The sequence below is a fragment of the Panthera tigris genome, chromosome B4, assembly GCF_018350195.1.
Source record: "Panthera tigris isolate Pti1 chromosome B4, P.tigris_Pti1_mat1.1, whole genome shotgun sequence".
Classification (NCBI taxonomy): Eukaryota; Metazoa; Chordata; class Mammalia; order Carnivora; family Felidae; genus Panthera; species Panthera tigris.
The window spans coordinates 21,614,022-21,665,654 of NC_056666.1; the positions used below are offsets into that span (position 1 = coordinate 21,614,022).

The following is a 51,633-nucleotide window of genomic DNA, read 5'->3' on the forward strand; positions in this document are numbered from 1 at the left end:
CCCATGAACCATGAGATCACGACCTGAGCCCAAACGAGGAGTTGGATGCTTAACCAACTGAGCCCACCCAGGCGCCCCTACTTCCCCCTTTCTTAAAACTACGGAAGAGCTTCCAGGTTCAATTTGAACGTTTAGGGCCTGTTACTTGCACGTGATCAAAGCTCAGCATGCAGCAAAAGCTGCCGCTCCTGTAAAGTCAGTCCGCGGTTGATCTAGGAGTATTCTAGCTCTGTTTTACAGAGAGGATACAACTAACAGTTGAGCCTAAGTCTTCACTATTCTACACGACCTCGGTATGCATCACGACTCTGACCCACGGTTAGTAGCCGCCTCTATTTGCCAAGGGCCCGAGGTAGTTAGGCATTTGGTATTTCGAAAGGCTGTTTGAAGGGCTTCCTTTCGCCCAAGTTATGCATGTATTTGCCAGTCGACAGGGGGTAGGGGGTGCAGAAAAGTTGCTTTCGGCTAAGCAGGGCAGCAAGGTCCTGGGGAGGACGCGAGGCGTCACGCTACGTTAACATTTTAATCCAAAGAACTGAGTCAAAACGACGGCAGTGGTGCCAGGGCCCTGCAGAGGCCACGCAGGTTTTAGAAGGAGGCGCTCCGTCCTCCATTCCGAGCCTGAAACTTCCTCCGAAACGCACGCTGTGAAAGCATCGTAGCTTCCCTGAGCGGCGCCCATCCCGCCACAATCCGCAGCCGCAGTGCAGGATGGCGCAGCACCGAAACCTGTGGCAGAGCAGGCGAGAGCTGTCACCGCCTCCTCGCCCGCCGCGGCCAGGAACGCCTAGCCCGCGCAGGCCACCCCGGCGCAGCGCTCTCCAGCCCGCGCCCCGCCCGCGCGCGCGCGCGCGCTCCCGTCCCCCGTCCCCCGCCCCAACCAGCGCCGCGGCCACGCCCATGGCGTCCGCCGAACGGGGCGGGGCGCGGGCCGGGGGGCGGGGCGAGCCCGCGCTGTTGAATGGGGCGCCGCGACGAGCCGCGCATTCCAACGGGCCCACGTGACGCGGCCGCGCGGCCTGAGGTAAACAACCGCGGCCCCGCCTCCCGGCCCCTCCGCGGGCCCTGCACTGCTCCTCGCTGTCGGGACGCGCTCCAGCGGGGCGGGCGGCTTCCTCCGACAGTCCCCAGCGGCCGCCGCGGGCCGGAGCAGCGGCAGGCGGGCGCGGCGCCCCGGGTCTGCGGGCCGAGCGCGCCGGCCGGGGTCGAGCGCGCGTCCTCTCCCCGCCCCCACCGCGCGTTGTGGCGCAGCAGGAATTTGGCGGGGACCCGGGCGCTATTTGCGGCTCTTGACGCGCCGGCGGCCGGTGGCCCTTCGGTCATTTCTATTCTAGGGGCACTGGGTCATCGCGCCGGGCCGGCCCCCTCCCCCGGGCCCGGAGGGTGTGTCCCCCTCACAGGGGCTCGCCGCGCCTATAAGGGGCCCGAGCGGCGGGCAGGGACATGCAGCTCTACAGCAGCGTCTGCACCCACTACCCAGCCGGGGGACCGGGTCCCACGGCCGCAGCGCCCGCTCCTCCCGCCGCCGCCGCCGCCGCCGCCGCCGCCGCCGCCGCCCCCTTCAAGGTCTCGCTGCAGCCCCCGGGCCCCGCCAGCGGCGAGCCAGAGCCCGAGACCGGTGAGTGCCAGCCTGCCGCGGCCGCCGAGCCCCGAGAAGCCGCCGCCGCCCCCGCCGCCAAGATGCCCGCCTTCTCCTCCTGCTTCGAGATGGTGTCCGGGGCCGCCGCCCCCGCCGCGGCCGCCGCCGGCCCGCCCGGCGGGTCCTGCAAGCCGCCGCTGCCGCCGCACTACACGTCCACGGCGCAGATCACGGTGCGGGCCCTGGGCGCCGACCGGCTCCTGCTGCACGGGCCCGAGCCCGGCGCCGCGGCGCCCGCCGCCCAGCGCGGCCGCTGCCTCCTGCTGGCCCCGGCGCCCGCCGCCCCGGTGCCGCCGCGCCGGGGCTCCTCGGCCTGGCTGCTGGAGGAGCTGCTGAGGCCCGACTGCCCCGAGCCCGCGGGCCTGGACGCGGCCCGCGAGGGCCCCGACAGAAACTTCCGACTGAGCGAGCACCGCCAGGCCCTGGCCGCCGCCAAGCACCGAGGCCCCGCGCCGCCCCCGGGGAGCCCGGAGCCCAGCCCCGGCCCGTGGGGCGAGGAGCACCCGGCGGACAGGAGCCTCCGGGGCTGGGAGAGGGCGGGCGACCGCAGCGACCCTCCCGCCGCGGACGAGGCACGGCGGCCCGACCCGGAGGCCGAGGCGCCCCCGGCGCGGGGCGGCGACGCCGCCCAGAGCGGCGGGGCCGAGGCGGTGATCGTCTCCAGGTCGGATCCCAGAGACGAGAAACTGGCCCTGTACCTGGCGGAGGTGGAGAGGCAGGACAAGTACCTGCGACAGAGGAATAAGTACCGCTTCCACATCATTCCCGACGGCAACTGCCTCTACCGGGCGGTCAGCAAGACGGTGTACGGGGACCAGAGCCTGCACCGAGAGCTGAGGGAACAGACGGTGCATTACATCGCCGATCATCTTGACCACTTCAGCCCCCTGATTGAGGGCGACGTGGGGGAGTTCATCATCGCTGCTGCTCAAGACGGGGCGTGGGCCGGGTACCCGGAGCTGCTGGCCATGGGGCAGATGCTGAATGTGAATATACATTTAACTACTGGAGGGAGGTTGGAGAGCCCCACGGTGTCTACCATGATTCACTATTTGGGCCCAGAGGATTCCCTAAGGCCTAGTATTTGGCTCAGTTGGCTCAGTAATGGACATTACGATGCGGTGTTCGATCACTCCTATCCTAACCCAGAGTATGACAGTTGGTGCAAACAGACTCAAGTGCAGAGAAAACGCGATGAGGAACTTGCCAAATCCATGGCCATATCCCTGTCCAAAATGTATATTGAACAAAATGCATGCTCTTGAAGTGGCTGAAAACCCACACCCTGGGAGAATTGCATACGTGATTTGTGTCGGGAGAATTATGAACTCTAATCAGGGTAATAGCACTTTTAAACTTCCTAGTAGATTTACTGTAGGTGTAATGCCTTAATCATTTTTTTGAATGTCTTCTCCTCAGAGCTGAAGGTTGCTGGGCACCTAAATGATGTTTCATGATGGCTTTCGGTGATCCTACTGTCCTACTGCTATTTATAATTTGCTGTATAAAGTTGGCACTACTTAATTTGCAAGCTAGTTTCTCACGGTGTAAATTTGTTCATTCCTGGTCATCTGTTTTCTACACAAATGTATTTTTGCACAACATTTTTAAAAATTGGTGTACCTTCACCTATGACGTGTGTTCCATTTTGACGGCTTTCCAGCATAAATCCAGAGAAGCGCTTTACATGAAGTTTCTTACTTTGAACAGAGTTTTGTGACTTAGTAGTTATTTTATGTTGTTGACTTTGAATTTTACGATTCTTAGATAATTATTTCGAGTGGGTATCGATGCATTCGTGTTACCAGACTGATTGGCCCATTCCATTTTGATGAAAACCAGATTTGTTGTTTTGGAAATCATTATTTTTCTAGAAATGGTAAACCTTTTAAAGAGAAAGACCTTTTAAAGAGAAAGGGAAGGTTGTGGGAGTTTTCTTTAAGGGATAGTACCAGCTTACTTGAATGAAAGTCTGATGTTTGCTGATGGGACAGTGACAACTCTTCTTGTACTTTGGTTGGCATTTAGAGTAGATTGGTGCTCTGAACCGTCTTTATTTATATGTGTCATTTTGTTATAGAAGCATTTTAACTCTGTGGCAAGATAAGCCTCCTGCTTTGTATAGCTTCTCGGATTCAACTAAGAGATTTGAAAAACTAACAGCATAAATGCCTTGAGTCAACCGTGGCGGTTGTTTTACAGCAGGAGAATACCGTCTTAATATTTTATTCCTTTTAAATTCTCTCAAAAGGCAAAATAGGATTGCCCTGTATTATGTACAAATAAAAATGTCTGTAAACAGATCTTGTATGGTTTGCTGGGTCAAACAATGTTCCCAACCTGAAATCTATCTTATTTCCACTTTAACTACTTTCAGTCCTATTTATTAAGTACTGCAGTTTGTACTTTTTTATTTTGTAACATTTTGTGATTTTTTTGTACAATGCTGTATTTGTACAATAGAGCGATTCTCAGCTGATGGAATGAATGAATAAAATGTGGAATTTTACTTTTGCGATGTCTTTTTGGCCCAGGCCGTTTTTGAATTTCAGAAGTGACACTTGCGGGAGCGTTTTCTTACACGTGTATGGCTTTTTTCCGTATGTAAAGCTGTCACGGAATTCTCAGGGAGGTTTCTTAAGTTCTCACGTGAACAGGGTAGGATAATCATTAGTCATTTCACAGGATAAGTCTTTGAGAAATATAATTTAAAGGTGGAGTAACTCAGGACATTGCTCTCATTATTTCTAATTACAATTCCTGGCAAACTATAGAGGATGGCTACTAAACAGGGAAGTGCGGGTACTGGGTTAGCCAGCACGGTGTCTGGGTTTTGCCTTTCACTTATTCTCAGCACAGATTCAAATGTTTCAAAGAGTAACCAAAGCAGTGCCCTAATTTTTATCCAGTCTGGCATCTGGAGACCACGGGAATCTATTAAGTTTAAAACGTGTTAATCGGATTTAGTTTACAAGCACACCTGTGTATATATATAATCAGGGTATGTTGTTTATTGTAGAATGAAAACAGCTGGTTTGGATGTTTTACTTTACAGTTGATAATGGCATCTGTTCATGTGTCACGTGTCTAGGCACATTTGAGCTTGAGTTCATTGCTTAACCACATTTTTGGAAGAATGCCATGGGTTAGCAGGACAATTTCCTTTAAATGTTAACTAATGAACTTTTTTAAACGTTAACTAATCACGCATCTCTGCTTTTTTAGGCAAGATAAGGTTTGCCTCATGGCGTCGCTGATTAACTTGGGGAAAAAAATTATTTGAATTACCTAGCTAAATATGGCTCTTTCCTCTTCTCCCCTTTATGTAGACAGGTATAAAATTTGGATATGCTTAAAACTTACACATATGAATAGGCTAATTAGGTATAATTTCCTAAAAAGCGTTCTAGAAGCCCATGACTGTTCGGAAGAAACCGATTTTTTCTGGGTTCGGTTTCATTTTTGAATTAGAGTCCCAACTCATCGATTGAGATTCTCAAAGGTGTGTGTTTAAAAAAAAATGAACGAATCCTAAGATTGTATTGCACGGCAGCACATTTTTTTAGCGGTCTCGCCTACAAGATCTGTCTGTGTCTTTCCCATTGTCTTTCTTTGGCTCGGGTTTGTTTTTGTTTTTGTTTTTGTTTTTTTGAAGAAGTGTCGTGTTGTAACTCCCTTACACTCAGTATTTATTCTCTGCTGTCATCCCAAGTTTATATATTTAGTAGCAGTGCTGGGTAGAGCAGTTGAAGCGGTGGAAATGTGGTGGATGTAATTTACTCTCAGCAGCCAGATTGGTTCATATTCCTTCAAATATTCTCTAAGAAAAGGAAATGCCTTAGGGTTCCTTGAACATCAAAGTTGGTTAGCCTCAGCTTAGGTAAACAGTCTTTATGTTGCCATGTTTTCTCCGTAATTTTTGTATTAAAGAAGAAGATCTTGAGCTAATCTCACTACTTTTTAAAATTTATTTTATGTGTTTTCCCTCTTTCCCTAAAAGGTGAGAAAGTTGAACTCTAAAAGTTAGCTTGGCATTCAGCGTGCCCATATGGAGGAAAAGTATTAGAGAATAAAAATAGGTTTTAAACCTTTGGACCTCTGATAATTTAACATGCAGGTAAACAGACCGGAGACATTCAAGTGTCTGTATCAGATCTGTCATGGTCACGCTCAACGATTGTTACATGAAATCACAAGCCCAGACCTTATTACTCTTTGGAGTGTCTATAACCATCTCAAAGAGGCACCAAGAAACTAGATGGCATTGAATTCCATTTCATTCCCTAAATGTACTAAGTGCACTAGGCAGGGACTGTATATTATGTTCCCTGTTGAGTCTCTGCGCTCAAACCTAGTAACTAGCAGAGTAAATGCTCAGTAAGTATTTGTTCAAAGAGTGGATTGAAGGAAAGTGTGAGCTTGGGACAATATTTGGTGGATGGGAAATTAAGTAAAAATGATTGGATTCTACAATTACGGGGCATTACCACTGACAGAGTAATTCTGAGCTTGTCAGTTACAAAAAGGCAGTGAAGTCTTTAATTCTCTAATGGAAAAAGTAGATTTTGAAACCCAAAGATCAGAATTTGATGTGATCTCTGTGTCATCTTGCAAACATCTTGAGAGCTAAACTAAGGAAAATTATTTAAAAATAGAACTTCCATTCATCTGAAGTGATTTTGAAAGTGTTGCCTCAGCCCAGGGGCCTTGCTCTGACTTGCTTTCGGGGTTGCACGCATCTCGAGTCCAGTCTATGCCATTTCGTAGTTCTGTTCTGTTTTCTTTCTATAGCCTGGTTCGGAAGGAAACGTTGGACAGATTTCAGGCATGTTTTAGGATTGTTGTGTTCAGTAGCACCGGCCTCAGCCTTACACCATTGGTCAACGGGGCCTGGGCAAGCAGATCTATTGGGGGAAAAGAATCGGTGTATTTCCTCCCACTGTAAATTAGGTCAGTGACTATTCTATGAGTAGAGGTCAGAGAGAGAGAGAGTTCACTGTCATCAGATTACTAGTAGTAAAATCCTATCTAGCCTGGTTTTCACAAGTGAGTTTTCTAATGGAGCGGTCTATTAAGGTCTAGAATTGAAAACAAAACTGCTTTCGATAAAATTCTTTTAAGAAGCAATCTGTGGTGCACTAATTTGCCTTTGTGAAATAATAACGTAGTTTGATCTTCCTTGAATGGCTGAGTGCTTTCATGGTGGCATGGGTATGTGGACGTGAAGCCATGGCAGGCTGCTGGAGGTCGGACAAGTCCCCTTGTACTTTAAAGGATCTCAGAGTGCTCGCACTTTTGTCTTTGTGGTTTATACTTTCCTGTCTCCTCCCTCAAACCCGGTTCCCCATCCTGATTTCCTATGTTGAATTAAAGACACCAATAAGCAGGCTTATCGGAACTGACTCTAGGATAATAGGAAATGGGTTTCTAATCTGAGAATAGGATGTTCTGTTATGAGTAATGTGCTCAGCTTTAGTTTTGGGGCAACGAGAGAGGTTTTTTTGCTTATATTTTTGTCTTCTTTTTATTTGTTTTTTTTAGAGAGAGAGAGAGAGAGAGAGAGAGTGGGGGGAGGGGGAGAGGGACAGAAGGGGAGGTGGGGGAGAGAATCTTAGAGACAGAGAGAGGGGAGGGGCAGAGAGAGAAAGGGAGAGAAAGAATCCTAAGCGGGCTCTGCATTGTCAGTGCAGAGTCCAACGCGGGGCTTGAGCCCGTGAACCGTGAGATCATGACCTGAGCTGAAACCAAGAGTTGGACGCTTAATCTACGAGCTACCCAGGCGCCCTGAGGGAGAGAGAATCTTAAGCAGGCTCCATGTTTTTTTTTTTTAATTTTTTTTAACGTTTATTTATTTTTGGGACAGAGAGAGACAGAGCATGAACGGGGGAGGGGTAGAGAGAGAGGGAGACACAGAATCGGAAGCAGGCTCCAGGCTCTGAGCCATCAGCACAGAGCCCGACGTGGGGCTCCAACTCACGAACCGCGAGATCGTGACCTGAGCCGAAGTCGGACGCTCAACCAACTGAGCCACCCAGGCGCCCCTAGCAGGCTCCATGTTTAACTGGAGCCCAATGCGGGGCTCAATCTCACAACCCTGGGATCATGACCTGAGCCAAAATCAAGAGTCGGATGTTCAACAGACTGAGCCACCCAGGCACTCCTGTCTTCTTTTGTGCATGCTGTGGGTAGTATCCTGGAAATGCTGAATTTTCTGATTAAGGGACCCCGGAATGTATGTAGTGCCATATTCAAACAAAACAAAACAAGACAACTTGAGGCTAACTATCTTAGTCCTCAAAGCTGCAATTGATTTGTCATTGCCTGGTTGATACTTTGCTTCCTCTCTGCCACATGTAATCCTTTTTGTGTACCTGTCATTGTCTTCCTTTTGCTTTTTGTATTTAGTGTTCCAGTTCACCACGTTGTGCTGATTATGAAGTAATTCAAATTTCAGTTCTGTATTAAAGACTCCAAAGTACAGTACACATAGATAGGTCTAGTACAAATATGACTATTGTCTTTGGAACGGCCTCTCCCTAATACTCCTTTAATGAGCGTGCATTATGTCTACACTGGGTAAATAAGTGAGTCTTCCTCATCCTGGCCTTCCCTTTTCTTTGAAGGATTTTTCCCTTATATTGATTAGAATGGTTGCATAGGCACTCTGCAATTAACCTGAATAGAACTCAGGCAACGACAATTGGAAAAACTCCCAATGGGATTTGTGCGTTTTATATTCGACAGCAGTTAGAGAAAACCTCCCCCCACCCCAAGAATTTTATATTTTGAACCGGAATTTTTAGCAAATATCGACGTCAAGTAGATTGAGAGTAGGTAGAGAGGTAGCCTCAGTGACGTAGGCTCGAAGTGATGATTGAGAACAAATGTTCCACTTAGATTAGAAGTTCTCTCAATAATTTTAACCGCGGACTGTGTGGTTGTATTTCATAGCCTATCACAGTGCAAAAGGGCGGTGTGCAAAGTAGGTAATTGTGAAGGAAATTTAAACCAATGGGTCATGTAAAGCCTGTGCAGCCAATTTGTAAAATAAACTCAAATAAAGCTTTCGGTTCTAATGACAAACAGGAAACATTCACACCTTTTGTCTCTTACGGTGAAATTTGAACCGTACTGATGATAGAATAGGACGGAAGAAGCGGAAGAACACCGTGAAGAAATTCTCAGCCGTTGCTTCACCGCCTTGGTCATCTTGCCCGAAAGTGCCAGACCTGGGGGTGGGGAGGGGCGTTAACAATTACATTTTTTTTTAAAACTTTACCTCTAAACAATACTCCTATCTCAATAAACAGTAGATGTCTGAAGCAGAAACCTCAAACACGACTTATCCTACAGGGCTTTAGGACGGAATTAGAAGAGTGATTTAAGACGTATGTTACACTTTTTTTTTTTTTTAAGTTTATTTATTTTGAGAGACAGAGCATGAGCAGGGGAGGAGGAGAGAGGGGGAGAAAGAGAGGGAATCCCGAGCAGGTTCTGCACTGTCAGCCTAGGGCTGGAACTCAGGAGCCACGAGACCACCACCCGAGCGGAAGTCAAGGGTCAGACCCTCAACTGACTGAGCCACCCAGGCGCCCCAACACTTTTCAGTATAAAGTAGTTTTCTCGGACAGATTTTTCATTACCTTCCCATATTGTTGATGGTGGCTGTTGGCAGAAGTCAGTACTGCTCAGAATTGAGGCAATTCGCAGAGAGATGGCTAGACTAGTTTAGAAAGCGACAGGAACCTACAGAAATAGACAGTGTGATTTTAATAGTTAAGATAGTTAAGCGAAGCCTGTAACAGAGAGAAACTTGTTTCTCTTTCGCTTAACTGTTCCAAAGGGAGCAGTCCAGGCCGGCTGTGCTCCGTAGAGGACACATTCCCCAGGACACGGTCACGATGTGCAACATCCACGCTGGGCCACCACCGTGTCTGGATCGTAGCTCAGAGAAACAGCGAAGGTAGCACCCTTCGCTTCTGCTCTTGTCTGTTGGCCCGAATTTCGTCATATGGCCTTATCTAACTGGCAAATACCATCCAGACTGTTCCCAAGAGGAAGGGTAAATGGGTTTTGGCAGAAAAATAGCAATCTTTTCCAAATCTTTTTTTGACAGGAATGGTTTAGGGTTACAATATCTTTAGGAAGAAAATTATAATAAGGCAGTATCTGGGAATAAAATATGCATGAACTTGCTTCACCGAATTAATAGTGGCTGCCACGGAGGGCTCCTTATCAGCTCTCCCACAATGTGTTTGCCACCGGTTAAATATATACGTGTGCAAAGCCTTCCTTGTTTTAAGAAGGCTGCTATTTTTCTATTTCCCTTCCATTCTTAATTGTTTTTTAGGATGTCGGAAATATCTTGAAAATCTGGCCTTCAACACACGTCCTGGGTCTCTTCAGAGAGAACAATATATAAAACTTTTCCCTCTTATGTTTTCATAGATCTTGCTTCTCTGGGAGATTGCTGGTTTTACTTCTCTCCCTTTCTCTGCTTTCTAGTTCTTTTTTATTTATAATTCCTGCCTGGTTGTCCTTTAGAATAGTTTTCTGTGCTTAAAATAAGGTGATCTTTACTAATTTTTACTAATTTACTAGCTTTACTAATTTGCTCAGTCTTTAAAAGAAAACGTCTAAACCACACCTAAAGAAGGGGGAAGAACTCACACCATTAGTGGGTACTTAGTGGACTAGAGGCTCCATAGAAGTGTCATATTTAAAATTTAAGGATGAGGCTTACCCTCTTGTAATTCTTAATCACTTTCTTAAGGTTAATAAGAATCATCATAAATGGGTCAGAGCCGCCAGCAGGAAGCATAACCCCTCCCAAGAGATGATCACGAACGTTCTTGTTGAGATGGGCGGTCGTCCGGCTGAGTCGGGAGAGCTGTACTATAAACAAAACCTTGTGAGGGGTTCATCAAAAGTAATTGACGTGTGGGCGCCTGGGTGGCTCCGCTGGTTAAGAGTCTGACTTTGGCTCCGGTCACATCTCCCAGTTCGTGGGTTCAGGCCCCGCACGAGGCGCTATGCCGACAGCTCAGAACCTGGAGACTGCGTCACGTTCTGTGTGTCTCTCTCTGCCCCTCCTCTACTTCGTACTTGTGCATGCGCTCTCTCTGTCCAAAATAATTAAATAAATAAATAAATAAATAAATAAATAAAAAAGTAGCTGATGTAAAGAAAGCCATAACTGATGCAAGTATCTGTAACCGAATTATCTAGCTGCCTGTCTATCTTGCCTGCAGGAACGTATTGTCCCAAGAGAAGGATAGTGCTGTGTGTGATGTCTAGAGAACAAAGAACCAAGGAAGAATATTGGTCAATGTGTCTCTGTCCATCTAAGCGAGAAGGTGTCCTGGGCAAGCCACAGTAATATGCTGAATAGATGAGAGAAATAAAGGAAAACACTTCTTGGAGCGTTTGGTCCCATTGATTTCACAATCGTAAGTTAAATTCGGTGCTTTACCTGCTTTCCTCATGGACCCCTCGGGATAATCGCACGCAGTAGGTGCTATATTGCTGCTACATGCAAGTGAGGGAGGGGAGAGGTAAGTGCCTGACATGCCTTCGGCCTTACCTGAGTTTTTCAAAGTATGGAGGGAATATCAGGTTTTTAAAAATGGCATTTTTCACATATTTGCCATCTTTCCCTCTCACAATACTTCCTGAAAAATGACGGGGAAAAAAAAAATCACAATCCTACAAGGACAAAGAAAATGGAAAAGGAGATGACGCTAATCAAACCAAGTGTGGAAACTGGAAAGAGGGGTGGCAAATAGTTTAGATCAGAGAACCGAAAACCTTATCGGACTCAGGGAAGGTCCAGAAGCAGCCGCGCTCTGCGGAATCCCAGAAGAGCAAAGAATTGGAGGCACTGGTTACCCCTGCTGATGGCGGTGCAGGTGGGGGCTGAAAACAGCGGATGTGGAGCCACTGCCTGCACTCCGATCTGAGAATACTGGCTGCTCAGGCTTCGCCTCTCCCTGCCTGCCACACCCAACCCGAGGCGGATTTCTTTCGGGGAAAATAGACTAGATCAGGAGAAAAGACCTCCAGGACTCTCAGTTGGGATCCTCAGGAAAGCAGGCACGCAGAGGGAAGCCACACTGTACACATATTCCAAACAGCTTCCGTCTCAGAAAGACCAATGCCATCGATCGCCGGGCATTTAATATCGCCTCTAACATAAACGCGAGACCCCAATAATTGACGGAGGAGCAGTGGATGAGAAGGAAAGAGAAAGGGAAGGATGCAGTGAACAGGAGAAAATCGAAAAGGAGAAAAAAAGTGAGTGAATCTCTAATTGATCTCTTCCGAGAAATAAGATAAGATCTTGGATCCTGGAGAACAGAGTGCTGCTATTTTTAAAAAGAACTCTTGTAAATTAAAAATAGCATAGCTGATGTTAAATATTCAGTAGAAGTTTGGAAGATAAAGTGGAGGAAATCTCTCAGAAAGTGGTACAAGGAGACATGGAATGAAAAATAGAGACCCGATAAGAAAATGAGGAAACTGATCTACGAAGCCCAATATTTGACTAATAGGTATTCCAGAGATAGAACGAAGACAATGGTTGAGAAAGAAAGGTTATACCAATGATTTCCCAGAGCTCAAGGATAGCAACCTCTAGGTTGTAAGGTCCCACAGGATGTCCACAGTATCATCATGGACGGCCATATACGTTGTGTCTGTGAATGTTATGGGAATAGTGTTCCCCAGAGTGGTGCAGTGCACAACATGTACAACTGTGTGTGGCAGCCCAATGAATGCAACCCATGCCATGTTATTTTGAATAGCTATTTCAAAGTACTCGGTATTAAAAAAATAGCCTCATTGCTTTCGAGGAGAAAACGAAGTCATTTCTCAACAGAAGAACTCAACAGATTCTCAACTAAGACTTCTCAACAGAAACATAACCAGGAGACCATCGAACGATGCTTTGCAAATTCGGAAGGAAAATGATTTCGAAGCTACAATTCTATACCCAGCCAAATCAGCATTCTTAATTGTAAACAGCAGAATCTATACGGTTGATGTAAGCAGATATGGAGTTTATTGACGTTACATTGTTTGGGTTGTTTATGGGCTTTTCTGGTAAGCAAGAGAATGCAGGCTTGCACACCATGTTGCCAGGACCCACACCCAAAGACCATCGTGGGGACCGTACCTGAGAAAACATCCACACTACCACACTTCTCCGGATACCACAGCTTGCAGCAATGATGAGTCAGCTCTGTATCGAGCCATCCCTCCCCCACAGAGTAGATCGCCGTCTCCATAATCTACCACAAAATAAAAAAATAAAAAAGGAAACAGCCACTTTCTCATGTTGCTTACTTTTTTTTTTTTTTTTTTAAGTTTATTGATTTATTTTGAGACAGAGAGTGTGTGGGGAAGGGCAGAGAGAGAATCCCAAGCAGGCCCCGGGCTGTCAGTGCAGAGCCCTACGCTGGGCTCGATCTCATGAACCGTGAGATCATGAACCGAGCCGACCTCAGAGGTCGACTGAGTAACTGCCGAGCCACCCAGGAGCCTCTCACACTGCTGACTTCGGAACCGAAGTCTTACCCATGTACGTGTCATTGGAAGAATTTAGGCTACATATTTCCCTCCCCAACCCCAGCAGCCAAAGGGCACATTCTAGATGTTATCTTGGAAAAGTGAGACCCGAGACGTGGGAGATTTACCAAGGGAAAGGTGACCAAGAGATCTCGGGTAGCGCGGAAACGAAACAGTATTTACTGGGCCAGCCAAACTATTAAGAATGAGAGTGGCATAAACATATTTTCAGACACTGAAGTCTCAAAAAAGGTACCACTTCCTTAGCCTTTCTCAGAAATCTACTGGCAAGAGTCCTGCCTACACGAGGGTGCCAACCAAGGGAAATTAAGACACGGGATCTAGGAAACAGGTCTCCATCTCACCTGAAACAAAGGGAAGCCACATACTGGTTGGTGGTAGAAGGAATGTCCAAGTTGGCATCTGGGCTGTGGGTCTAAAGAGAGGCTGGCACAGGACAGCTCGGGGCTTCTGGCCACTGAGGGCTGGATGAGTGTTGTCAGGGGAGCTGACAACGGTTTGGGGACAGATCAGTGGCAAAAACAGAGAAAACCAAGCAAATAGAAGAAAAAGGGACGATCGTTACTTTTAGGGAGAAGAAAAAAGTTGTATAAGAAAAGGAAATCTAACCAAAAGACCAAATGTTTGTACTCAGTTATGAAAGATCACTGCATAACATAAAATGCACAGCCTGGATATCGGGTTCGCAAAAAATGAAGTAAATAACTGAGAAGATAAGGGAGGGGAAGTGCCTATATATATACGTATATGGATGCACATATATATATATATATGCACACATATGTATATATACAAACACACACACACACACATATATATATAATGTCGCAGAGTTAAAATCTTATCTTCCATAATAGAAAATATATACTATCTTAAAAGTAAAAACCAAGAAGTTTAAAAATATTTTTAGTAAATATAACTATATTATATATTTATATGAGCATAAATTACATTTGTATTAGTAATTCACATAATAATGTCAACACATTATTTTTAATTATGGAGGCATACGCCAGAATAAAGATTAAAGGAGTGGAACCAGCTGCCTCTGGGGGGTGGGAAGGTTGTGGCAGGAGACTATTGTTTTTCATTTAAATGTTGTTAAATTTTTAAAAATCTTAAGTAGGCTCCACACGCAACGTGGGGCTTGAACTCATGACCCTGAGATGAAGAGTCACACGCTCTGCTCACAGAGCCAGACAGGCACCCCCTGTTTTTCATTTTAAGCTGTGTTGAACCATTTGACTTTCAAAAGTAAGAATATATAGAACTTAATAAAAATAATGATGACGGAGAAAATTCAATATATTACAGATTCTCGCAAGCTCTGGGTTCCAGGTTTTAGTTGTGCAGCTCTGTCCTTTTTAAAATTAAAAAAAAAATTTTTTTAACTTACTTTTGAGAGAGAGAAAAACAGAGTGTGAGCAGGGGAGGGGCAGAGAGAGAGAGGGAGACACAGAATCCGAAGCAGGATCCAGGCTCCAAGCTGTCAGCACAGAGCCCGACGCGGGGCTCGAACCCACCGACCGGGACATCGTGACCTGAGCTGAAGCCAGACGCTTAACTGACTGACCCACCCAGGTGCCCCCGTGCAGCACTGTTCTTAATACTATGGTGTGAAATAGATATGATGTAGACCTGAGTTCTTGAACGAGTGTGCAATTCTGAAGCTGACATACATGAGAGACCTCTGTGTAACGGGCCGGAAAGCAATGAATACATTTATGTTCAGTCTATATTTAAATGAAGCTAGATTCAGTTCTCATCTACACAGATCAAAACACATGCTCAGGGCATAAGAGTAACTGCGATTTCTAGGAGAAATGGCAGAGAAAAGAATCTGTTGGTCTAGCAGGCTGTTGACTCCACCCTGGAATGATTAAGCTCCCACGATGGTAGTCACTGGTTAATCATTGAGGCATCTGATGGGGGTTGGAAAACTCATACCCCCTCACACACATCTTGTATTCAGATGACCAGAAGGTTTCAGTGACCCCCTGGAGAATCAAACCAAGGTGTTATCCCCCCTCTTAAGAAATTAATAGCCTAGTTGGGGGGGCGGATAAGAAAAGAAATTTTAAGAATACAAATTTTTAAAATTTTTTTGTTGTTGAATGAGTTGACTCTTGGGGTTCAGAAAAGCGGAAATTCAGCGAGATTTGAGTTGTCCAAAGAGGTTCACAGAAGAGGCTGGATTCAGAGCAAACTCTGAAGGGAGAAAGGATCGGAATGGTAAGGGGGAGGGGGGTGGCCACTCTGGGACCATCCCCTTGAACGCACCGATGTGACAGTGACTGAGGTGCATTCAGATCAGTAGAAAAACAGTCCTACGTCACCACGAAGAGTTCCTGTGGAGCAGTGTGGAAACCAGGCTAGGTGTTGTGGGGCTACGTTATAGAAGATATCGGAAGGCAGGAGGAAGAAGTTAAATTTGATGTGTTAAAGATGGTCAACTGTAAAACAAGGGAGTACTTTTCTTTGATGTATCTTGGGCTTAAAATATAATTTCAACTTTTTCTTATGGAATTAAGCATGCTTGAGGCGCCTGGGTGGCTCAGTCGGTTGGGCGTCCGACTTCGGCTCAGGTCATGATCTCGCGGTCCGTGGTTTCGAGCCCCGCATCGGGCTCTGTGCTGACAGCTCAAAGCCTGGAGCCTGTTTCAGATTCCGTGTCTCCCTCTTTCTCTGACCCTCCCCTGTTCATGCTCTCTCTCTGTCTCAAAAATAAATAAATAAATTTTTAAAAAAAAATTTAAAAAACAAGAATTAAGCATGCTAATTATAGAAAATACATGTATCTTAGATATTTTTCCATAGAGTCCCGTGGAACAGCTCTGTTAGAAGTGGAAATGCTTGAGGTTTGAGATTAGATCTGGGCTAAGATCTTTTCCTTGCCCCTTGGTAGTCTGTGACCTTAGGGAGAGTTCCTTATTCTCCCTGAAGTTTGGTTGGTTTCTTCATCTTTTAAATGGGGCAAATGTTGTAAAATGCAATTTTCTCAGTTCTTACCCTTTTCTCTGGAAATTTCCCTCTGCCCCCATTTGCAGGGATCAATCTTTGGGAAGCCTTACACCCCCACCACTCTGGGGTACACATCTGACTGAAGCTACACTAATCAGTTTCTTTCTTCTGGAAATTGGACACATTTGTGGGCCTGGGATGGTAATATTTGAATTTAAGGCTGTGTGTGTGATTTCTTCCATAGAGTTCCGGGGAAGCAGAAGAGGTAGCTAGCTGGATTGCAGAAAGAGAAAAGAATAGGGGTGCCTGGGTGGCTCGGCCGGTTGAGCATCGGACTGTTGACCTCAGCTCAGGTCATGATCTCACAGTTTGTGAGTTCGAGCCCCACTTTGGATTCTGCACTGACAGCATGGAGCCTGCTTGGGGTTCTGTCTCTCCCCTTCTCTGACCCTTCCCTGCTCGCATCCTCTCTATCTCAAAACAAATACATAAATTTTAAAAAAAGAAAGAGGAAAGAATGATGTAAATGTGCTAAGAGATCTGGGTACTAGAGGAAGAGAGAATTCCCACATTATCATTTCCGACATTGACCCCTTTCTAAGGCTTTGCTGCCTTCCTGCATCCTTGCAATAAATTAACCTTTTTTCCCCTTAGGCTAATTCAAGTTCGTTTTCATTTCCTTAAAATTAAGAGTCTTAACGCACGCTAGATACAAATAGGTCTCTGAGCGCCTTATGCACCTCCCCATATCGCTTGGCCTTCCCTCCAAATTCTGACTTTGGTCCTTGCTTCACAGACACCCCTGTCACCGTCTCGTCTCCTTGCACCACTGGCTGCCTCTGCGGCCTCTGCAGTGTGGCTTCAGCGCTCATTATGGGGAGACTCTCATGGTTCCAGCGACATTGGATGGGGGCCCCAGAAGCCACAAGGCTCCTCCCGCCACTTCTGGACTCCAAGGAAACAGGATCTTGCTTCTGCAGCAGTGGCCCAAAGGGCCAGATGACCCAACTTCTGCCGCGCTAGAGCCCGTCAGTTGGTTTTTGCTACACACCTTGAAATGTAAAGTCTTTACACAACAAAGACTTTTTCTCACAATTCTGAGGGTGGCTGGGCCATTCGGGTCTACACTGGCTCCCCTGGCTAGACAGTATAGAATGGTTGGAAACTGGTTGGTCTGGGGGTCTTACCCCCATGTCTGGCAGTTGGCTCAATGTCAGCTGGGACAATTGCATGTGACCCTCATCACCCAGCAAATTAGCTGAGGTTTATATACATGGTGGCAGAGGGTCCCGACAGCAAGAGAGGGTGTGCCCTAGAGCCACGTGCAGTTTCCAAGTCTCTGCTCAGCATCCTATTTGTTTGCTAACGTCCCCTTGGCCAAAGAAAGTTAGACGACCAAAACTAGATTCAGGGGGTGGAAATAGACCTGTCCTCGTGATAGGAGTTGCTGCGAAGTCGCATTGCAGAGGGAAACGTACAAGGATGTATCCAGGAACGGTAGGAATTATTGTGGCCATGTTTGCAAATTCTACCACAGAATTTTGATGTCTAGTGGGGTGAACTTTGATGATTGGAAGACAGAACAGAAAGATCCACAATCGCTTTGTCTTCTGTCTCCCCGCTGGACTATTCTGAGGCTCACTGGTTCCACGCGCTCTCACTGGACGTGTCCTGGGAGTCTGGGCAGCGTTGCATACAGTCTTTGCCTCCAGTTTTATTTCATAGGTATTTGATCTAAGACACTATTATATCAGATTCTCGAGAAGATTTAAAGAGGATATAACGTCTCTGGATTACACTCCCTAAGCTGTAACTTTTGTCAGCGTTACTAACAGAAGCGTTTCATAATAATAAAATCTGAACGGACTTCAACAGTACAGGCATGCCTCGGTCTACCGCACTTCCTTTCTTGTGCCTTGCAGTTGCTGTGTTTTTTTTATAAATTGAAGGCCGTGGCAATTCTGCATCGAGCAAGTCTAATGGGGCCATTTTTCTGACAGCATTTGCTCATTTCATGTCTGCGTGTCACGTTTTGGTAAGTCTTGCTCTATTTCCAAATTTTTCCTTATTATTGCATTTGTCATGATGGTCTGTGATTGGTGATCTTTGATGTTACCATTGAAATTGTTTTGGGGTGCCGTAGACCACTCCCGTATAAGACCGAAAAGTTAACTGATAAATGCTGTGTGTGTTCTAACTGTTCTACCAACCAGCCAGGCCTTGTCTCTCTCTCTCGGCTTGGACCTCCCCATTCCCCGAGATGCAAAAATATTGAAATCGGGCCAGTTAATAACCCTACAATAGCCTCTAGGTGTTCAAGTGAAAAGGAAGAGTTGCACGGGTCTCACTTTAGATCAAAAGCTAGAAACGATTAAGCGTAGGGGAGGGCATGTCAAAAGCTGATAAGTAGGCCAAAGGCTAAGCCTCTCGAGCCAAACGGTTAACCAAGTTGTGCACGCAGAGGAGAAGTTCTTGAAGGAAATTAAACGTGCTTCCCGTGAACACAGGAATGATAAGAAAGCGAAGCAGCTTTATTGCTGATGCGGAGAAAGTCGGAGTGGTCTGGAGAGAAGATCAAACCAGCCACGACATTCCCTGAAGCCAAAGCCTCATCCAGAGCGAGGCCCTGACTCTCTTCCATTCTATGAAGGCTGAGAGAGGCGAGGAAGCTGCAGGAGAAAAATCAGAGGCTGGCAGCGGTTGGTTCCCGAGGTGTAAGGAAAGAGGCCGTGTCCGTAACACAAAAGTGCAAGGTGAAGCGGCAAGTGCTGATGTGGAAGCTGCAGCGAATTATCCAGAAGACGTAGCAAAGATAGATCATTAATGAAGGTGGCTACACTCCATCACAGATTTCCAATATAGAAAATATAGCCTTAGCCTGGAAGAAGATGCCATCCAGGACTTTCATAGCTAGAGAGGAGAAGTCAAAGCCTGACTTCAAAGCTTCAAAGGACAGGCTGACTCTCTAGTCAGGGGCTAAGGCAGCTGGTGACTTCATGCGGAAGCCGATGCTCACTTACCATTCTGAAAATCCTAGGGTCCTTAAGAACTATGCTAAATCTACTCTGCCTGTGCTCTATAAGTGGAACTACAAAGCCTGGATGATTGTACATCTATTTATGACATGGTTTCCTGAATATTTTTAAGCCAACTGTTGAATCTACTGCTCAGAAAATAAAGATTCCTTTCAAAATATGGCTGCTCCGTGACAATGCCCCCGGTCGTCCCAGGGCTCTGATGGACACGTACAATGAGATGAATGTTGTTTTCATGCCTGCTGACACAACATCTATTCCGCAGCCTGCGGATCAGGTAGTCATTTCAACTTTCAAGGCTTATTATTTAAGAAATACACTTCATAAATCCCTAGCTGCCACAGATAATGATTCCTCTGATAGATCTGGGCAAAATCAATCGAAAGCCTTCCGGAAAGGACCGACCATGCTGGATGCCATTAGGAACGTTCGTGATTCAGGAGAAGAGGTCAAAATATCAAGGTAAACAGGACTTCGGAAGAAGTTGGTTCTAACCCCCAGGGATGATGTTGAGAGGCTCAAGACTTGAGTGGAGGAAGTGACGGCAGATGGGGCAGAAACAGCAGGACAGCTAGAATTAGAAGTGGAGCCTGAAGATGGGACTGAATTGCTACAATCTCATGACGAAACTTTAACGGATGAGTAGCTGCTTCTTACGGATGAGCCAAGAAAGTGATCTCCTGAGATGGGATCTACCCCCGGTGAGGATGCTGTGAAGGTTGTCGAAGCGATAACAAAAGATTTCGAATATCACATAAACTTAGTTAATAAAGCAGGGACAGTGTTTGAGAGGACTGAGTCCAATTTTGAAAGAAGTTCTCTACTGTGGTTCAAATGCTATCAAACAGCACCGCATGCTACGGAGAAGTCGCTTGTGAAAGGAAGAGTCTATTGACGTGGCAAACGTCATCGTTGTCTGCTTTTAAGAAATCACCACAGCCACCCCAGCCTTCGGCGACCGCCACCCTGATTGGTCAGCAGCCACCAGCAAAAAGATTATGACTCTTAAAGCTCAGATGATGGTCAACATTTTTTAACAATAGTTTTCGGGAGAGACAGAGACAGCACCAGCAGAGTAGGGGCGGAGACGGGGAGAGAGCGAGAATCTCAAGCAGGCTCTGCACCGTCAGCGCAGAGCCTGATGGGGGGCCTGAGCTCAAGAAACGTGAGATCATGACCTGAGCCAAAACCAGGAGTTGGACACTTAACCGACTGAGCCACACAGACGTCCCAACAATAAAGTATTTTTAAATTAAGGTATGCACATTGTTTTCTTAGACACAACGCTATTGTATACATAATAGGCTGCAGTATAATGTAAACATAATTTTATCTGCGCTGGGAAAGCAAAAAATTCATTTGACTGACTTTGTTGTGATATTCGCTTTATTGCAGTGGCCTGGAAACCGCAGCGTGTCTAGGGTATGCCTTAGAAATGATAGTGGCCACGTTCTCAAGTCACCCTGCAGTAAAACCAGAATTAGTAAGTTTAAAGAAAACACATCTAATCTGATGGATAAAACAACAACAACAACAACAACAACAACAACAACAAAACCCACAAATGTTCCTAAGTAGCAAAACCCACAAATGTTCCTAAGTAGCATTTGGTCCGTAATACAAACAACAGACTATTGATGAAATACGTGAAGAGAGAAAATTAATGTGTAGAAATCGCCATGGTATGCAGCCAAAACTGTTCTCACGATTAAATTCCTTAATGGTCTTCATAAACCAAAAAGGAAAATAAAAAGACATAGAGTATTCGGCTTAAGAGATTAGAAAAAAAGAAGATAAAACAGAGCCAAGGAAAGAGCCGAGATCCCACAGTTGGGCTGGAATCCACCCTCACTGGCTGCTCAATTTTCAGGAATTTGGTGAGGCAGTGGTTAAATAGCCATTATTAAAATATCTCATTATATAAACTTAAAGAAATCGAACGAAAAACAAAAATGAGAGGCGGCTGGGTAGATCAGTTGGTTAAGCGTCCGACTCTTGGTCTCAGCTCAGGTCACGATCTTTCGGTTCGTGAGTTCAAGCCCCGTATCGGGCTCTGTGCTGGCAGCTTGGGATTCTCTCTCTCTCTCTCTCTCTCTCTCTGTCTCTCTCTCAAATAAATGAACTTTAAAAAAATGATACTCGAGTCATTACTTCTTAACTAATTTAGTTCATTTCACTATTATCGTGCTCTTGAGTTTATACATGTCGATTGCATGTGTCTAGTGGAAATACCAGGTAATGGCGTACTACTGAGCATCCATTTGCAATTCTATCTAATCTATCTGCTTTCGCCAATGTCACAGTGACAGCTGGAAATCAGCCATGGTGGGGGTATTTACACCATGGCATTCGGCAGTGCTACAATGGCAGAGCCATTGTCTCCCACCTCCTCCTCTTCCGCTCCTTCTCCTCCTCCTTTTCTACAGAACTGTTGTTAACAAGCATACCGTTGACCATTATTCCATTGGCCATTGACCATTAGTAAATAATCTTTTTTTTTTAAAGTGTATTTATTTACTTTGACAGAGAGAGAGGTAGGGGGGTGGGGAGGGACAGAGAGAGAGGGAGAGAAAGAGAATCTCAAGCACTGTCAGCACAGAGCCCAACCTGGGGCTTGAACCCATGAACGGTGAGATCGTGACCTGAGCCCAAATCAAGAGTCAGATGCTTAACTGACTGAGCCACCCAGGTGCCCCAGTAAATAATTTTTTTTGAGGGATTTGAATTTTCCAAGTTGAGATTTGAATTTTAAAAACGCTTTAAAATGCTTTATAAAGTCCAGGGGCGCCTGGGTGGCTCAGTCGGTTAAGCCGCTGACTTCAGCTCAGGTCGTGATCTTGCATTCCGTGAGTTCAAGCCCCACATCTGGCTCTGTGGTGACAGCTCAGAGCTTGGAGGCTGCTTCAGATTCTGTGTCTCCTTCTCTCTCTGCCCCTCTGCCTCTCATGCTCTCTCTCTGTCTCTCTCAAAAATAAATAAACATTAAAAAAAAATTTTTTTTAAATGCTTTATAAAGTCTAAACGTATTTTAGTGTGGTGGAATTCTTCAAATTTCTGGGATACAGGTCTTTGGTTGGGAGGCGTGCAGTTAAATCATTTCTAATTAATGCAAGATGGACCTTAGCACTTAAGAGTGAACGAGATCTCACAATGTTTCTTTAGATTGGTAATATGCAAGGATTGGGCTATAGAGAAGTTTTCTGGCCAAGTCTCTGGATGCTTCTAGGTTATCTGAAATCTAGAAATGGGGGGACATGTATTACACTGTGTGTGTGTGTGTGTGTGTGTGTGTGTGTGTATAGTCAAATGAAATATACTTTACACATGTTTTTCGATAAAACATGAGAAAAATTTAAGTAGGTTGGTGAGTTTTAATAAAATAATGAATAACAACAGTGACAAAAAGTACTTTTGCATGGTGGGGGTTATTTCCTTTGGATTTGAAATAATTCTTAGTAAAAAATTCTTCGTAGCAATTTGTGTGAAAGGCATGTTAAACTGTGAGCTTAGACATACAATAGAGAATGCATTTTGAAGGAAGAGAAATTGCAGTGTTATGAAAGTTTGCTGACACGGTTTTCTCCTTTATGCCCAAGCTGTGTTGTGACCCTGTGAGGTAAAGCAAATAGAGCAATTTACCCCTATGTCAGAGAGTATCCTATTTGAGCGGTCCATGCCTCAATTTTTAAGAATGCTTAATTTGTGCCCCAGGTTCTTATGCTGTATAGAATATATTCCACTTTTTTATTTCTTCATTTGATTTTTTTTTAAAAGAGTTAGCATTAGGCTTTAGCTTTTTTTTTTTTCTAGACCTTTCCTTATTATTTTTACAAATTCTCTTGAAATAATGGTAAGACTTCTTTTCTGTTTTAAAATTTTTTCAATGTTTCTTCTTGTTTTTTCTTTCTTTCTTTCTTTCTTTCTTTCTTTCTTTCTTTCTTTCTTTCTTTTAGAGAGACAGAGTCCAAGTGGGGAGGGGCAGAGAGAGAGGGGGAGACACAGAATCTGAAGCAGGCTCCAGGCTCCCAGCTGTCAGCACAGAGCCCGACGCGGGGCTCAAACTCACAAACCGCGAGATCATGACCTGAACTGAAGTCGGACGCTTAACCGACTGAGCCACCCAGGCACCCTGGTAAGATTCATTTTCAAGTCAGAAAATTTTCAACTTGAAAACAAACCATTTCCAAAGATCTCTTTGAACTAAGTCTGACATCTGAACTTTCTTTTTAATTTGGTCTTGGCATTGTTAGCTCTTATGAATTCCCTGGGCTTATTAGAGCATGTGAAGCTCTTACGGCTTTCAGTTAATACAATAAAACCTGTTAATGTAAATTTATCTTGGTGTTCTGCACGTGTTTGCTGATTCTGTACACGTGAGTCATTCAGATCTAGATATAAAAGATCATATTTTGAAAGCAAGGAACTAAATGATCCTTTCTAATTATGTTAAAATATTTAAACATTTGGACTTAGATTAAAGATCTCTGGGAAATATGACTCTACATGTTTTTTTTTTTTTTTTTTTTTCATTTGCCTTTGAGAGATAACCTAGTTGGTTTATAGCATACACGGAAGTGGATTTTCCGGCTGAATAGGCTACCGTGAGATTTGGGCTCCTCCAATACGCAAAATGAGATGAAGGATAGATATTGTGGACCATACCTCTTACTGGGTCATGAAACTGTATCCCTGGCCTATTTAAGTAAGTACTCACTTTGAGCCTTTAAGCATGATTTGAAGAGTCTACTCTTAGAACCCTGATAGGTCTTTTACCTGCCTGACCCCCTGTAAATAAATATTTGTTAAGTAAGTGATGGCTAAGAAAATCATAATCTAGAAAAGTAGCCCGTGTTTTCCAACCAATTTTATGTCTTTATTTGAAATCCCCTACCTTTCTAAAAAGTAACAATCTGGATTTCTGCATTCGTGGTAAAATTGAGGGCTTTATCTGCAGTCTATTTTTGTATCATGATAATTCATCCATTGGAAGCACGTTTGACATCTTAAAGATGAAAGCCGTGTCTTCTAATAAGGATTCCCAGAATAGAATCAGCATATTAATAAACCTGCCCATCACCCATGTGAAATCCATTAACTGAGTGATGTTTGTTAACTAGTCACAGATCATACCCGTATGACACTTCTCAGTCTTTAAATTTCACTCATTCCTGGCTATTGTGTTCATTAGGTGTTGTTACTAGAACAAAAGGGTGGTAAGCTTCCCCAAATGGTCAACAATGGTTGTTTACTTACATTCCAAAGGAGAGCCTTTAAAAAATATGTTTTGTATGAATTTTAAAGACACTCCAGGGGCACCTGGGTTGCTCAGTTGGTAAAGCATCCGACTTAGCCTCAGGTCATGATCTCACGGGTTTGTGAGTTCGAACCCCACATCGGGCTCGCTGCTGTCAGCACAGAACCCATTTTGTCCTCCATTCTCTCTGCCCCTCCCTCTCTCCCTCTCCCTCAAAAATAAATAAAGACATTTTAAAAAAGACCCTCCAGTTGATATAGTGATTGACAATCAAATCTGTCATCACCAGAACAGCTACTGGTCCTTGATTGATTTTAACTAATAGATACGAGGCAACACTGATGACCCTTAGTACAAATAGGATGACCCTATAGAATATACTGTTTGGCTAACATAGTATAGATATTATTGTAAGATTTTGTCTTATTAGTTTTCAGCCAAAAGGGTAAAAGTAAAAGTCTCTCACAAAATACCTACGGAGATAGGGTTGGAGTCAAGCTGAACTTTCTTTTTTTCTTTCTCTTTTTCTTTTTGTGAGAGAGTAAGCTTTATCTCTACTTTCAAACTCTGACGGCTTTGCATTTAACGTTCCCCCCGGGGGAAGGGAGGTCACACTACACGCTTTCGGAGACATCCCGAGGGTTGTCTGGCACTTTGGTACAGAGAGGATTTGGTCCAATCTCTTGCTGGCTCAGCATACTAAAAGGCATATAAATCAAGTTGGTTGCTCAACCCCTCTGGGCTGGGGTGGGGTGGAAGGTGGACAGGGAGGTGGTCTGGGACAGATGGGCAGAGCACGGGTGTGGGCTCAAGTTCTTACGACAGAGGTAGTTGATCCTGAGTGGCTGTTGAGGTGGCTGAGGGCAGCCTGACTGTTCTGGTGGCCTTAGCTGCTTCTCTGGTGGCTTTCCAGTCCACCAGCTCACAGCCCTGGAACCACAGCTGGCTCTCCCTCTGGGCCCCCTCCACGGAGTAACTGGTGTGGATGATGTTCCTGCTGATGCGGACCCCGAAGTCCTCCCTGTTGGTGATGGGACAGCCTCAGCTGAATCGGTGTGTCCTTCCAGGGCTTTGAGGTGTAGACCACGCTGGGGCCTGTCCAGACCACGGCCATCATGGAGCCGGAGCTCACGTGGCTGATGACGTAGCTGATGAGGGCTGGGTGGAAGGGCTTCCCCTGCAGGCCCCGGTAGTGCTCGGTGAGGGCGCTCTGGCACCTGCAGCATCTTGGCCCCCACCAGTATGAAGCTCCTCCCCTCAAAGTGCCGGGTCGCATCTCCAAGAAGCCACCACGACACCCCATCTGGCGTCACTGCGACGCGGGGCTGCTTCCAGGTGCAGGAAGGCCCTCCCGAGCTGAGGCGCGAGAGCGGGTTTGGCCAGGGGCCTGGGGCCCGCGGGTTGCTCTGCACCCCGAGAAGCCTCCGTGGCCCCCACCTGGGGGCCACTGGCTCTGAGCTTTCTTTTCGTGAACACGGCAGAGATAAAACTGGTAATAGACATGTTCACCTGTAACATTTACCAAGTAGCTTCTGTCCAAGTGAACACACGACAATAAGTTTGTTATGTTCTAGCACTATGATTTTTGTGCAGGTGGCATACGTCGAAACATTTAAGAAAAAGTGTCACTCGTTCATTCACTCAACAGACATTCAGGTACTGAAGTCCTAGATGAGGTTGGAGACAGGGGCAGGGGCCAGGCCTTGGAGTGTCTTGTAGGCGATGGTGAGGAGTTTGGACTTTGTTCTACAGAAACTGGAAAGAAATGGAAGGATTTTAAACAGGCGCGTAAACAAACCAACAAACAAAATATTCGATTTACTGTCTAAAGATATCTCTGTGTTGACTAGAGAAAAAAACTGCAGTAATCAAGAGTTGAGGGGTTATTGCAATAGTCAAGGCCAGAAAGGATGACAGAGCAAATTGGGGGGGGGTCAAGGGCAATGGAGAGAAGTTGGTAGAGTCAGGTTGAAGGTCTAGAAACTGGTGGTTGGGCAAACAGAGAATTAATTAATTAATTAATTTTTAAAGTCTATTTTTGAGAAAGAGGAAGAAAGAGAGAGAGAGAAAGAGAGAGAGAGAATGAGCAAGGGAGGGGCAGAGAGAGAGGAGACAGAGAATCCCAAGCAGGCTCTGTGCTGTTAGTGAAGGGCCCAATGCGAGGCTCAAACTTATGAACCATGAAGTCATGACCTCATGACCCGAGCAGAGATCAAGAGTCAGACATTAACCAACTGAGCCACCCAGGCACCCTGAGCAAACAGAATTTAAACTCCCCCCTAACACCCAGACCTTCCTTTCTTAGACGAAAGATGATCTTTACTCTCTATTTGTTCCTCCGTCAGAAGTTCTGGAAAAAGATCTACAAATCATGCCATCTCATCCACTCGATAGTTAAGTTTCTGCACAGAACTGTTATTACTGGGCATGCAAACCAGTTAACAGAACACACAGACCATTAAATATTTACAAATGACGTCCTGACAGAACATTTTACAGTTCCAGGTGAGGGGTTTTCAATGGAGGGAGCAAGGTAAGGCTTCTCCCCTGTTGAATGATCCAAGAAAATTGTTGCTAAGAACACAGCTCCTAGATCGCTGAAGTCAAGTGACTACAGAGTGGAGAGGTGTCACGCAAGGAGGTCGCACGGGGTGTGGGATCCCCAACAACGAGGGATGTTGAGATGGTCTAAGCAGTAGTCCAACATTCAGGCGATGTCACCAAACGGTTTGTGACTCTGCTATAAATTCTGAAGAGTCACTTTGGTTCAGGAGCTTTTTGATTTGAAGCTTTCAGCAGCCGATTTAGAGAGGTTGGCTTGACCAATGAGAGAAGCAATCGCTTCATTTTATGTCATTCCAACCGAGTGCCCAGCACAGCGTCAGTACAAGGAAGCACTCCGTGTTTTCTGCGAACATGTTTTTCATCTATTTGAGGAGATAACAGATAAACATGCAGAGCAATGAACATAACAGCTTGCACGCTGAGTGTCCCAATATGGTGGAGAGAGTACAGACTGAAGTCAGACGTAGCTCCGATCCTGCTTCTTTCTCCTACCAGCCGCACGATTTCAGGCAAATTACTAACCTCATCATCTGTCTGTTTTTTCAGTTTTATCTGGAGAAAAAAAAAAAATAGAGGTATGGATGTCTCCCCCCGCCCCCCCTTCCAGTTTGTTAGGATTACACAAACAAACAAACAAAAACCTGAATGGAATTTTTTTTTTTTTTTAAAAGGAAGAAAAAGGAAAACCGTGAAGAATAGTGGTAGGTGCTTCATGCATGTTTTGAGTTTCAAGAAAGAGAGTCTGAATTACAGAGCAAAAAAAAACAAAAAACAAAAAAAAAGGCATCTTCATGCTGAAGGAGTTGGGATAATTGTTGATGAGAAAAATGGTTAGCGTTCCCATTTGCGGTAATCGTCTCAAGGTTTGAGATGAATGGGTGTTAGCTTTTGTGCTATTGACTAATCGGAGACCAGAGAGGCCTAAAATGTGAAGATTGTGACGTACAGGCAAGTGTAAAAGGAATTAGAAAGGGAAAGGTGAGTATAGGCTTTTAGTAAACTGGAAACTATTAGTCTCTGGGAAGCTGCTCAGAGTGGGTAAGTGTGTGGGAGAAGGGTGTGACAGGAGACGGGAAATATCTATTACCTTTGTCTTCTGCCCCGAAATTCTCTTTCCTGGCCAGCATCCGGTGCCAGGTGGGCCAGCCAAACCAGATGATCTTTCTGTTTTCCTTTTCCCGGTTCAGTTTCTGCAGGACTCTGACTCTCAGCCAGAGTTACTCAAAAGGTCTCTGCTTTCAAAGCCGGTTTACTGCCAACTTCTGTCTCCACATCTTCAAGATCAAGGTAGGCGCTGACGCTGCCCAAGGCACTGGGACAAAAAGCGGAATGGCTCTGATTTCTTAGAAACAACAATACATCTGGAGCCCCTCTGTAACGCAACGAACCTAACGATGTGCTTTGCGAAAGAAAGAGATCTGCAAACGGGTGCTTAATCTCAAGGCAGGCGTTGGAGAATTCAGAATCTTCCCCGAGAGAGGGTGGATATGTGAAATGAGATTGCCCTGAGATTCAAGTGGGAACAGCCACCCACCACGGATTGGTGAAGAGGGGCAGGTAGTCTGTGAAAAGAAGACCACACTGCAGGCCGTTGTGGTTAGGAGTCAATGAGCAAACGTGGAAGTTCTTAGAACGGTGCCCTGCACACCGGTGGATGTGTTATTGTCTCCGGGCAGTGTTTCCTAATTTCCCTAGCGATAAAAACCGCTTGGAGAGACTTGTTGAATTGAAAGATTTCCAGGCACCTCACAGAAGATACTATTTCAACGGGCTTCAAGAGTAAGAGAAGTAGAACTTGTATGCTTAGCCCATGTCCCAGAATTGCAAAGCAAGTGAAGAGTCTTAGGGCTCCTGTTGGCTCATTCTTGCTTCTAGGCTTCCAGACCTGCCCCTCTCTGGGGCTGCCTACACCCGCCAGCCCCCAAAAAGGAAACTGCCAAACAGGGCATCACTGAGGCTTTCTTCTAGGTGGGCCCAAGGAGTCCCTTTGCAGGTGCCCTCTGTTGGGGATTTACCCAGGGCTTTATAGCCTGTTCCCATTGGCCTTGGCCTGGGGTGCAGTTCCTATATTCCCTCATCTCTATCACTAGCCTTCTCTCATCCCTCACTGCCCCAAACATCTTCCCTCATCCAACTGCCCTTCCACAAGCCTGCCAGCCCTTCCGGCGCTTTCCAGAGCTCCTGTTCCGTGAGCAACAAGCACATCCCCTTCTGCCTCCAACTGTCTTGTACTGTTTTCTTCACTTTCTTGACTCCACTGAGACCCTCTCTAGTCAGGGCTATTTATTTCCTCTTTCCCTAAGTATCTCATAGTCAGAATGAGGGGAACAGTGCCCTTTGTGGTCCTCTCCAACGCCTTTTCAAGGTCGTGGGTCCACAGGAGGAAAAACAATCCATCTTTCTCCTGGTCCTTACCTATCGCCTCCACTCCTGATTGTCTTAGAAGATGGCAGGGACCACCTCACGACACATCCAGCTCCTTTATGGTGGGAATGATGTCGTATGTGTCTGAGCACATTGGTGTCCCTAATATGTCCAATAGGAGAACAGAAGTAGCCTGAGACAGGGGGATTATTAGGCCAGGTTGGATGAACAGGACTGAAAAATGCACAGTGACCTATAAGGAGGCCTGCCTGAAACATTTCCTCAGGGCTACTTATTTATACCAAAGAGCAAGCAGGTGGGGTACCTGGGTGGCCCGGTTGGTTAGGCATCTGACTCTTGATTTTGTCTCAGGTCATGATCTCACAGTTTGTGGGTTTGAGCCCCACAACAGGCTCTGCACTGGCAGTGTAAATTCTGCTTGGGATTCTCTCTCCCTCTCTCTGCCCCTCCCCTGCTCAGGCTCGCTCTTTCTCTCTCTCTCTCTCTCAAAAAAAAAAAAAAAAAAAAGAGCAAGCAGGCATTAGTACCTCGTAGTCACCTTATGAATTACCGTAAAATTGTGAAAAGCCGTTAAGTTATTGTGAAAGAAGTTAAGTTTTTTAGATACAGAGTAATCTTCAAAGTGATGTACCAAGGGAGAAAAGGTGAGGGTGGTCAGCTCTGGATGCAGGCAATAAAGGGGTACCCTGATGTAGAGAATTCAAAAACAATCATCAAAGTGACGAAGAATCGATGTGATTCTTTTAAAAAAAACTCATCGTGTGCTGGCACTTGTAAGCAATATTAGTAATAAAATGTGCCTCTCCCCCCAAATCAATTTTGCACGATTGAGTTGAGTCTGTTGTGGCGCGAGCTTCAAACGAGCACATTTTTCATTTCGTATCCTTCAATTGACACTGTATTGTAACTGGAAGTTAATTTGGAGAGCCTCCGGTTATTCAGCGGGCTCTCCATGGGTTTTCATTCAGAGAATAAATTCATGGAGGCTTAGCATCTCTGGAACTAACTGGAAAGGCCTTTCCCAAGCCCTGTGACGTTCCACATTCCTCATTTAACGGTATGCTTGAAATCCTCGACGATAGCACAGGCATTGTGAGGACAAGAAATGAGCTCTCCTCACAATCAGATCCTTCAGATCTGTCATTCTCTGTGAGCCTGTAGTGTTCCTACTCGCATTAAGATTTTAAAATCGTGGAAAAGAGCATGAAGTGCCGAGGTGAAATATTTTGAGTTAAGTGTGTGTTTTAGTTCACACATGAAATACTTTATTGAATTTGAATGACATCTTTTTTTTTTTTTTTATGTTTATTTTTGACACAGAGAGAGAGACAGAGCATGAGGAGGGGAGGGGCAGAGAGAGAGGGAGACACAGAATCCGAAGCAGGCTCCGGGCTCTGAGCTGTCCGCACAGAACCCGACGCGGGGCTTGAACCCACAGACCGCGAGATCGTGACCTGAGCCGAAGTCGGACGCTCAACCGACTGAGTCACCCAGGCGCTCCTGAATGACATCTTTTTAAGTTTGAAATGAAAAACATTTCATCACAAGTTATTTATTTGAAAACTAAAGAACAAATCAAGAAAATGATGATTATTACTGATTATTGCATGATTATTACTTTTTGACATATAGAAGAGAATGTTAAAAAGGATGCACTCTGATTGTCCAATCTGGACAATATACTAGATATACTAGATGGGCCACTGGTTCCTCAAAATGCCATTGTTGTTTTCAATTAAAATATAATTAAAACATGTTAATCAGGATAGAGAGAAAATGGACCTTATGACCAACTTTTTGTCTCCCTCCTCTCCCATAATAATTCAAGAAAAACCAAAGGACCAATGAAGATGTCCATGCATGCTTTTATTTGGGAACTATGAGTGTGTTTTTCACACCAAAGGAGTTTGTTTCTTGACTGGTATTCCAAAATTTGTATAGGTCCGTACGACGGTAATTTCTGAAGTTGCTTTTTATTATTTTTTTTCAAGTTTATTTGTTTGAGAGAGTGAGCAAGCAGAGTAGGGGCAGAGAGAGGGGAGAGAGAGAGAGAATCCCAAGCAGGTTCCACACGCTCAGCACAGAGCCTGATGCAAGGCTCAAACTCATGAACTGTGACATCATGACCTAAGCTGAAATTGAGAGTCGGATGCTTAACCAACTGAGCCACCCAGGCTCCCAGAGAAGTTGCCTTTTAAATATGGTATTCACAGTCAAAGGGTAGTTTAAATTTGTTGATTCTCTATCATCTGGGGGCAAAATGGTTCCTAATAATTTAAAAATAGGCATATAATTTTGGCATTGAATGGTACCATTTAGAAAGTAGTGCAAAATATTGCCCCCAAGTTGAATTTAAACAGCGAAGTGTTTTGCATGTTCTAATGGTGACACTTAGTGAAAGTTACCTTTGGAAAACTAAGTTTTTCAATGACCTATTTGTGAATCCCTGGATGTCCTGGAGGTCAGGAGTATTGCCTCAGATGGGTCAAGTGGCTCCTTAGGTGCCATTTGACCTTGGGCACACACTCATGCAGCCACTGGGAGTGATCACTTGTGCTACTTAAATCGTTCTCTTTCTCCTCATCCTTCTCCCCCTTCTCCTTCTCCTTGCCACCCATTTGCTTTTGTGCCCTTCTCTTCCCATTTGTGCCCCATACCAAAGGCTTCTAGTTAAATTCCCTGGATACAGCCACATAAATTAATTTGAGTATAATGAAACTCCACGGTATTTGGCAAGTCATGGTATTTTTGGCTTCTGTTTTCGTTTCACTTGCATTAACACAATTCAAGAAGCACAGAATGTAGGATGAAGATCAATGCATGCATCGATTATGTGTATGCTTTGGCAGAGTAACCCGACCTTTAAACATATTTGCTTTAGACCTTGCCAAAAGCATACTTTCAATTCTCTAGGGTGAGCAATGAGTAGAGCTTTCAGGGCACCAAAAGTCGATGATTAGTCAAAAGGTTTTTCTACTATCCCCTTGGTTTTCTGCCCAAAACCGTGTTAAGCAATATCTAGATATTACTCTCATTGGTTTTGAGCATTTATAAATGAGATATTTCCTCATAAAGTCTTGGGACAATCCTCCACTCTTACTTACTTGGGCGAAAGCGGATACAAAGGAATTTGCCTGCAATACCAGCTGGGGTCTATGACCCTGAGTGCATTTCTATTCCAAAGGGCAACAGTGTTCTGCCCTTACCACCCCCTGTAGATAAAAAATGTCATTGAGAAAACATTTAGCCCGGCTCTCTCCCCATTGGAGGCATGTCCACGGGGCAGATTGTCTCTAAAAACTACCCTAACTGGCAAGGGCGAACACATTTTAGAATGAGAGAAAATTCTTATAGGTATTTTGCAAACATAAGATATCCTTCCCTTGCTGTAATATTTGTCTTTTGGGAAACAGCTTGCAGAGCCTTGTGGTAAGTTGCTCAAGAGTAGTCATAGCCTGTTAATTCCATTTTTTTTTCTCTCCCTAAGAGAGACGGGAAAGAACTGTCTGGTGAATATCAGGGTCCCTGGGCTCATATGTGGGCATTGGACCAAAGGTCTCCCAGAACTGCAGTGTTTTACTCTAAAATAAAAAGATTGGCTTACCAAAACAGGGACCTTGACCGGAATCCATGGCAATTTAGGGACCAGAGTCCAACGGGCATCTTTGGCTGAACTGCAGGATTCTGGAGATCCCTCTAAAAGAAGGCTGCACAATGTTTTTTTGTATGTACATTTCATCAGGTTTTCAAAAGCTTCTCTGACTTTCTAAAATGATCTTCTGCAGCACTCCGGAAGCTAAGGTTCGTTTCTCAAATTACATTAAAATTCATTCTTAATCGGCGTGCCGTTGCCTAATTCCAGTTTTTTGCGATGGGATCTTTTAGGACACTCATGTATCTATCCCCCAGCATTGGCAATCATTAACATGTGGCCAGCCTGCTTCCCGTCTTATCCTGTACCTTCTGCCCCATCTCTGTTCTAAAGCAAGTCCCAGACATCACGTTATTTTATTGAAAGGAATATTTAAAGAAAGAACAACAGGGGCACCTGGGTGGCTCAGTCCATTAAGCAACTGACTTTTGATTTCCACTCAGGTCATGATCTCCTGGTTCATGAGTTCACGCCCCACATCAGTCTCCACTCTAACAACGTGGAGCTTGCTTGGGATTTTTTTCTTTCCTTCTCTCTATCCCTCCGTGGCTCAAGCTCATATGCTCTCTCAAACTAAATAAATAAACTTAAACAATTAAAAAAAATAAAGAACAATACTCTCATCTGGATGAGAATTATGATCCCATGTTAGATACATAGTAACGGTATCTTGGGATTTTTAAAAAGCATATTCATGTGTGCTCTCTCATTTAATTCTCATCGTAATCTTTGAAGTGCAACTTGTTATTCCCACGTTGGAAATGAGAACACCGTGGTTTTAAGGGAGATCGTTGTTTCTACCCAGTGATAAAACAAATAATGGGACAGGGATGGGACTGGAATTTAGGTTGTCAGATTCCGAGCCTTAGCCTCTTTCCGGCACACCACTACCCCCTCACAGACTGGTAGCTGTGAATGAACTTCAGCCACATCTCTTCGTGAGGGAGAGAAAGGAAATTTAAAGCAGTTCATGACTTTGACAACCTAATCTTCCATTAGCTTGGAGATTTCTGGGGTTCATCATCCTTGGATCAGTAATTGCATTTAGTGCTGTGTTGTGAACTTGGACTATCGGGACCTTGTGGGAAATTATTCTTAGTATGAACAAGACACTAGGTTTGAGTCAAGTTAATAAGTAATTAGCACATTCTCTGTCCTAGGGAAGTTGGTTCACTTGTCTGTACTACAGATAGAATTGATACTCTAACAGTCCCTAAATGTCACGTTTATGCATTTGTTTTGTGGTTAAACTTGCTATTTTTTAAAAGTTTATTTATTTTAAGAGAGAGAGAGAGCATGTGCATGTGAGTGGGGAGGGACAGAGAGAGAGAGACAGACAGACAGACAGACAGACACGGAGAGAATCCCAAGCAGGCTCTGTGCTGTGAGTGTGCAGTCCGACATGGGGATCAATCTCACAAACCATAAGATCATGACCTGAACTGAAACCAAGAGTCGGACGCCTAACTAACTGAGCCATCCAGGCACCCCTAAACTTGCTTTGTTTTAAGGGGACGCCAAGATGAGCAAAGCAGATCCTGGCCTCAGGAAACTTACAATCTAATGGTAGGGGAAAATACACATTAAGATTCGTAATACTTGTCAAAAACAATTATAGGTAAATTTAGAAGTCCAGAAGATAAGAAAACTATTCACTGTTTATGAATGACTTCTATGTTAGGAAATAGGGACATGTGTTGTTTAATGCTTCAACACACACATCTGAAGGCAAATATTATTAACCCCAGCTACAGGAGATGAAGTTGAGGTTTGTATGTCTGGTGATCCGGGCATCTCAGGTGAAGGGAGTAGCCTCAGAGAAGCATTGAATGAGCAAGGCGTCTGGCAAGCAGAGAAAATTCTCAGGTTCAGAGATCAGGAAACAGTGAATGAAAAGCTCAACCCGTAATGAGAAGACAAGTGGCTATGTGTTGTCAAGTGTAGGCTGAACAGGGAAAGTGCGGTTTCAGTGAAGTGTCTACTGATCAGTGAAGTTTCCCATGGGTCCTCTGAGTGATGTATTTTGGGGAGACCATGACCTTAGAAGACACTAAACTATGATTTGTACTTCTGATTTTCACCCGTGGTTCGTTCTTTTTTTTTTTTTTTTTTTTTTTTTTCTCATTCTGTACAGTCTGTGGTCAGCTTTACATGGACCAATTGGCTAGCAGCTGAACTTTAGTTAAGACCTTGTAACCCCCTCCCCCTTATACAATTATGTTACCTACAAAGAATAATTCGGTAGTGAGTTAAGCAAACAGACATTTTTTTATATATCGTTTAACCATCTCTGTTCCATGTGGCAGTGACCTAAGCAATTTGTTTTTATTATTCAAGTGTCTCTTCAATTAATTAAATTTGATTCGTAGCGTTTCTAACTTAAGAATTAATCAAAATTCAGGCAGCGAAAGAAACTATTTTGTATAATTCTAGCGCAGTGGGCCCGAGTCATTATATATTTGTCAAGATCCATAGAATGCATATCACCAAGAATGAACACTATTGCAAACTATGGACTTTGGGAGATGATGACGTGTCAGTGTAGGTTCATTTGTTGTAACAAATATAACACCCTGGTGTAGGATGCCCGTAGTGGGGGAGGGTATGCATGGATGGAGGAGGAAAATCGCTGTAGTTTCTGCTCAATTTTTGTGTGAACCTGAAACTGCTGTAAAAAATAAAGGCTCTTAAAAAAATAATACAAGTAGAGAGCCAACAGAAGCCAGAAGCCTTCAATCTAGGTAGCTTCACACGGGAGTTCAGAGGTTGGTGGTAGAGGTGGGGGTACCGTGTCTCAGCACAACTGGGGGCAGCAAGGAGCTGGGGTTCTTCCAGCTGTACCAGGGATGGCAAGAGGTTCTTCAAATTAACAAATTCTCTTGTGGCGTGAGTAGAGCCAGCCAAGAACACCACCACAGAGGAGAGATCTTAGAGTCAGAAAGAATGTTCCAGAATTCTAGAAGTGCAACATTCGTTGTCCTGTTCAGTTCAGAACTGATACAGCGTGAACCAGTCTACACTATCCCTTGCATTCCAAAAAACCCTGTGGTGATGTCTTCCCTTAAGAATGCATTTTTTTAAAAAAATTTTTTTAGTGTTTATTTATTTTTGAGAAAGAGAGAGAGAGAGAGTTAAAGCTGGGGAGGGGCAGAGAGAGAGGGAGACACAGAATCCGAAGCAGGCTCCAGGCTCTGAGCTGTCAGCACAGAGCCCAACGTGGGGCTCGAACTCACAAACCTTGAGATCATGACCTGAGCCGAAGTTGGACACTTAACTGACTGAGCCACCCAGGCGCCTCTTTCCCCCACCCCAGGCCATTTTTAATTTTTACCTTAAATTTCAAAACACAGGGGCACCTGGATGGCTCAGTTGGTTAAGCGTCCGACTCTTGGTTTCGTCTCAGGTCGTGATCTCGTGGTTCATGGGATCGGGCTCCGCGTCAGGCTCCATGCTGACGGCCACCTCCCTGCTGGCTCTCTCTCTCTCTTGAAAATAAAGAAATGAACTTAAGAAAAAACCAAGTTCTTTTGGGATGAGCACTGGGTGTTGTATGGAAACCAATTTGACGATAAACTTCATATATTGAAAAAAAAAAAGAAAAAACCAAGTTCAAAACACAAACAAAAACATGTATATCTAATCTAATCTGATCTGATCTGTCAGATTCTACCAAGTATCTCTCCATATTTTATTAGAAACTCATGGCAGCTAAATATGTTTCTATCCCTGGCGTATACGTGCCCTTTTGCTCTCACATGACTGACAAAAGTACTCTCTATCATCCCTTATTCTTCCATCTCTGAACTCATTTGTTTCGAGTTGGCTTTTTTATTTTTACTTAATACTTTCTTTTGACTCTTTAATATTAAACGCTATAACACACACACACACACACACACACACACATACACACACACACACACAATCTTGAAAAAAAAGCAAGAACGCTATATCAAGAGTAGGAACCGAGTTTCTTTGGTATTCCTATATCACTGGGGTGAGGATCTGTTCTGGATCTTGTATATCTTCATTAGCCACGACATATACTTACGTTTGTTTGGGGTCCCAGTTCCCGGGCTAATCGTTTCATTTCTTTAAAGAACTGTGATGTGCAGTTACAGGAAGGGACTAAGCGAGCCAGGAAATGGGGATTCCCGATCAATCCTTCACTCGCTTCACTGTAGTGTTGGTGAAGTCAGTGAAATCTTTTCATAATTTTAAATCTGGAGTACCCAGATCAATCTCACTGAGTACTCAGGAAAGAAAAACTGCTATGGTGATCCTGTTGGAGGGGGCAAAATAATTAAGTAGGTTGGATTCAGCTATTGTACTTTCGTGCCATTGTATTGCATGTTGAAATTTACTGTCTCTTAAGAGAAGTAGAGCTTCCGAATTTTTTTCTTTTTTTTTTAATTTTTTTAAAAATTTTTTAATTTACACCCAAGTTAGCATTGAGTGCAACAATGATTTCAGGAGTAGATTCCAGTGGTTCATCCCCTATGTATAACAGCCAGTGCTCATCCCGACGAGTGTCTTCCTTAATGCCCCTTACCCATTTAACCCATCCCCCCACCCAGCAACCCTCAGTGTGTTCTCTATATTTAAGAGCCTCTTATGTTTTGTCCCCCTCCCTGTTTTTGTATTATTTCTGTTTCCCTTCCCTTATGTTCATCTGTTTTGTATCTTATATTCCACATATGAGTGAAGTCGTATGATATTTGTCTTTCTCTGACTAATTTTGCTTAGCATAATACCCTCTAGTTCCAGAGCGCCTGGGTGGCTCAGTTGGTTAAAACATCCGACTTGGGCTCGGGTCATCATCTTACGGTTTGTGGGTTCGAGCCCCGCGTCGGGCTCTGTACTGATAGCTCAGAGCCTGCAACCTGCTTCAGATCTGTGTCCCCCTCTCTCACTGCCCCTCTCCTGCTTGCATTCTGTCTCTCTCCCTCTCTCAAAAGTAAATAAACGTTAAAAAAAAATACCCTCGGTTCCATCCACGTTGTTGCAAATGGCAATATTTCATTCTTTTGGTTGCAGAGTAATACTCCATTGTATATATATACCACATCTTCTTTATCCCCGAGTTTTTTCTTGCATCTGAATCTGCCAGTCACAGAGGCATTTAGTAAATGCCTAAGAAACTAGGTATGGTCACCTGTGCCCTTGAACTTTTTTATTTCCACCATAACATTTTATTAATTTTTTTCCGTGGCCCATAAACTATCTATGAGTCTATGTCGTGGCTTTTTTGTGTCCCACAGTTGTATGATTTCTAACGGGTGCTCTCTTGCTAATCCATTGGCAAATGTTTACTCTATTCTGTTCAAGTGGAACATCCTGGAATTACTTGATACATCAAAATCTCACATATTTCTTTGGCTGTTTAAACGATTGTTATTGATCTCTAAAAGTATTGTTTATAATTTCATCTTTTGATTAGTCTTGCTTTTTAAATAAGAAAGTGCAGCTATTTCCCTCAAAAGATAAATTTTTTTTTAGGAAATCAGCGGCGTGCCCCATGAGTGTTCAACACGTACGTCAGTACCGTTACCTAGTTCCCTCAGTTATTTGCAGGGGTAATATTCAACCCACTTAACAATTTTTAGGGTATAAGTACCAACAGACAACAGGGCATTGGTCTCAGAGCTACAGAAAACTGCTGGATATGAAAGAGGGGGCTCCCGGGGTAGTTGATGCAGCTGTACCAGGAAAACCCGACTAGCCATCCCTCCTATCGTTGAAGAACTGTGATTCTAGATTCTAGATTCCATCTTGGTAGAGGCCGCCTGAGTGATTGATTTACCACACATTCTAATAAAGCAGCACGACACTGAGGAAAGACTTCAAAGTCAGAAAGCCCAAGTTTGGATTCTGTCTATTATTATTATTATTATTTAAAAAAATTTTAAATGTTTTTATTTTTGAGAGAGAGAGAGAGCACAAGTTGGGGGGGGGGTGCAGAGAGAGAGGGAAACACAGAATCAGAAGCAGGCTCCAGGCTCTGAGCTAGCCAGAGCCTGATGTGGGGCTTGAACTTGTGAACTGTAAGATCATGACTTGAGCCCAAGTTGGACGCTTAGCCGAGTGAGCCACCCAGGTGCCCTTGGCTTCTGCCTTTATGGCTTGCGTGACTCTGGGGAAACTTCTTGTCTTCTGGGTGTAACAAGTTGCCTTCTTTTTTTTAATGTTTTTTTTTTTTTTTGGTTTATTTATTTTTGAGAGGGAGAGAGAGCACGTGGGTGCACAAGTGGGAGAGGGGCAGAGAGAGAGAGAGAGAGAGAGAGAGACAGAATCCAAAGCAGGCTCCAGGCTCTGAGCTGTCAGCAAGGGCTTGAGCTCATGAACGATGAGATCGTTACCTGAGCTAAAGTCCGACACTTAACCCACTTAACCCACCCAGATACCCCACAAGTTCTTTCTAAAGGAGCATGGTCATGTCGTCCATGTAGGGTTACCGGGTTGCCAAATGGGGTGAAACGCAGCAGCTGGCCCACAGGAAGTGTGTGGTCACTGAGAGGGACGGCCATCATCCCCCTCATTTCTGTGGCCCCATTCTTCTGGGTTGCTCTTTCCTTCTTGGAAAACTTTTCCTCGGGCTCTTCGTCTTCTGTTCACGCCTTGAACAGGGGTACTTCCCAGCTGCCTTTTGTTCTCTGCACATTCTCTCCAACGATCTCATCTAGAACAGTGACTTTTGCCCTCACCTCAGCAACAACTTCGTAGCCTGACCCTCTCTTCAGCGTTTCTCCTGGGCTCCAAATCCAACTTTTTGCTAGTAATCTCTGCCTGACGGTCCCCTAGCTACCTCAGAGACTCCACAGGTCTGCAACTGAACGCCCCATCTTTCCTGTCACACGGTAACTTGTTGCCTCTCCTACCTGGGTAGCACCATTCACTAACTCTCTTAAGCCAGAAACCTGAGGGTCATTCACTACCATTTTTGTACCCTGTCGCCTACTCCTGTCAGTTCTGCCACTTGAATATCTTTTCACCTCTACTGTCCTAGTTCGGGTCCCCATTCTTTTCCTACTTTTAACTAGCCATTCTCCCTTTCCAGCATCAACTCTCTCCAGACTAAGGCAAGATCCTATACAAAGCCAAGAGAACATTTTTCTTCTTGACACTTTCTTTTAACATTTTTATTACATCCAAAATGGCTTGTAGAAATATCATAAAATAGAGATGTGTAAAAAAAAAGAAAGAAAAGCTACCTGTAATCCACCAGCCAGACGAAACCACTACTAAAATTTGGCATACGTTCTCCACACTCTTTTAAACTTTTAAATAGTAGACTATGCTGTAAGGTTGAACCCCAGGAGTTTTGGAATCCTAGATGTGGTGAGATTGAAAAACAAACAGCCAAGATCTGCAGTCTGATATACACTGGATAACTAATGGTCCGTACGCTGTGCTGATATAATGGAGTCTGACCCTTGGTTGGTGATTGATTCTTGGTCGATTTCATTTTAAAGGACATATGGCCAAATCGCATACCTTTGTTGAGGTTATGGTTTCTCCTGAAAGAAATAGATGTCATGCAAGGAGTGGCCAATCCTGGGTAAGCTGAGGTGTGGTAAAAGTCTTTTATTTCTCTCTCTCTTTTTTTAATTATTAATTTTTTTTAATGTTTATTTATTTTTGAGAGAGAGACAGACCATGAGCAGGGGAGGGTCAGAGACAGAGGGAGACACAGAATCCAAAGCAGCCTCCAGGCTCTGTCTGAGCTGTCCGCACAGAGCCCAACACAAGTCTTGAACTCATGACCGGGAGAGATCATGACCTGAACCAAAGTCGGATGATTAATTGACTGAGCTACCCAGGCGCCCCAAGCTTTTATCTCTCTAATACCAGAATTTCCTTTGAGGATTTCAGGATATTTCCAGTGCATTAACAGCAATGGCTACACAGGGAAATTGGGAGCAAACTAGCCTTCTTAAAGACCAAGGATACGTTCTGGGCATGTGCAGTAGGAATTCTGAGGTATTCACCATGTGGTTCTTCCTTCCCAGTGTTCCCAAAATGACAGTGAGACTCCGTGAAGTTGTAACCTGCTTCCTGCTGAACTGTGGGGAAACAAGAGAAAGGGTCCATTTGATACTTGAGACAAAAATTACATGACTACACGGGGGACCTGTGTGGGTCAGTCAGTTGAGCCATCCGGCTTTGGCTAAAGTCATGATTTCTAGGTTCATGGTTTCGAGCCTCGTGTCAGGCTCTGTGCTGACAGCTCAGAGCCTGGAGCCTGCTTCGGATTCTGTGTCTCCCTCTCTCTCTGCCCCTCCCCTGCTTGCATTCTGTCTCTCTCAAAAATAAATAACCATTTAAAAAAAATTACTTGACTACATACCTAAATGCAACCAGTAAGTAAATGTTGTTGAAATATATTCAACATCTGCTCAGTGACTTGAAGTCAGTAGTAATAGAAGGCGAGTAAATCGGAGGCAGACAAGAGGCACCTTTTTCAGCCCCGATGGGTGTTAATTTACTCGTACTACATGTCTTACAATCCTGTGTGTAGAAATAACTTAACCTGAATGACCTTAAAAAGGTAAAATCTTCTCTACCCGCTTGATTTTTAGCTAGATGGTAATCCTTTGAGAAAACAAGCCTTCATAAACAACCGGTGGTCATGTTTCTTTGTTTGATTTCATTGTTCTGAAACCCTTCGTTGTTGACTGTCATTCACAGGTTATGTGGATGCTGGGGCAGTTTCTGTGGTTAGCAGTCACCCTCCCTCCCACCCCCTCAGTATTTCCGGGGTGCCTTTGGTGGTGATGTTGCCTTGCCCCTTGCCGTATGATCCATTATCTTGTGAAGGAACTTGCAGCTCTCCAATTTAAATCTATCTTGTTAATGCGTCCTTGTTCTACTAGTTGGAAAGTAGAGCTGAGATTTCCTGAGTCTCTAAAGGCATTTTTATGTACCAATTAGTTTAACCTAATCTCTTTGGAGACAGCAATTAACACAGTATATTTAAATAGCTAAGTTCTTCCTCTGCATATCCTGGCCTCTGAAATGTCACCGATCATGTGTATCGCATGCTATTTAGATCATGGGGAGGAGGAGTTTCACATTAAAGTAAAAACAAATTCAGCCTTTCCATTCCTAAAGGTAGTTTTGCTTTATTGTTGTATAAGAGGTTCAAGTGGGAATCTGCTTCTGTAAGTTACCTTTTGTTTCTTGCAAATACTCTTCTCACAGAGCTAAGCTAGGTACGTTTTCAGTCTTTCTTTAAATAGTTTGCATTTATGGATAGGAAATGGAAATATTTTTGGTCTCATAGCACCAAGATTACATCTGAATTTTTTATAATGGAATAAAATAGACCAAGATAATGTCTGTTTTACGGGTTGTTATACAATTATAAATTGTTGTATACTGAGCGAATTAAAGTACACTAATGTTTAAATATTCATGGACTGTATGCAATATTTAAATATTTGTTTTCTGCTAAAGCCCAGGATAGTGGGTTGTTTATACCACTAGATCTCCAACTTTAGTTTTTACCCTGATTACCTGGAAAATACTGGGTCCCATTCTGAGTAACTGATCCTGTGGATCTGAGGAGGGCCAAGAATTCACCTTTCCAACAAGTTTTTAGGTGATGCTGTTGCTTCTGGCCTGGGGACCCCACTTGGAAAACCACTGGTTTAAACACTCAGAGGGACACATTCATAAGGCTTGCCTGGGTGCTGGAATGTTTCTGTGGCTGATAGACACAGACAGGGTGATGTTCCAATTCTAAGTAAGTCCTTTGTTCTTACATCTCCATTAATTTCATTATCGTTAGAATTCTGGCCCAGGGGATAGGAAGAGGGCTGATGCCATTAGCCCCAAATCAGCTATGGGAGAGTAAGCAAGAGTAGAAGAATGCATTAGCTTAGGTTTGTGCAAGTTGAGTTGGAAGTCCAGGTGGAGGTGTGCCAAAGGCAAATGGAAATTATGGGCCAGCACTCAGCGGCAAGAACAAGGCTGTAGAGAGAAGAAAAACTAATCACTTACAGATGACCTAGTGGTCGGTGCCTTCATTGCCTTATTTCATTTAATCCACACAAATCTCCTCAGGGTAGGCAAAAAATATTCTTATTTTTGTAAGTGAAGAAAGCAATTGAGATTCAGGAATTAAGTAACTTGTAATTGTCTACGACACAAATTTGAACCCCAATTGGTTTGTTTCTGAACTTTCTATTATATTAGTGGATGAGAGAGTTTGAGAAAGGAAGATAGGCTTCCCTACAAAGGGATCAAGGATGGTGAAGCCTGAAGAAGGCCATTTAGATTTGCTGCCTGAAAAGAAAGCCTCCAGAATCTTGGCTGATGGTGTAAGTCCCTCAATTGCAGAGGGCTGGGAAGGAAAGGCAATGGGCAAAGATTCACTTTTTGAAGATCGGTTTTAAAAGGAAAAAGACAAAAGAATGATTTTTTAAGAATTCGGGTCTTCCCTAATATAGGCACCTATTATGGACTGAATGTTTGTGTCCCACTCAAGTTCATAAGTTGTGGTCCTAACCCCCAATGGGATGCTATTTGGAGGTGGGACCTTCAGTAGGTAATTGGGCTTTGATTAGGTTATAAATATGGGACCACCATGATGGAATTCGTGCCCTTGTAAGAAGAGGGAGAGAGATGTCTCTATTTCTCCGTGTATGGGGATTCCATGATGGAATATGGCACCTCCATGATGGAATTAGTACCTTTGTAAGAAGAGGAAGAGAGAGAGAGATGTCTCTGCTTCTCTGTGTGCATGCACCCTTTAAGGCCACGTGAGCACACAACAAGGAGGCAACCATCTACAAGCCAGGAGGAAGACCCTCACCAGAACTGGACCATATGGACTCTCTGTCCTCAGACTTCCAGCTTCCAGAGCTGTGAGGAGGTAAGTGTCTGTTGTGCAAGCCACCCAGACGATAGTGTTTTACTGTGGCCGCCTGGGCTAAGACAGCACCCATGCAAATTGGTGGGGTGTTTATTCAGACATGGCCCATTGAAAGGCTGCTCCGAGGGTTTTGAATACGTGGAACTGGTGTCTCTTGATGTCTGTTCCCATCCCTACTTCTGTGGGAACACTTACAAATAAGCAGGGTCCTCCAGTCTTGTTAGGCATCTCTTGCCAAATATACTTAATTATGCAACTGGGCGAGGTGTGCGGTGCCTCTTACATAAGAACCGGTTTTTCTGTCATTTATCAACCTGGCCTGGGCTACCTCTCTATTGCTTGTGTGCAGGGGACACGTGAGGTGGTGAGCCGGTGTTAAAAGCGTTACTCAAATGGCTTTCAGTTTTAGTTTGAGCTTCAGGGCTGAGGTCCTTAACACTTCACACTAAGGAAATCAGCTCTGTTATATCCAGGTCTCTGAAGTGTGTCGAGAGCTGTCCGAAATGAATGAAATATCAACTTGTTGGTTCCTACGGGCCAGTCCATTCACGTAAGAGAGAGCGTAAAATGTTGTTTCATTTCCGCTCTGACTTCATTTCATCTTTTGATTTTGAAGTTACAGTGGAGATGACTTATAGATGGCTACAGAGTTGGGTTTTTTTTCCCCCCGCAGCACGACTGAAAAGATTCTTAGCTGATGCATTACTGAGCTCCCAAATAGGTAACAGGTAGAGCCGAGAGAACGAGCAGCATGGTAAGCATGCTCATGGGCCTGAAATTCTTCTTCTATCAAGCAGACTATACAATCGCGAATACATTACAAAGATACGAATTAGTATCGAAGAGAAAATGATGTTGCAGATATCACACGGTTTTATGAATTGAAGTACATTTTGGAAATGATTTATGGGTTTTTCTTTTGGCTGAAGCAGATTCTAGCTCAGCGTTTTGAAAGTGCTAGGAATTCTCCCTGCGGGTAAATACGAAGAGTGTGTGAAGCTGTGCTTCTCTTATTCTGCAGCCATATGAGGTCTCAAGAGCAGACAGACATTCGAACTTCCACAAAGTCGACCACGTGTGTAGGTGAAATTTAACAGGTATCCACGCAAGATTTGAGAACCACGAGCAGCTTCCAATACAGATATGGAGAGAGATAAAGTCTTTTACAGGCCAACGTTGGCATTATTTTTCTTCTAAGTCACCTGAAAAAAAAAAATCACAAATATTAGAACACTGCTTTGGGTTACACATGGATTGAACAGGTGAATTACCTGGGCCCTGAATGTACTATATATATATATATATATATATATATATATGTGTGTGTGTGTGTGTGTGTGTATACACACACACACACACACACACACACACACACATATATATAGACTATATATAGTCTATATATGCATATAGACTATATATAGTATAGTCTATATATAGTATATACTATACTATATATATAGTATATACTATATATACACTATATATATAGTATAGTCAATATATATATAGACTATATATAGTATATAGTATAGACTATATATAGACTATATATACTATATACTATATTCTAACTATATTCTCTCTCTCTCTCTCTCTCTCTCTATATATATATATATAGTACATTCTATACTATATAGAATGTACTGGGCCACCTGAATGTACTATATATATAAAACCATCACCTTTTGGTGTCTCATCTGTACAATGGGGATAATAGTAATATCCACTTTATAGAGTTATGATGAAGGTTAAATATGAATGCGTGTAAAGCCCGTAGAACTATATCTGCCATAGAGTAAGCCCCTAATTAAAGTAAGACATTTATTACCTAGAAGGGAAAATGGAATAAGCCCTCTTCTTGCAACTGTCAGCAACAAGTGAAAAAAAAAAAAAAAGGTGGAGACAACTCAGCCAGGTAAACTTGGCAGTGAAGGGGCAGATGATGTGGAGGGGCACATCACAAAGGAGATCTATCCCGCTTGCTTGGGAAGGCACTTCTTGCAGGGATGGTGTCTCCCAGTGGGGTGGCCGGAGTGAGAAGGGGCAACCCTCTTAATTCGCTTTACTCAAACTAGGTGTTTGCTTTTGGACTTTTGGCATCTCTGAGCACAAGCTCTAACTCGGGCAGCCTTTGAAGGAAGCTTTCTCCCACTCGAGACTCAGGGTCCACCTACAAGTAGAAGGGACTCTACTTGTCACCCGTGCTCTCGGCTCTTGCCTTCCTTTGGGAAAACAGCAGGTTGTTTGCCTCTTTAAGCGTGTATGGACAGATACTTTTCTTAACGGACCTCTCTAATCAAAGAATCACAGAGCCTCCTCCAGATGTATATTTAGAAATGTTGCCATGGTCACTGTTTCCTGTTTGGGCTTCTGTCATCTGGCTCCTGCAGCCCGAAGGTGAGACTCTTCCAATAGCTCATCGCACACGTCTGTGCCAGCATGGTGGGGGGACAAGGACGGGGGAAGGACCCGTTTTTGCTATCAGCAGCCCTGCTAATTGCTTTCCGATTTTGCTGTAATTGGGCAAGTCACCTGGCCTCCATTCTCTCCTTAGGTAAAATGAGGGTATTGGGTGAGCCTCTGAACTCCTTCAAGGTGTGCTGTCATATTTGATAGATGTAACCCCAGTCACAAAGAAGTTGACTGACTTTGGGCCGCTAACGTATTTCTTACATACCGATCACAAAAGTGATTTGACCAAACCCCCTTCGACTCAATAACCATCTCAAGGAGATTGGATCTAGTGACCCGGAAGCCACTATTATAGTTGACTTCCCCTTGGGCTCCATGCTGTCTCGTCTGACCTCCCCACACCCTCACCTTACTTGACCAGGCTTTGCTGTTATTTGCTTCTTGAAGGCTCCCAAAGTTCAAACCAGTTCATCAGAAAGATTCCTGGGCTCACAAGACTTCATGGAAATGGAAGCTTTTCGTTCCAGCCTGGGCAGGATCAGACTGACCCGGGTGAGACTGTTCTGAGTAAGTATCCTCTGGGACTCTTCTGTCATTGGCGATTGCTGATGTAAAAACTGTTCCATAATACTTTGAATAGGGTCATTTTCCAGACGTGATCATGACAACGTTTTTCTAGGTGGCTAGCAACTGTGGAGAGAGGGCATGCAAAGAAAATGCCTAAGCGGGCTAAGAAGTTGCTGTGAAATTGCAAAACTGTATTTTTTAATGTATTTTAAGGATCACAAAATGATCAGCAAGAAAGGCTAATGCTGACTCTGTCAGTGGCTGGGACATGCTGGGGTGAGCATAAATGGGCCCGTGAATATTATGTCTGATGATGATGAGATTTACTCTCTATGTACTTGCATCAGCCACCCATTTAAGTGTGCAGATAGTCTATAAAATGTAGAACATGGACTTGGAATGTTTGGATCAAAGGTTTTGTAGATTATTTCATAAACTTCTCATGGGTAGGCATCGTGTAATACGTGTTTCCTGATCCCAAGCACCTGGCTTTATTACACTCAGAATAAAGGTCTAGGTGCTTCCAATGCATTTTGAAATGAAGAGAGGAGACACCTATATATATATATGTATCAATAAATTTCATAGTGTGTTCTAGAAATATTTTAAATAAAAATGTGGCCCTCTTGCCTGTGAGAGAACCTCATAGATACTCCTGAGCAAATTACTTCTTTAAAATGTTCTAGTTTCGTTTTATGATTTTGGTTTGGGGACCTGGAAGATTTAAGCCATATCAGAATGCATAAAACAAGAAATTTTCTTGGGGGAGCCTGGGTGGCTCAGTCAACTGAGCCTCCGAGTCTTGATGTGGGCTCAGGTCATGATCTCACGGTTCGTGAGCCCCGCATTGCGGTCTGTGCTAACAGCGTGGAATCTGCTTGGGGTTCTGTCTCTCCCTCTTCTGCCCCTCCCCTGCCTTCTCACTTGCGCCCTCTCTCAAAATAAATAAACTTAAAAAAAAAAAAAAGAAATTTTCTTAGTGCAGTTAGTATCTCTCCCTGCCCCCCATGCCCGACCCCGGTTTCTTAGGCTTGAATGCTCTCATGGAGCTTCCAATGGGGATGCTAAAATCTAAAATGTTTCATGAAGCAGATAAAATGATTTAAAGTAGTAAGGGTTCCTTTACTCATAAGCCAAGTGGTTGCAGACATGCTTTCTTCATTTTTCCCAAGAGCTTCGCAAGGCCCAAGAGTACACATCAGCTCATTCATCATGATTCAGAAATTGTTTCAAGGTTTCTCCATGAAGGGTGAGGGTGTTTGCATCGCTTTTGAGTTATTTTTTTTAAGTGATGAACTGTTGTAGGCCTATAGAAAGTATAAATGACAGTAGAATGAACACTCAACGTACTGGCCGCCTGGCTTAAGAAGAAGATTGCAAAGACAGTGGGTGTCCCCATGAAACCCTGTCACCCCTCCTCAGTTTTCATACTTTTACTCTATACATATACAGCCTTAAAATTATGATCTTTTTGGCATACCTTTAAATTTATATGAGTCATACCACATATGTCCGTCTTCAAAAACTTTTTTTGTAGGGCGCCTGGGTGACTCAGTCGGTTGAGCATCCGACTTCGTCTCACGGCATGATCTGACGTTTGTGAGTTCGAGCCCCGGAACACGGTTCTCTTTGCTGTCAGGGTGGAGCCTGCTTCAGATCCTGTCTCCCTCTCGCTCCGCCCCTCCCCTGCTCATTCTCTCTCTCCCTCCCTCTCTCTCTCTCAAATACAAACATTAAAACAATTTTGTTTGTTTGTTTGTTTAATCATATATTTGTGACATTTAACCATGTTGGCAGAGGTAAGCTCTATTTCACTCATTTTCACTGATGTTTGGCATTTTATTAGGTGAACAGACCAAACATTTTCTTTTTCAGCTGTTCTCCTGTTGTTCAGTTGTTTCAAATTTTTCTGTTTCAAAAGCCATCAGGTTAAACATTCTCTGACATTTCTCCAAATCTCTTATGCAAGAATCTCTTAGGGATAAATATGTAGGAGTGGAATTGCTCCTACATAAGGTAGGCACATCTTTACTAAGACCAGCTATGACCAAATTGTTCCTTAACGTGGTTGTGCCCATTTTCCACAGTCTTCTGGAACTGCATCCCTACTGGTCTGCATTCTCACTGACAGTTACCAGACCTTTTTATTTTGACCAATCTGATGAGTGTGAAATAATATACCTTATTGTTTAATAGATATTTCCCTGATCGGTACTGAAGTTAAAAACCTTTGTATATGTTTATTGGCCATTCAGGTTTCCTGTTCTGAGAATTACATTATTATATCATTTTGCTTATTTTTATTTTATTATTTTTTAAAATGTTTATTTATTTTTGAGAGAGAAAGAGACAGAGCCAGAGCGTGAGTGGGGGAGGGGCAGAGAGGGGGAGGGAGACACAGACTCTGAAGCAGGCTCCAGGCTCTGAGCTGTCAGCACAGAGCCCGACTCGGGGCTTGAACTCACGGACCGTGAGATCATGACCTGAGCCGAAGTCGGCTGCTTAACCGACTGAGCCACCCAGGCTTCCCACATTTTGCTTATTTTTAAAAATTGTTTATCTTCTTAGTGGTTTATAGGAGTTCTTTATAATATTTTGCCACTAATATTTTTTCCCCCAGGCTGTGGTTTCTTGTTTTTTAAATGTTATCTTTTAGTTAGCAAATAATCTGGTAACTCTTAAAAGTTTTCTCTTTATTTTTATTTTTTTAAATGTTTATTTATTTTGAGAGAGCATGAGCTGGAGAGGGGCGGGGGTGGGGGGTGGGACAGAGGATCTGAAGTGGGCTCTGTGCTGAATTTCTCTCTTTTTAAAAATTTTTACTTTTTTGTATTTTGACAGAGGGGAAGGAGGGAGGGTCAGAGGCAGAGGGAGAGAATCCCAAGCAGGGTCCAAGCTGTCAATGCAGAGCCCAACTCGGGGCTTGAACCCACAACCCATGAGATCATGACCTGAGCTGAAGTCAGAGGCTTAACCAACTGAGCCACCCAGGTGCCCCTAATTTTTTCTTTAATAAAGCTTTTCATATCTTGGGGTCATAAAGCTATTTCCCCCAATTTTGTCTCCTAAATGCTTTAAAGTATTTCTCCCCACCCCCATTTAGCTCTTAATTTATCTATACTTGAATTTATAAATGGTGTAGGATAAGGATCTAATTTTATTTTACTTTTTCACTGAATGGAATTTTCTATACTAGGAAAAGGTGCATTTTTATTAATCCCATTTGAGTTTGTTTTTCTTCTAGAAACTAAGGGATCAGATTATTATCAATTCTGGTAAAACATAAGACATTATCTCTTTGAATATTTTCTTTCCTGCATTCTCTTTATTTTCATTTTCTGGAACTCATGTTAGAACTATATTTGAACTTCTGTCTTCCATGTTTCTTGACCTCTTTTTCCTGTTTTTCACATCCTTGATGCCCTGTCTTGCTTTCTGTGCAATTTCCTCACAGTTAACTTCTTTCTTAGTAATCTTTTCTTCAGCAGTGTCTAATATGGTGCTTCACATTTCTAAGTTTTTAATTTCAATGATTATATTTTTCATATGTATGACTTGTATTTTATTTTTTTCAAATCTATCTTACCTTTTTAAACAGTGTTATTCTTTTCTCATGTCCCAGTTCTCTTTTGCCTTTGATTTTGGCATACTTGTTTTATGTCTCTGATAATTTTGTTATCTGAAGTTCTTCCACTATGTGTTGATGTTATGATGATTTTCAGTATGGTTTCTTTGACTATTTGTAAATTTTGGATTGTGAAATCATCTCAAGTGGGACTTCTTGGTGGGAATCTGGCACAACTTCCAGAGTGACTTCTAATCTCCTGCTGCCAAGGATATTTCTAGATTGGTAGGACTTTTGTTTGTTTGTTTGTTTAGTATCTTTTTGCCTCAGACATCTCTAGACAATGGAATAGGTGCATGACTACATATTTTGGGGGGAGATAATTATTTTCTCCAACTGAAGCCAAGATAAACAGTCTTCTTTTCTTGGGTGGCTTTTTAAATTTTTTTTAATTTTTAATTTTTATTTTTTCCAGTCTACCTTTTACAGAGGGGGTAAAACCTTCTGGAAACTCTTTTGATTCAAGTTTTTTAGTTCTACCTCCCTTCCCTCAGAAAGTCTCCAGGCATTATCTGTTACTCATGTGGTGATTGAGAACCTAAAGTTTTGGTTCCAAAGACATGCAAAACCCTGTAGAACTGTTTAGTATTACCAGTTTATTCTTTCCAGTTTAAGTGTTTCAGTCATTTTTGGCCACTGTAAATTTCTCTTGTGTAATTAATTACCTTTGGTTTTATAGCAGGGGCGTTTTCAACTCCCAGACCTCCAGAAAGCAAAGTCTGTGTGTTTAACTCTTGCAGCTTAAGCTATTCAAATAACAGTCTTGGGGTCAGAAGAAAATGATTTAACCAGTAACAGAGCCAAACGATCACAGAGTCTAATATAAATGTGTTTATTTTTTTATTTTTTATTTTTTTTAAATGTGTACTTTAAAAATTGGTATCGTGCTTTTTGCCTGCATTAGACTGTATCTTCAGGAGAATGAGTTGCTCTTGACTAAAAATGTTTTTCTTCTTTCAACAGGTGAGTGCTACATGTCTATGATCTGCCTGACAGCGTGGGATGTACTTCAGATTTCAGTGCGGTGACTACTGACCTATTTCTCGCTTGGCCGAGAGTTACACAAGCCCATG

General features: G+C 43.8%; 1 protein-coding gene and 1 pseudogene across 2 annotated transcripts; one reads left to right on the forward strand and one right to left on the reverse strand.

The window, feature by feature from the left end:
• The first annotated feature begins 1,364 nt into the window (after positions 1-1,364).
• Positions 1,365-12,948, forward strand: OTUD1 (OTU deubiquitinase 1). Of its 2 annotated transcripts, XR_006219684.1 has the most exons (2): positions 1,365-2,978; positions 10,891-12,948. XR_006219684.1 is itself a non-coding variant. In XM_015537160.2 (1 exon), exon 1 carries the CDS (start codon positions 1,444-1,446, stop codon positions 2,902-2,904), a length of 1,461 nt encoding a protein of 486 aa, XP_015392646.2. In that variant the 5' UTR covers positions 1,365-1,443; the 3' UTR covers positions 2,905-4,148. The 2 variants fall into 2 exon arrangements, 1 of the variants encoding a protein (XP_015392646.2); XM_015537160.2 differs by lacking the exon at positions 10,891-12,948 and having other exon boundaries at positions 1,365-4,148.
• Positions 12,949-25,291: 12,343 nt separating this feature from the next.
• LOC102969358 lies at positions 25,292-28,167 on the reverse strand (annotated as a pseudogene).
• Positions 28,168-51,633: the final 23,466 nt, after the last annotated feature.

Excerpts from the sequence above, each read along its gene's own strand:
- OTUD1 (XM_015537160.2), top strand. The coding sequence starts at position 1,444 with ATGCAGCTCTACAGCAGCGTCTGCACCCACTACCCAGCCGGGGGACCG.